Source organism: Muntiacus reevesi, chromosome 13 (assembly GCF_963930625.1).
Source record: "Muntiacus reevesi chromosome 13, mMunRee1.1, whole genome shotgun sequence".
NCBI lineage: Eukaryota > Metazoa > Chordata > Mammalia > Artiodactyla > Cervidae > Muntiacus > Muntiacus reevesi.
This window is the reverse complement of record NC_089261.1, coordinates 51,863,622-51,935,710: the sequence shown is the minus strand read 5'-3', so window position 1 is coordinate 51,935,710 and position 72,089 is coordinate 51,863,622.

Genomic DNA, 72,089 nt, shown 5'->3' with positions numbered 1-72,089 from the left:
GTTCTCTTGAACACGCTAACAGAAAACTCTGTTAGCCTGCTTCATTCTGTACTCCAAGGTCAAACTTGCCTGTTACTCTAGGTGTCCCTTGACTTCCTACTTTTGTATTCCAGTGCCCTATAATGAGAAGGACGTATTTTTGGGGTGTTGGTTCCAGGAGGTCTTATAGATCTTCATAGAACCATTCAACTTCAGCTTCTTTGGCATTAATGGTTAAGGCATAGACTTGGTTATTCTGATATTGAATGGTTTGCCTTGGAAGCAAACAGATCACTCTGTCATTTTTGAGATTGTAACCAAGTACTGCATTTTGAACTCTTGTTGACTGAGGGCTACTGCCTCCATTCCTTCTAAGGGATTCTTGCCCATGTTAGTCGATTTCATGGTCATCTGAGTTAAATTCACCCATTCCTGTCCATTTTAGTTCACTGATTCCTAAAATGTCAGTGTTCACTCTTACCATCTCCTGTTTGACCACAGTGAATTTACCTTAATTCCTGGACCTTATATTTCAGGTTCCTATGCAATATTGTTCTTTACAGCATCAGACTTTACTTTCACCACCAGATTCAACCACAACTCGGCATCGTTTTCACTTTGGTTCAGCCTCTTCGTTCTTTCTATAGCTATTTCTCCACTCTTCCCCAGAAGTAATTTGAACACCTACTGCCCTGGTGGGTTCATCTTTTCAGTGTCATATCTTTTTGCCTTTTCATACTATTCATGGGTTCTCAAGGCAAGAATACCAAAGTGGTTTGCCATTCCCTTCTTCAGTGGACCACATTTTGTAAGGCCCTAACTAGCAGGAACATGTGCTTCAGCTGCTCAGTGTAGCGGGATGATGTACCTGGTGCCCTGGCTCTCCCACTGCTGTCCTCATTGAGTGTTTAAATCTACAGTGGCCACTGGGTGTTGGTCAACGTGTGCCCAGGGTTTGAGGCAAAGGCCCTGCTGGAGTGGCTGGGAAGGGAGTCTGGGGATGACTGGAGCCGATGTTGGAGGACACCCAGGAGCAGAGGGCACACCACCTCACCGCTGCTGCTTGCTGCCCTGGAGCCCTTCTGCTGCCCAGGAGTCACTGTCTACTGTGGCTTATCAGCGATCCATTATAACCTCCCATATATCAAGGTGTTTGGGGAATGGGGAGACACTTCAATGATTATATTGCTAGATCTTTACATTTTTGGATAATCTTTGTCTATATTACCTGATTTTCAGATCTTCTGGTAAACTTATATCATCTCTCATTTGTATATAAAAAGTTCTGCATTTCATAGATTTCCTGTAATAAACACGGGAAATCTTTATCCAGGGAGCCATAAAAGTTGTTGGGGGCTGGAATTGGGTGGTACAGAGAAATTGTTCTAAAGCACTTGTTTCTGTACTTAGTTGTGTTTTTAATCTTTTGTGGAAGTATGTATAGAATTTAAATGAGGTTTGGGCACTAAAAGGATTAAGCTTTAGCAGTTTGGAAGATTTCCTTATATAGGATGGTTGATGCAAAGTGTATTTACATACTGAAATAAATCACCAAGTTCTCAAGACTGATGTTGTAACAGTGTTGGGTAACAGTCAGTGTGAAATAAAGAGGTGATTTTACAGTTGGTGGGCATACATCATGGACCCTAGACAAATCTTAGTAGTTCTAAATGTGAGTGTCATGAAGTGTATCTTCATGGAAGAAAAGATTTGGAAATGTTTCTATATAAGACTTTACCAATATGCTTTTGTGCAGAGACTATCAATTGTGGAGAGAAAGGAATATATGGCTCTGAGAATGCCCTTGGCTCCTGGCTGTTTCCTATGCTGCTCTAGTTTTTATGACTTTAAGTATTTGGCTTAGTTTTACTTGACATGCCTTTAAAAGAACACTTTATAATTAAAAACATCAATATATATGCAGGAAATATTAGAATGAAAATATTATAAAAAATGGAAAGCATATCTGGACTGATGGGGATGTAGCCTAATGCTGTGTTCTGGTGAGTTATCTGGTAGTAGTTAGAACATTTGCACACTGCTCCTTGGGGTTGGTCATGAAGGGTCCCACATAGATCCATTGGTCGCTTGATCACACAACCTGGTTTGCCTGAGCAAGTCTGGTAATCATAACCCCCATTCACTCTCAGAAGGGACCTGGTTTGGACAATATGGTCATCTAACCTGTAAGAATACGTTATGAGTATACTCATTGCTGTGGTAGAGAGGCTTCTTCATGGGGAGAGAAAGGGAAAGGAAACATGATAGAAAGAACATACAAACTCTAAGCAGCAGTCAGAATATAAAGAAGTAGATGCCCTTAACATAGGTCAAACTTAAAAAACATGTTGCTGAGTCAAAAAGCAAATAGCCAACAAGTATACCACTTTATAAAATGCAAAAGAGAGCAACATGCCTGTTGCAAGAGCACTTGTAAACAGATGCACGTCAAGCACATTACAACCATTGGCTTAGGGGAGAGAGGAATGTGAGTGGACTTGTAGAATTAAAAGGGAGTGAAATAAAACAAGGCAATGCTTTGTATGGACCAGTGTTAATAATATGCTGTGAACTGAACTGGATGATTAAGACAACATTCTGTACCTGATGTTCCAAAAAAGTATCCTGTAGTCTATAATTATATTATATATGATACAAATATAAAGAATGTATCTTTAAAAATATCTTTTACAAGCTGAAATAAAACAGTATGTGTAAGTAATCCTGGTATGAGCAATTGGACTTAACATGAATATTAATGAAACTTTGCCAAAATAGAAGCTTCTGTTTTAAGACTCTAATTTGAGAATTTGTAAAGCTATGGAGAGGGACTGGGAGTACAGGTGGCTGAAGGAATTAGATAACTTCTGGGTAGAAAAACTCAGTTCTTCATCCACCCTACAGCCAGTCTCTGAACAGCCGTAATTTTCCACAACCTGTGTAATTATAAATGTAGCCTTTCATTTTCAGTACTCAGGCATCTCACACCTAAGTTCTTTTAAGAAAATAAATGCCTTACGTTTGAATGTCTCCTCTGGAGCCTTAATGATACACTTGGAGGATTTCACAAAGAAAGAGAAGCTGTATTGATCTTCCCTGTGGACTTTCTGGGATTCTCCAGCAGGAGGTCTTGGCTGACAATTCTAGCTTTATTCGGGAATGACCTAGGCTTGACAATTGTCACCCACAATGGTTGATGAAGCTTAATAGGGGGGCATCCCCCCAGCCCTGTGTCCATCTGGTTCTGAATGCTTGGCAGGAGAATGTGGCTTTTTTGACAAAGAAGGCCCAGTTTTCACTACAAAGAATAGATGTCCCTGAACTTCCAACTGGAAACTGGGACAAATTCTCAATTTTCATTGACTCAAGCACGCATGTTACTAGAAAAATGGTCCCTTTTATGCTATCAATAATTTTTCTTCAGGAGAAAATTTGAGATGTCATGGGTATGCTATAGGAGACCTACTTTTTTTTTTTTTCTTTGTATTTTTTTAAACACAAGGAAATAACCTAATTATTTAGTAACTGTTTTAGAAAACTACAGTTCCATTATCCTCCTGGCCCTACAAATCATAGTAGTAATAATAAGAACACAATAGCATAATTCCTGATCGCTTCTTGTTAATAGGCATTGTTTTAAGATTTTATTGTGTCTTCCTTCATTTAACCCTCTCAACAACTCTGAGATACCATATAATCTCTGTTTAACAAATGACGAAACAGAGGCATAGTGACATGCAGAGGCATAGTGACATGCAGCAACTCTTTGTGGTCACAGAGCTAGCATCTGGCTGAAGAGGGCTGGGAACTTGGGTAGTCGGGTGGTAGGGGTGATTGTTTGGGCTAAAGCAACCTGGGATTCATCCTAGGCTGTGCTGTTGCTCTAATGTCTGGAAACTTCAAGGTAGGATGGAAAGAATACGTACTTTGGAATCAAACTGATTTGGAATTTTACTAAGATTTGGCTACTTTACTTTTGTGTAAGTGTGGGACAGGTTGTTTGATCTCTGCACTTCAGCATTCTCTTTAATAAAATGTGAATAATTATGTAATCTTACAAATGAGGGTTTTGTTTTTCTAAACTAACACTAAATCTCAATGTGCTAATAATTCAGTTCAGTTCAGTTGCTCAGTCATGTCCAACTCTTTGCGACCCCATGAATTGCAGCACGCCAGGCTTCTCTGTCCATCACCAACTCCCGGAGTTTACCCAAACTCATGTCCATCGAGTCGGTAATGCCATCCAGCCATTTCATCCTCTGTTGTCCCCTTCTCCCCCTGCCCTCAATCTTTCCCAGCAGCAGGGTCTTTTCCAGTGAGTCAGTTCTTTGCATCACTTGGCCAAAGTACTGGAGTTTCAGCTTCAGCATCAGTCCTTCCAATGAACACACAGGACTGATCTCCTTTAGGATGGACTGGTTGGATTTCCTTGCAGTCCAAGGGACTCTCAAGAGTCTTCTCCAACACCACAGTTCAAAACCATCAATTCTTCCGTACTCAGCTTTCGTCACAGTCCAACTCTCACATCTATACATGACCACTGGAAAAATCATAGCCTTGACCAGATGGGCCTTTGTTGGCAAAGTAATGTCTCTGCTTTTTAACATGCTATCTAGGTTAGTCATAAGGTTCCTTTCAAGGAGTAAGCATCTTTTAATTTCATGGCTGCAGTCACCATCTGCAGTGATTTTGGAGCCCCAAAAAATAAAGTCTGACACTGTTTCCACTGTTTCCCCATCTATTTCCCATGAAGTGATGGGACCAGATGCCATGATCTTAGTTTTCTGAATGTTGAGCTTTAAGCCAATTTTTCACTCTCCTCTTTCACTTTCATCAAGAGGCTTTTTAGTTCCTCTTCACTTTCTGCCATAAGGGTGGTGTCATCTGCATATCTGAGGTTATTGATATTTCTCCCGGCAATCTTGATTCCAGCTTGGGCTTCTTCCAGCCCAGCATTTCTTATGATGTACTCTGCATATAAGTTAAATAAGCAGGGTGACAATACACAGCCTTGACATATTCCTTTTCCTATTTGAAACCAGTCTGTTGTTCCATGTCCAGTTCTAACTGTTGCTTCCTGACCTGCATATAGGTTTCTCAAGAGGCAGGTCAGGTGACCTGATATTCCCATCTCTTTAAGAATTTTCCACAGTTTGTTGTGATCTACACAGTCAAAGGCTTTGGCATAGTCAATAAAGCAGAAATAGATGTTTTTCTGGAACTCTCTTGCTTTTTCAATGGTCCAGTGGATGTTGGCAATTTGATCTCTGGTTCCTCTGCCTTTTCTAAAACCAGCTTGAACATCTGGAAGTTCATGGTTCACGTATTCCTGAAACCTGGTTTGGAGAATTTTGAGCATTACTTTACTAGTGAAAGATGAGTGCAATCGTGTGGTAGTTTGAGTATTCTTTGGGATTGCCTTTCTTTGGGATTGGAATGAAAACTGACCTTTTCCATTCCTGTGGCCACTGCTGAGTTTTCCAAATTTGCTGGCATATTGAGTGCAGCACTTTCACAGTGTCATCTTTCAGGATTTGAAATAGCTCAACTGGAATTCCATCACCTCCATTAGCTTTGTTCATAGTGATGCTTTCTAAGACCCACTTGACTTCACATTCCAGGATGTCTGGCTCTAGGTGAGTGATCACACCATCATGATTATCTGGGTCATGAAGATCTTTTTTGTACAGTCCTTCTGTGTATTCTTGCCACCTCTTCTTAATATCTTCTGCTTCTGTTAGGTCCATACCATTTCTGTCCTTTATCGAACTCATCTTTGAAGAGATCTCTGGTCTTTCCCATTCTATTGTTTTGCTCTATTTCTTTGCATTGATTGCTGAGGAAGGCTTTCTTATCTCTCCTTGCTATTCTTAATTACTGACCTTTAATTACTACTTATTTATTTATTTTTGAAAGTAGAGTTGATTTACAGTTGGCCTTTTTAACGATTGAAATGTGGCAGATTTTGTTTGATTTTTAAGTGAGAATGTAACATTCAGAAACTTCTTAGAATTAATGTTAGCCAGATATTCTTGATATTAAGACAAAATTCAGACTAAGTAATACATATGCATACAGAAGAGTTGATCATATTACTGCCGTTTTGGCGTGAAGAAAACCACCTGGTTTTAGACTTTTCATCAAATAGCAAGACAGACATTAGTATAATGAAGTTTTGCTTTAAAGAACTTTGGCAAATTATACAATGAATGGCAACATCTACTGAACACTATGTGCCAGGCAGTATATAAATAAATTATACTGTGTTACCACATGTGGTTCTTGTAAGAACCTCACATAGTATGATTAAGTATCACAATGTTCGCTTTATGAAGGAGGAAACTGAGGCAGAGAGAAGTAAGATCATGCAACTTGTAGGCTGCTGAACCAGACATCAGTCCAAATCCTGTCTCCAACCCCTGTGCTCTGAATTCTAATGACTGTCTCTAAACCAAATCCAATAATAAAAATGATTCTTAAAGGTGTAAATTAGCCAGAAGAAAAACCACAAATTTGGAAAGTTTCTTTAAAAATAAAAGCATTTTTGAAAGTTAAATAATTTATTAGGTATGTATCATTATGACATCTAACTTAAGTTTAACATTAGTCAACCCACTTAGAGTTGAGTTACGTCTTTATGTTTAGATTGTTTTTCAAAAAACATGCCTAGGGTCAAAAAGGTATTAGAGGGACTTCCTTGGTGGTCCCGTGCAGCGGGCCCAGGTTCGATTCCTGGTTAGGGAACTAGATCCCATGTGCCACAACTAAGACCCAGTGCATGCCAAATAAATAATAAATAAATTTTAAAAAAATATTAGAATTCATACTATAGAGATCAAACTGTGAGTTAAACCAAATAGTGCATTATCTTTCAATGACATAAGCAACTTGAAATAATGCAATGAATATTTCATTTTTCATTACATTTACCTCCAGTATCTAAATGATGAGAGTTTCTGAAATAAAATTTGTGTCCAAATTAATGGTGAATCACCTCTCTTCCAGGGTTCCCCTAAATTTTGCTTGAATTTTGATGATGACTATAGTGAAATTAATGATATTCCTAGTATTCTAAAATGTGCTACAAATAATCTTATATTAATTATGATTTAAATATTTAGAATGTTTAAATTTAAACTAGATTTAAATATTTAGTTTAGCAGAGTAGCATTTATTTACTTTGTAAATAAATTAACTCATACTCTGGATTATCTCTATAAATTCATGTGACTTGTATTCTAATATGCGTCCCTGAGCGGAAGAGGAGGAGGACTAAGTTGTGTTGTAAATAGCTGCCAAAGTGGAGTAGATCTCTGGCGACACTCTGTTATCTTAGTGTACTGAGCTGAAAATTATTGGAAGACTCCTTCAATTGTCTACTTATGTGTGAGCAAAGGGTAGAAAATGTTGACTATCTTTGTTTTAAAGGACTAGTGTTTATAAAACTATTGTGTGTGTGTATATGTGCTCATACACACACACATGCACTCATGTACATCTGTGTATATATCTGTGTCTCTTTGTATTTGTGTCTGAATGGATTCTTAGGTAACCGAGTTATGTAGAAGACATTTTAAATTTCATGTTTTATATGGATTGTAACCAAAAATTAGGATAAACTGTGGACAAACTACATTTCCCATGGTTTTGGTGCTTGTAAACTGTGTCTTAGCACACTGTGCAAATGGAGATTATTCATAGTTCAAATACAGAAAAGCTGGACAAATATTATAATGTGGCACATTTCTCTAGAGGTATGCAAAATTCAAAAGCATCTGTACCATAGAAGTTAGTGATATCTTATGATTTGGGATGAATGTATTGCCTGAGTCCCACCTTTGTTCACACCATTTTACAGTAGTTATTAGAAGTTAAGTGTACTAGTGTGTGTGTGTGTGTGTATGAGTGTTTGTGTATGTGTGTGTAACTTTCTTCTCCTGGTTCCTGCTATAATCAGATTTGATGCCAATTTCAAATCAGATTTTAATAATGCCACAGGTCTAATCTTATAATCAAGGAAACAAGATAGCTTTATAGAAATATCAAGAGAAATCTTTTGTCTTATTTGCTGATTTGTAGAAATGTGCAATCTGATTATCCTGAAATGGGACACAAAATTTGAGGTTATTAATAACCTCTTTGGAAAAATAACTATTTAAAAGTCATTTTCCACATTATTGTCATTGAAGTTAAATTGTAGTTACAATAAATGAGAACTAGACCTGAAATTTATCTTTCTCATTAAATTTACTGTTCAGTTTCAACAAAACAATATCATTTGTCATTTGGAATTAATGTAATTTTTATATTATATAAGAACAGTAAGTATATGTTTATACATTTTATTCATATTTGATTTTTAGTGATGTCCATTGCTTTCGGAATAAAATAAATTTAAGTTCATGTTGTGAGTCTGTGAGAACCTTTTCCTTTGAAAGAAACATTTACTAACTGAAGAATATGCCCTTTCAAATATTTTATTATTATTCAAACAATAAATATGTAAGCATTCTTAGCTGAAGAACTTAGCCATATAATTATATAAGTCATTCAAACTCATTTGTATAAAATATCCTGAGGGACGATGTTTGCAGAAGTGTATTTTTAGCCTTTCACTAAACATCTGCATCCTATATTAATGCATTAGTGCTTATTTGTGTATGGGGAGCTAAGAAACTTGTACATTTTTGAGAATTTTACCTAGCAAAAATCTGAAAGCAATCATAGTGTAAAATCCTTAGTGCCCTTGAGTCTCCATAGCATTTTAGCTGGAGTTTTACCCCAATATTATTTTCTCTGATGAGGACTGCTCATGATCTGCTATTTCCTAAAAAGGAGCTCTTGGAACCCATTTCCAGTCATGCTGTGATTTTTTTTCATTTTAAATCTAGACTACCTTTTGACTTCTATAAAGGCATGAGAGGAGAGTGATGGACATAGGGTTTCAATGGTGATTATACATAATTCTTTGCTTAATCTGCTTTGCAACTTTAAACTACTTGGCAGCTTTGAGGTATTGTCTCCTCTTCTATAGGTATATATCTAATCTGGGGATAAAAATTGAGAAATAAATGAGGTAAAAATAAAGCATTGTTCAACGTCGCTTTTTTCTTTTCTTTTCTTTTTTTTTTTTATTGCCTTAGAGTTGGGAATGATTGCTTTCTACATTGGCATTTGAGAGAAAAAATTTGGCTATTATGGTTTTTCTTGTTATTTTTATTAAGCCAATGAAAAAGGATGGTAGCAGTTCAGCCACTGGGGTGCTGGAACAGAAAATTGAGGGGCCCCCAAGGACCTTGATACCCATTTTTGAAGTTCAATTCCAGTCACTAAGATTAGAGCAGCCCTTCCAAAATGAGGGTCACAAATGCATTTGTGATTTAGACTATTTGTCTGGATGCTGTCAGGGAAACAATTGGCTATTATTGAACAGAACTGCTGATTTTCTCTTTGTACCACTTTTTTTTTCTTTTGTTTTGGTTGTCTCTGAATGGTAAAGTCTGACAGCAAGTAAAAAAAAAAATACTAGTTATGTGGAAGAGAGGAATATGGAAACAGAAAGGGAAAAACAAAAAGAGATGAAGAAGGAAAAAGAGGCAACTTTTCACTTTCACATGGCATTGATTTTAGTCTTGAGTGATGTAGTTTAATTAAAAATATATTTATTGAGCATGTACTATGTAATAGGCATTATTAATTGATGGGAGGGGTACAAGTTACACCAAGTGAAGATCTATGTCATCAAGGAGCTCATACTCCAGTGTGGGGGAGCAATGTAATCACCATTTTCCTAGAGTTTGTCTCATCTGCAGCCTCTCCAAGGGTTAGCCCTCACAGTGCCCCTGGGACCCCTCCCTGATCATAGCTGGTCGGTGGGGAATAGACACAGCCCAGAGGAAGCCAGTCCATACTGACCAAGCAGGGACTCAAGATTCCTCGGGCCGAGTCTTGAATGAGTGTGCCTATTATCAGAATCTCTCCAATCTATCAGCAAAGCTTTCCAGTTTCTCTCAAAAAGTTGCATGTCAAATCTGCTCCCTCCCCTCCGCTTCCCTCCTGCCTAGTGGTAGAATGTTACCTTAGCCTCTCACTTGGTTTCCCCATTTGCAGCTTCTTACCTGTTAAGTCCATTCTCCAGTTAGACCTGGTGCTCAGTCATGACCAACTCTTTGCAGCCCCATAGACTATAGCCCACCAGGCTCCTCTGCCCACGGAATTTTCTAGGCAAGAATACTGGAGTGGGTTGCTATTTCTTACTCCAGGGGCATCTTCCTGACCCAGGGATTGAATCCATGTCTCTTGGGTCTCCTGCGTTGGTAGGCTGATTCTTTACTACACCACCTGGGAAACCCAGTTAGACCAAGTCGGCTTTAAAACCAGCATCGGATCAGGTCATTCTTTTACTTAAAGACTCTCAGTTGGTTTCCCTTTGCATTGAGAACAACTCCACAACTTGACCCCTCCCATGTTCAGGCCCTGGGCTTCTTCCCCCTCACTCTCTTGTCCCTTCCCTATACTCCAGCCACTTGGGCCTTGTTTCAATTCCTCCAAAATGGTAAGGTGATTTCTACATCCCAGCCTCTGCACACAATACCCCTCTTTGTGGGTTGCTATTCTGTTTACCCTTCACATACTGCCTCCCCTGAATATTTTCAGGCTCAGCTTAAATTTTAGCTTTAGCAGATGCCTTTGCACAGTATACCCACTATGGTAGGTTCCACTTCTGACTCTTGCTGCAACCTGGGATTTTCTTCCCAACACTTACACACACACACACACACACACACACACACACACACACACACACACACACACACACACACACACACACACACACACACACACTCTTACTTAGGTACTTTCTGATGGTCTCACCAGATTGCAAGGAGCATTGTTGTCTACTGTAGATCTTGTACCTTACACAGTACTTAGATCTGTATAAGAAAAATCATGAAAACATTCAGTGAATAAGCAAACTTAAGACAGAGGAATTGTCTGTCAGTGGGGAATCTGAAAGTTAAGTATCTTGAGTCCTGAGTAAGCTTAGCAGTGTCGTGTGGAGGTTGACTACGGCAGTTTGTTTTGGAGTCAAAGATATCTGGGTTCATACTGTTGCTCCACCACTTACTAGCAGTGTTACCTTAGGCAAATTAACCTCTGTGAATTCCCTTTCTTAATATGTGATGTGGAGGTAATACCTTTTTACAAGATTCTTGTAAGGATATATAATCATGTATTCAAGGTAATTGGCATGAATAACAACAACATTTATTTAATACTCTTCATGCCAAGCCCTTCAGGCTAAGAACTTTACAGAGCCATTTCACTTGCTCTCTATCAGTCCTGCAAGATACAAACCGTCCTTCTCATTTTACATATGAGGAGCTTGGAAAAGGATACATTTAAGGTCACGTAGCCAGTAAGTGGCAGAATTGGGATGAACTCGGGACTTTTAATTACAAAATCTAATCTTACAAGCTCTAAGCCTATACTTCTAAATAGAAGTAAGTAGTTATTGTTTATGAAGTTAGTGTAGTATTTATTATATAAGTGGATAAAAGTAATCTTTAAAATATCAAGGTAATGTGTGACTCCTAACAGAGACAAGGTTGCCTTTGTTTTGGTTTCTTCCATGAGGTCCAATTGAACTCTGTACCTTCTCCTTCCAATATTTGTCAGATTGTTCTACTATCTGTAACTTTTGATGAACTACTCTTGTGTTTGTTGCATCTTCTCTGGGTCATGGTGGATTGTATTTTCTTGAGGTTTATAATTTTTTTACTGTAAAATTGCCTTCTATGGGTGTTGTTTCATTTTGGGAACTTCCCCTGGGCATTGAGCTGTGGAAGGGTCCTCGCCAAATAGATTTCCATTTGCTTCTGCCTGGAGTCTATGGATTAAGCAATGTAGACCATTTTTTAGTTTGAGGTCTCTTTATAACAGAGGTAATGCCTGGGCTTCTCGTCTTGACTTCTGATTGAGATCTTTCTGCCCACATTCCTCCGTTCCAACAAGCTCAGTAAAATAGCAGTTTTCCTTGCAGTTTTCTCTGGGTTAATGGTCAAAATTTTTGTACTCTCATTTTTAGAGATGGGCGAGATCTTTGAGGCTGTTGAATTTTTTTTCAGTTTTTAGAGTGATTTCCGCCCCCCCCCCCCCCTCTTTTTTAAAACAGGCCAATGGCTACTTACTTTCTCCACATACATATGTTAGAACCTCTGCCCCAGCACCCCCACCCTGACCCCACCACCTCAGTTCCTTATCTGGAGCTAAAACCCTATTGGCATCACCCTCTGCTTATTGTAATGGCTTTCCCATCACTCATTGTTTCCTCAACCTAGACCCTACTCTTATTTCTTTTGAGGTAGCTGTGTATTTGATTTTTTTGGACATGTTTTATTTTATTTAGAATTTTCATGCATTTATTGTGAGAGCTGAGCTTAAGTACATCATCTCAGTCTATCATGTTTCCAGAAGTCGAAAAGCACAGAAGCTGAAGTAAATGATTTCTTGTATGTGGATGAAATATTTTACATAAAGCGATAGGGAAAGCTGTGCTGTGTTAAGTCACTTGGTCATGTCTGACTCTTTGTGACCCTATGGATTGTAGCCCACCAGGCTCCTCTGTCCCTGGGATTTTCCAGGCAAGAATACTGGAGTGGATTGCTGTACCCTCCTCCAGGGGATCTTCCCAACCCAGGGATTGAACCTGCATCTCTAAAGTCTCCTGCATTGGCAAGATTACATGGATAGAAGTGTCGAGTGGAGCTGCAAAAGCCATGCAAAAGGATGGGCTTTATTCTGTAGACCATGGGGAGTCAAGGAAGGCTTTTGCATAAGTGCATAGTGTATTAAATTCTATCTTCTTAACAAGCTAAGTCGATAGTAACATAAAGAATGAATGAAAAACTGAGAGATCAGTGACATAGAAACAAATTAGAATACCCCTGGAAATGTTGAAGGCAAAGACAGTTGAGTGACTGGCTCAAGCAAGCATTGGAAACAGAAGGAAGAGGACAGACCCGAGAGAAAAGGAAAAGATACACTTTTCAGCATTGGAGACTTATTGCATAGGAGAGAAAAGGGAGAGGGAATCAGTGATAACTCTTAGGCTTCTGGCCTGGATGATTAGAAGGATATTTAGTTAGATAGGTTATCACTGATAACAGGCATGACATTGCCCTGTTCCCATGCTGTAAATATGTCAATTTATGGTGGCATCCAGGAGGACCAAACATTGTGGCGTGACTGGGTAAGTAGGCAGTGTAATGGGCTGGTAGATTGACAATAGTCCTGTTTAGTGGATTATATTAAGTGTGACTAAATTAGGTAGAAGTCTTCTAATGTTGTGAGTTCCATATGTAAACTGTCAGGAAGTGGGATTTGATTCCTTTAGCTCCATAACTGCATCCTCTGGTTTCCCAGTTTTTTATATGGTAGAAGGATAGTGAATTTTAAAGGTGAATTGTTTTTTCTTTTCTCTGTCTGGGAATGAAATATTTGGTCTGTAGGTGGAGAGAAGTAAAATTAAATGAAACCATACAAAATGACTGAAAAAAAAAAAAAAAACCCGCTGTACGTTAGCAGTTTATAAACATTTTGTGCTGACAAAGCTCGGCAAGTCTGGACAGAAACTCTTGCACAAATGTGATTATAAGGCTTCCTTCACTGCAGCAAGAACTAGCTCAGCAAAGGGACTCAAAAGAATAATCTTTTATAATTTATCCTTTTCCTTTTTCTTTTAAGCAGAGATGCTTGGTAGGAAATACACAGAGATTTCCCCATGTAGTACCAGTGCAAACCCATAGGATTTCTTTGTTTTAAAGAACTGCTGCTGCATTCTAGAGATGGGGAAGGGGCGATGCTGCAGTCAAGCTCATTGAGACTTCTTCAGAAATTATCTCCACCAACAAAGACGCTTTACCTGCTTCCCGCAATTATTTCTTCTACCTGCTTTTATTTCCTTTAGGGTTGAAACCTGTAAACTCCAGCAAGCATTAAGAGAGTTGACTTTTTGACTTGAAAAGGATGATTACAAGCCAGTATCTGTGTTTTCAAAGACCAGGTCTCCAGTTTAGCCTGTGCTCCGAGGGCGGTCACAGCGGCATTGCCCAGCACTGTGGGAAGCTTTGGGGTCAAACGGAATGGCATTTTAAGTTGAGAAAGCTTTGAAGATCAAGATTTTTTTTAAAAAACAATCCTACTGAGAGTCAACCATTTATGAATTGTGCTCGGAGAACGCTGAACTGGGAGTCAGGAGAGCTGGATTCTGGTCTTCTTTCTGCCACTACCCATTGTTGTGACCTTAAGTAAGACCCTTAACCTCTTGGGGCTTCCGTTTCTTCGTTTGTAAAATGAAGGCGACAGAATAGATTAGTGGGTCCCAGATGCTGTTCATTGATGAGACACTTCCAAATCCCTGAAAACTTTGAAATCTTTCCAGGCAGAACTCTGAGATTTTGATTTGTAAGACTGGGGTGTATGTCAGGAATCTGTCCTTTGTGAAGTTCCCTTGGTGATTTAGATATGCAGTTAAGATTGGAAACAATGGTCCAAGTGATTTTTGTTTTTGTTTTATTCTAAAAGTTATTTTGAAAAAACCCTCAAAGTTCCTGAGGAGTACAAGGGGTTCCCTTGTATTGTTCACCTAGTCTTACCAATTGTTAACATTGTCACACACAAGCTCTGTGTGTGCAGATACATACCTTTTTATTATTAATATTTTTCTAAACCATTTGAGAGTAAATTCTAGACATCATGATACTTAACATCAAAATACTTTAGCATTTATCTTCTTAGAACCAGCACATTCTTTTATTATCATGGCACAAGTATCACATTCAGGAAATTTAACTGATCAGATAACTGATTCAGTTATCTAGTATACGATGCTTTCAAAGTTTACTGATTTTTTTCCTGTACTCTTTATATCTAGTTGATTTTTTAAAAAATCTATATTGAAGTATAGTTGATTCACAATCTTAATTTCTGCTTTACAGCAAAGTGATATATATATGTGTATATATATATATATTCATTCATCTTTTCTATTATGATTTATCACAGGATGTTGAATATAATTCCTTGTGCTATAGAGTAAGACCTTGTTGTTTATCCATCCTGTATATCTAGTTGATTTTTAAATACATTTAAAATTTTTGAAATTATCACATAACTTAAAGAAAAACAGAAAGTACAGTACAAACAATTTTATTCCTGAACTGTTTAAAGGTAAGTTGCCACGCCACGTTCTCTCAATAATCCAGTGTGTATTTCCAACAAAGACTATCTTGTATGTAACCACAGAGGAATCATCAAATGGAGGAAGTTAATATTTATACATTATTATCTAGCCCTCAGTTTTGTGAATTATCTCAATTATATCTTTGATAGAAAATATCCAGTTCAGAGTCATCTGTTACATCTAGTTGTCATATCTCTTTAGTCTCTCTTACTGTGAAGCAGTTTCAGATTTCCTTGACTTTTATGACCTTGATATTTTTAAAGATTGCAGGCCATTTGTTTTGTAGAATGCCCTTCAATATGGGTTTGTTTTTTACCTTGTGATTCAGATTATACATGTTTCAGGGATACTGTAGGTGTGATTCTGTACTCTTTTCACTGTATCTTGGTGGCATATAATTTTGACATATCTAAATACTGAGAATCTTCACTTGGATTGCTTGATAAAGGTGGCACCTTCCAGGCTTCACCACTGCAAAATTACTTTCTCCCTTCATAATTAATGACTGTTTTTAGGAGAGCTACTTTGAAACTAAATGTCTCATTCATCATCAGACATTTAATTTATTCATTCATGGATTTATAGTTTCCTATTATACTCAATGAGTGATAATCCATCACCATCGTTATTTTGATACTTAAGTTCTCCTGATTTGGCAGTAGAAGCTGCTTTACACTTTGACATATATCCCTGTCGTTCTTTGAGTACTTCCTGGTTCTTTGCTCTGAACAGATGTTCTAGGATCATCTTACATTTCTTCTCCCCAGACCTGGATTCAGATTGTTCTTCAAGCAGCCCTGCTTTTTCTTCCTAGGGGATGGTATTTAGGAGCCCAGATATGGGCAATGAGTGTGCTCACTGCTGTCGTCATATTGATGGTGTTAGTCATAGGGAAAATGTGTATCCATGTGTGTGTATACTCACATGTGTGTATATACACACACACACATATGGGCTTCCCTTAGGGTCTTCCCTGGTTGTTGAGATGGTAAAGAACCAGCCTACAATGCAGGATCCACGGGTTTGATCCTTGGGTTGAGTAGATCCCCTGGAGATGGAAATGGCAACTCACTCCAGTATTCTTGCCTGGAGAATGCCATGAACAGAGGAGCCTGATGGTCTACAGTCCATGGGGTCACAAAGAGTTGGATGTGACTTAGTGACTAAACAACAACACTATATAATATATCTACACATATATGTATGTACCTGATACACACACATACACAATACCAGTTCACCAACATTCCACACACATATTCCAACAACTATTTATGTTTCTCTATCTGTCCATCTATTGAATAATACAAGTTTACACCATACCTCCAGTTCTTACAATTCAATACAACAGTATCACAGGGCCATTCTACTTTACTTACTTTCTGCATTTGTAACCTACTTTGTCAGAAGTGGGAAACCCACACCCACTCTCCTCATCTATTTATTCTTTGCTCTCTCCCTGTAATGGCCGATTTCCTGTCGCCCCGTCATTTTCTCTCCCACACTGACACCCTCCTCCCCTGCTTGGGCTCCAGCACGTCACATCACATTCCTGCCCGCACTGCCCATCCCAAGGCAGTCCTTGTCACTCCGCTCGCATCTGATACCTGTCCCAGGCCATCCCCGTGTGGACCCCTCCTCTCCTCGCTGTGGTGTTCAGATGCTTCTCATGGGTGGGGCCATCTCCCAGTGGGGACACTGTCTACACTTCTCAGGCTCTTCCTCACCATCCAGCCCATCTTCCCACTTCTTAGGTCTAACACCCCATACGGGTTGCCCCGATTTGGGGGAAACTTGCGGCTCTGGTCAGGCTCTGACAACCTCTCTCTGGGCCCTGGGGGCTGCTCCTACCCTGATATAGGTTCCAGCTTGTTTGCCCCAAAAGGAAAAAGTGCCCCCTTTCTGCTCCTTGTAGTATGACAACAAAGAAGTTTAACTAGATAGTACAGACTTTATTCACCCAAATCCATGGAGACTGAAGAGGGGGAGAGCATTACATAAAGGCTGTTCAAAAAATGAATCATAAAATATCAAATGACCTGGAGAAATAATGATTTCTTAGATTCACAGACTTGGAGAACAAACTTATGTTTACTAGTGGGGATGGAGTGGGGATAGTTAGGGAGTTTAGGAGTGACAGGAACACACTGCTATATTTAAGCTGGATAACTAACAAGGACCTATTGTATACAGCACAGGGAACTCTGCTTAATACTATGTAACAACATAAATGGGAAAAGAATTTGGAAAGGAATAGATACAGGTTTATATAACTGAGTCACTTTGCCTTACACCTGAAACTAATACAACATTGTTAATCAACTATACTCCAGTGTAAAATAAAAAGTTTAAAAAATGAAAAAGCAAAATTTGGTATGGGTTGACTAGCCAGTGCTGATGGACAAAATTTCATCATACTTGAGCAGTATTTCTAACTTTATCATAACTTTGAAAGGTTGAATCTGACTTAGGATTATAGATACAGAAAACATGGCCATGTGGTGGTACTGGAAATTCTTATTTGGGGCAGGAGCTATTTCATAATACCAGATTTCTTTAAGGGGGACTTACAGTTTGGAACTGTGAACTACTTATGCTGACAAAAAGAACTCTCCTTATCTCTCAAGGTTTCACTGTCAAAATGCCTTTAGTGGTAAAAGGATGGATTTTTGTTATGAACAGGAAGAAATTGTGACCTTAAGAACTGTGACTTATTGGAATGGGTAACCATGGAATGTGAAGATATCCTATGGAGATTTTTGACAAGAGATAGGACTTGGGGGATAAACTGGAGGCCTAAGGAACCCTCTGGTATTTTGTACCACTTAAGTCAATACCAGTTTGGTGCTTGTAAATAAAAGCATAGTTTATTTTTAAATTTTTTTAATTTTTAAAGTTGAAGTTTAATTAATTTACAGTGTTATTAGTTTCTGGCATACAGCAAAGTGATTCAGTTATATATATTTTTTGTATTTTTTCTATTACAGTTTATTACAAGATATTGAATGTAGTTCCCTATGCTATATAGTAGGTGCTTGTTGTTTATTTTATAGTAAAATAAATATAGATACAGTAGTTTGTATATGTTAATCCCAAAGTTCTAAATTATCTCCCCCCACTTCTTCTGGGTAACCATAAGTTTGTTCCCTATGTCTATGAGTTTGTTTCTATTTTGTAAATAAGTGCATTTGTGTGTTTTTTTAGATTCCACATATAAGTGATATCATATATTTGTCTTTTTCTGTCTGACTTCACTTATATGATAGCCTCTAGGTCCATGTTGCTGCAAATGACATTATTTCATTCCTTTTTATGGTTCAATAGTGTTCCCTTTTATAATTATACTACATCTTTTTATACACTTATCTATTGATGGACATTTAGTTTGCTTCCATATCTTCACTGTTGTAAACAGTGTTGCTGTGAACGTTAGGGTGAGTGTATCTTTTTGAATTATAGTTTCTTCTGGATATATGCCAAGGAGTGAGTTTACTGGATGAAGAGATGGTTTCTTAAGCGCTGCATGCCTCGTGTATGTTATCCATTAGATTATTTGTTGTATAGACAAGTGATAGATTTTGATAAAGCCAATAATTATAAAATCATAATTAAATAGTTGTAAGCTATCTGTTCTTTAAGGCATGATATTTTGTCAGCTGTGGCATTATCAAATGAATCAAAGTGAATGTTTTGATTATAAAGAATTTCTGGGAAAGTTGCCTTGGTTTCGGTCACTGGGCCCGGAGCTGCCCCTTGTGGTCCCGTGGACCGTGCCCTGGATAATCCCCGGGGGCACTGCTCACCCAGACTGTGATGTGGAAAGTGCCCCTGGAGGTGAGTGGTGAAGCCTCCCTGAAAGGGCTGCATGATGTGCCATCACTCATCCGCTTCTCTCATACTTCGGCACCAGAGAAAAAGGACTTGGAACCAGGAAAGGGGGAGAGATTATTGACGTTGGCTGTACACTGAGCCTATTAACAAGCTCCTTTTCTGATCTAGAGTCCCTGTCCACAGCCCTTGGAGTACATGTGGACATTCCCACCGAGTCAGTGTGTGGACACCCTGGCATTTAAACAGTTTAAAATTGCAGGGACTTTGTGTGTCAGTGAGGGGAATTAGAAAGAAAGTGGCTCTTTGCTGTGTAATTATGTTTTATTGAATTAGCAGAGTGGCATGACCTTCAAGCTAGTCTGTGGGATGCCAAGAGAATTGTCTTTGCTAGCCAACCTACCTGCCCTGCTGATGGCAACATCACAGAACTCCGGGGAGTCCATTTTGAACGTGTAAAGAAAGACAACTGAGTGTTGAAGAACTGATGCTTTTGAACTGTGGTGCTGGAGAAGACTCTTGAGAGTTCCTGATACAGCAAGGAGATCAAAATCAATCCTAAAGGAAATCAACCCTGAATATTCATTGGAGGGACTGATGCTGAAGCTCCAGTACTTTGGCCACCTGATGTGAGGAGCCAACTCATTGGAAAAGACCCTGATACTGGGAACGATTGAGGGCAGAAGAAGGGGATGACACAGGATAAGATGGTTGGATGGCATCATTGACTCAATGGACATCAATCTGAGCAAACTCTGGGAGATAGTGGAGGTCTGGCAAGCCTGGTGTGCTGCAGTCCGTGGGGTCACAAAGAGTCAGACAAGGCTTAGCAACTGAACAACAAGGAACTCTGCGAGATTAAATCCCTTTTTCCATTAACAGAAAAGGGAACACTTGATGTATAGCCAGTCTTAACCAGAAGAGGGATTCGAAACATTTGGCAAGATCATATCTGAAACATGGGCTGAGTTCTTGAGTCTTGCTCGGTTGAGGCCATAGCTAGCCATAGACCATGGCCCCCTGAGCCATGCACAAGGGCTATTTCAAAGAGTCCTTTTTAGTGGGACTATTTTAAATGGCTTTCTTCACTTTGATGCATTTTCAACGTTGATTAAGAGGATTAAGTAATGAACATGCTGATCTGTTTGTGACAAACGGATATTGATAGTATGGCAGAGAGAAGTCAGCAGTTTCTGATGCTAATAATCACGGACCATGTGTTGCTCCGGGGCTCACTCTGCTTTTTCTCATGTATTTCTCCTGTCTGCTCCCCGAGATAGTTCATTATATCTTCAGTGTTGAGATCACAAGATAGGAGACCTTCAGGTAAATCATGGATCTCCACCTTCTGGATAACAATAAATGAAAGAAATTCCTCACCCAGAAGAGTAAAGAAGGAAGACTTGCCTGGTTCCTCTGCACTGGTGGAGGGAGGGTAGCTCCTGTCAGGAGCCTCTCCGGCAGAACTTTACTTCTGTTTAGTCCAGCAGCAATTGTAAGATAGCTTCTTTTTTTCAGAAAGGTTAAAATGTGAAAACTTTTATCTCTTAGTGAAAACATGGTCTGTTTTTTAATCAGCTTCATTTTATAGATTAAGAAAATGAGGCAGAGAAGTGAAACTATCAATACGTATCCAAATTTATTCAAGTAGAAGAGCTGGGATATGGAGCCTGAACTCTTGACTTTTGAACTTGACCCCTTCCAGAGGATTATATCAGTCCAGTATATAAATAACTTGTGTGAGGAAAATGGTTATGTCCATTAGGTATGTCAGGGAGGAAACTTCTCTAAGGATAGAAAATCTGAGTGGATTTTTTAGGTATAAAAAAAATAGGAATGTCTAAAACTCAGCATCCTGTGTTTGGCCCTTCTTGTCATGCTTTTGCCAGAAATATTTTCAAATATTCTAGAATCATATCTTGGAGAAGGAAATGGCAACCCATTCCAGTGTTCTTGCCTAGAGAATGCCGTGGACAGAGGAGCCTGGTGGGCTGCCGTCCATAGGGTCGCACAAAGTTGGACACGACTGAAGCGACTTAGCAGCAGCAGCAGCAGAATCATTCTTTCCCTGAAAAGGAGGGCTTTTTCTCTGATGCTCTTGTGGCTATTTACTTAGAAGTTAAAGTACATAAGAGAGAAATAGTTTCCTTCACCTTTCTTTATCCCTGTTTAGCAAAGGACATGTCTTGTATTTCTTAGACTGAAAATATTTTCTCTAATGTCTACTGCGACCATGTAAAGAAAATGCTTCATTCTCAACACACATAGCTAGATAACATGGCATGGATTTTTCTCAGAAAAAATATTTGAAATTAATATAAAGAATGGTGGTTTTCAAAGATAAACTTTTATCTCCTCTCCAAGGTGTTTTTCTAGGTTCTAATTTTATTTCCTTTTATTTATTTATTCATTGTTGAATTGAAAGCTAATACAAGTATATCACTTGTGGCTTGCTTTGGCATGTTCTCATATTAGTATTTAAATAGCATTTTCAACACAATAATATGGTTATGGAACCATATGATGAAATTGGTCCCTAAAAAGATCAAGAAGTTTCTCAGTCATTCAGATTAATGGGATTATTGCTTCAGTTTAGATTAACAGAATTAATTAATTCCTGCTGCATGGGAGCAATTTCTGTGGTTCTCTTTTTAAACTTTGCAGGAGAGTGAGTCCTGGTTTCATACATTTATCATCACATTGTATTTTTGCATTTACTTTATCCATAGTTTTTTTTTTTTTTTTTTTTTTTTTCTGAAATAGGGAGGCTCTTGCATGTTTCCTAAAAATCTCTCTAATTTGGGGCATTAAAAACTATTAACTGCTCTCTGTTTTCTTATTTCCACCAAGTCAAGTACTTTCTCATGGCCATAGGATACATAAGGTGCCATCCTTGGGCTGAAATAGTGTACATTCTAGGGTTGAGACATTACAAACTCACTGTAAGTGTGATATGCTATAAAATAGGGTTTGTATGAAGTTATCGTTTGCAGGATAGAAAATAACCTGCAGTTCAGGGAGAGTTGAAGGAGAGGTTATTTGAACAAGGAACAAGGCTGTTACAGATGAACAGACCATTAGCAAGTAGAACGGAGGACACGATCGTACAAAACGAGCGTGCCTTCACTGTGGTGCAGCCTGTGGGGGGCTGCAGCATGAGCTTGGGGTAGGGCGCTGTGGATGGTGAAGCCTCCTGGTGAGTCTGCAAGGGAGCTGGGATCACATTAGCAGGAGTTTCATATCTGATACCAAAATGATAGCAATGGTCATCTCAGGAAACCTTCCCAGCCTTTTGGGCACCATTTTCATCTTTTTGTGCCTTATCTCAGGTTTGTGAGCTTTTTTGTTCACCCTGGTGCTCCTGCTTTGTGATAGGAAAACCACAGAGAGAGGAATTTTCTGGTGAAGGGTTTGTTGTAGGGCCAGCTGGGGTGGGCAAATCTCATTAAGTCCAGGTTTTGAAAGCACACACATGGTTTAATAGTTAGGAAATATGCCCAGGGACTTGAAGGACTCAACACACTGAGGAATGGTTGTTTGAGTTTTCTGTCTGTGCTCCCAGGATGTTTGCTGTGCTGGGAAATGGTGAAAAAAGTGATGAGGGATGCCAGCTGAACCCTCTGATTTGGGCTGTCATCCTGGGGAAGGTCTGGGGAGTTTAACGAGGCAAACTATCAAGTTGCTGTAGTCTGAAAAGGTTAAAGAAGCTTAGGGATCACTATTTGTACTTCTTGAGTACTGGAATGTCATGCCAATAGTAAGCAATATGCAATCCGCAGACATAGAAACAACTAGTCCTCTGCATTTGTGAAAGGCTGCCCAGCTTAGAATGAATGGTGAAGTCTGTGAATTCTTTTCCTTTGAGGTTGAATTGAGTCACAAAGACTCAAGCCAGTGGTGAGTGAATCTTGTCAGTCTGTCAGCAACATTTACAAAATTCTCACCATTCACATGCCATATAGTTAGGCTTAAACAAGCCCTCAAAATTTTAGAATACATACCCTATGATGTCAGTGAGCAGCTTTGACTTACTAGCCCAACTAAACTCTACTGTTTTTGTGGAGGTTTAGATTTGGGCTAGACCACAAATTTCACAAGCAAAGGTTTGACTTGGACAAAGCAAGGAAACTATAAGGGGAGGTGATCTTGTGTCATCCTACCAAGAAGCTTTGTTCAAGATGTTGAAATGGTTCTACATTTCATCTGTGATTTTGGTGCTCTTTACATTGCATTTGCAATATATTAGTCAACACCTCTTCTATGTCAGACACTGCCTTCTGCATTGGAGCTCTCAGCTATAATAGTTTGTTTGAAAATAATTGTCTCTCCAGAATTTGACCTTCTGTGTGGTCTACCCTAGGCAGAGTGGTAAATGAGACCCTAGGACTCATCCCATCAGGGAAAACACAGAAGAAATATCTCCAGCATGTCTTCCACCCAATCCTTCCAGGGAAGTCTCTTAGGACATGGCAGAATCAGAATCCTATGAGCGTGTGAGCTAGATGGGCATGGAAAACACCCTCCCTGGTGATTCTGATTTCCTCCCTGCCCAGATTCCTTGCCTGTGTAAGAACTTCTGCTTCTCAAATTTTGAATTATATTAGCCCAGGTGGGATGCATGAGACGAGTGCTCGGGCCTGGTGCACTGGGAGGACCCAGAGGAGTCGGGTGGAGAGGGAGGTGGGAGGGGGGATCGGGATGGGGAATACGTGTAACTCAATGGCTGATTCGTGTCAATGTATGACAAAACCCACTGAAATGTTGTGAAGTAATTGGCCTCCAACTAATAAAATAAAATAAAAAAAAAAAAAATAAAGTAATTTACATCTCTGAAAAAAAAATTTTGAATTATAGACTATTAAAAAATAATGAAAGAAGACAATTGAGGTGATAGAAACAAACTAACACTTCATAAAGCAGGCAATCTCCATCCAGAGAGTATAGCAAAATGGGGCAGAAGACAGGACAGGAAGGTTTCTTAGGATAAAGAATGAAGAACAAGAGGAGAGCAATAGAAAATATCTAATTGGCTGGAGCCATACAGTCAACCTTGTTGTGGGTAAGAAGGAATAAGCAAGTAGGTACACAGCCCAGGGCTGGCTTGATGTTTGGTTATTGGCTGACAGAATATCCTGCATGTCTGACAAAGCAGAATTTTTTTTTTTTTTATGGGGACAGGAAGTTAGCTGTGTTTAAGTTTATTGACTAAAGTCCCCCAGGTGGGAATAGCTCCATCTTGAGTTTAGGAAGGGATTCCGACAATGTGAACCACCTTGGGACCTTGTTAAAGCGGAGTTTTAGATTTTGTAGGTCTGGATAGGTGTGGAGGTTTGCATTTCTTCAAGGTGATACCGGGGCTTCTATTGTAGATCAGTTGGTAAAGAATCTGCCTGCAAAGCAGGAGACCCAAGTTTGATCCCTGGGCCAGGAAGATCCTCTGGAGGAGGAAATGGCCACCCACTCCAGTACTCTTGCCTGGAGAATCCCATGGACAGAGGAGCCTGGCAGGCTACAGTCCGTGGGGTTGCAAGAGTCAGGCACGACTTAGCGACTAAACCACTAAGATGATGCTGGTGGTTCTGACTGCAGACCACACTCAAAGAGCTTCTGTTGCAAGAAAATATCCTTAGGCAAACACTTGATATGCACAACTTTATGTCTATACACCACTTTAAACCAGTTCTCTTTCAGGGGCTGTTGGTTTTCATTGATAAGATATCATGTGGTAAAATAAACAAGGGAAATATATCAAGGCAAGGTAGAAAGAGTTTCAGAAATATATAAATATGGTGCAAAACTCAGTTTTCTGAGGAGATGAATCTTGAGTTGGAAACCACATGAAAGAGGCAAGTGATAGGCTGAATCAACATTGAAATGTGAATGTGATGTAGCATGTGACCTGGAAATGAGAGTGGATAAGCAGTGTTTTTTACTCTGGGAATGTGAATTATCTTCCAGATCAGCCAACTTCATTGCTTTCCTGTGTTTCTGGTTTATATGACTTACTGAAAGGGGAGGGTAGTACTTGAAAGCTTTTAAAAGGTGACAGAAATCATGAGAGTTGCAAACTATTTTCTAATGTTTGTGCTCCTCAGCAAGTTGATTATTTGATTCACCCACCACAAGTTGACACCCTTGTTGGCGGGGGGGGTGGGGGGAGAATTTTTGCAGACATTAAGTCTCCTAAAGATTTTTAAAAAGGGATTTTCCTTTTGGGAATGTGAGGCCTGATTGTAAATAAACCTGTGCTGCATTCACATCAGCAGTCCTGGATTAGTGAAGGGCTTCACTTGTGTGCGCCAAAACATTTTTTCCCCCCCAAAATGGCTAAAACTATGTCATCAGCAGCTTGGAGTTTTGACAGAAAACGACACAGAAATCAGGACCCATTTCTCTTTGTCTTGCACCCTGTATTCAACTAAATGTGACTCTCATAATGAAGTATTTATTGTATCTTCTCAGTGTTTCCAGATTGTTACTATGCTTGCACTTAGTACTCTAGATGTATTTTGCTCTTTCTCATAAATTCCTTTTTAAAAAATTTTTTCATCAAAGATCAATACTTCCAGTTCCCATGATTCTTTTTTTTTCCTTTAGAAGTTATAGCAGTTACTTCTCATGAAAATAAAGTACAAAGAAACTTTTAATACTGTTTGAATAAAAATACTGGAACTGGCTAAAAATGTCCTTGTACAATGATTTCAACTTGTCTGACTACAACACCAGTGTCTACTGAGGGTTGGTTCTTTTAGAATAGAATATAAACTCAACTCCCCAAAGGCATCTGAGAAAGGTGTCAAACCATTGCTGCTTCAAAATATAGGACATATCTTGTAGTTGTGTTGCTGTACATTTTAAAAATATTTTGTTAGGAGGAGATGTCAGTGAATACCAGAAAATGGAATTACAAAGAAGTTAAAATACTCTTCAGATACTTAGGGCAAACAGGTTATGGAAAAAAATCTCAATAGAGAACACTTGTCTAAAAAATTACTATTCTCTGATTCTTCCAGTTATCAGAAGGGTAAGAACCTGTTGCTGTAAATCAATGCAATATATATCATTATTTCACTCAACTGTGGTGTTTCCCAAAGTGTATATCACTCACAGAGGATATTTATTAAAACTGCAGACTCCTGGGCCTGACCTCAGATCTTCTGAATGAGACACATTGAATTTTGCATCTTCCTTGGGTATCCCTAAGTAAGTATTATGCAGTTGAAGTTTGAAAACTACTAGGAAATTTAAAATGAATATTATTTTTATTTTTTGTGACAATGTGGAGAGTTTTTTAAAATTTAATTTTATATTGGAGTATAGTTGATTTATAATGTTGTGTTAGTTTCAGATGTACAGCAAAGTGATTTAATTATACATATCTGTATGTACACGCTAAGTCTCCTCAGTTGTGTCCAACTCCTTGAAACCCCATGGACTGTAGTCCGCTAGGTTCCTCTTCCATGGGATTTTCCAGGCAGAGATACTGGAGTTGTTGACCATTTCATCCTCCAGAGGATCTTCCTGACCCAGGGATAGAACCTGCGTCCTCCTGTGTCTCCTGAATTGACAGGTGGGTTCTTCACCACTGGCACTGCCTGGGAAGCCCAGTTATGCATACACATACATCTGTTCTTTTTCAAATTCTTTTCCATTTAGGTTATTACAGAATATTGAGTAGAGTTCCTTGTGCTGTACAGCAGTTGCTTGTTGATTATTTATTTTATATGTAGTGAAAACTACTAGCAGATTAAGTTGAAAGGGGAAGTCTGCTGGAAGCTTTCCCTGTGATTAGTAAAGAAACTCTTTCAAGAATGGTAGGTAAAAATGAGTTTAAAGTGTTATCTATCCTTCCCACTCTTAATTCCAAGAAACTTTTTCCCTTCAGGTATCACATGTAGTTTTGCATCTAAATATATCAGTTTAAGGAAGTAATTAAAAGTGCTGACACTTCTTTTCATGCTTTAGTTATAACTGACTTAATCAGAGCCCATAAACATCCCAAGGATCTGAAAATTTTTCAGTGTTTGTAAGTACAGAAGTGGTGAAAAACCAAATGAGTAAACTAACTTTGTCTTTCTTTAAAACTAAAAAGAAGGATCTAGGTTTAGGAAAAGAATAGACACCATTTAAAAAGTTTAGTGAGTAAAATAACTTTCTTTGTGCCTAGGTGTTAGTATTTCTTCAAGTATTGGTTTCTTTTGAATCTTAGATCCTGAAAAAGTAGTGGAACTTAGTTAAATAATGCTGTCCTTTTAATGAAGGTATGTATTTTTAAATAATATTTATTAAACTAGTTTTCAAAGTTTTACTTAGCTGTTTTTCAGTTGTAAAAATATTTAAAAGCAATATCTCACATGGAAACTCAGTAGGCAAGAGAGATAAGAATAAAGCTTTCTTGTGTGTGTGTTTGCGGGGGCGGGGTAGACATGTGCAAAGCCTACTCACTCAGTTCCCATTTTATTCTCCCAGAGTAAGGGTCAGCAACTTTTGGCCCAGTGGCCAAATCCCACCACTTCCTATCTTTGCAAGCCAAGTTTTATTGACCACAGCCATTCCCATTCCTTTATGTATTATCTGTGGCTGATTTTGTGCTCCAACACTAGAGTTGAATAGTTGAGACAGACACTTACTTAGGCAAAATGTCAATAAAATATTTACTATCTGGCCCTCTGCAGTTTGCCAGTCACTGTTCTAGAGGGAACAAAGCTTGAGACGCACCTCTCCTTGGTCTTGAGGTGTGCCTCTCAATCCCTGCTGCTCACCTCAGTCCACAATAGGTATTTACTAAAGTATGCTTTGGGCTTCCCTGGTGGCTCAGATGGTAAAGAATCTTCCTGCAATGCAGGAGACCTCTGTTTGATCCCTGGGTTGGGAAGATCCTCTGGAGAAGGGAATGGCTACCCACTCCAGTATTCTTGCCAGAGAATTCCATGGACAGAGGAGCCTGGTGGGCTACTGTCCATGGGGTTGCAAACAGTCAGATACAACTGAGTGACTAACACTTCCACTTCCACTTCCACTTCACAGTATGCTTTGCAATGATGATGATTATAATGATAATAGTGTTCTATATATTGCCACGAAAAGGTAAGCAACTGCTATAGAACTGGTTTTGTATTTCCTAATATATTGACAGTGAATGATACATTTCCTTAGCAAATATTTGGGAACATTTCTTAATATTTTTTTCTCCATGTTGTTTGGGTTTATCTTTTCTCTTGTAAGGTTCATTTTGACGCTATTTATTTTTTAATTTTAATTTTATTGCAGTCTAGTTGATTTACATTGTTGTGTTAGTTTCAGGTATATAGCATAGTGTTCAGTTATATTGAGTTGGCCAGAAAATTTGTTCAAGTTCTTTCATAACATCCTATGGAAAAACCTGAATCAACATTTTGGCCAACCCAATACATGTAGTTACTCTATTTCAGATTCTTTTTTGATATAAGTTATTATAGAATATTGAATACTATTCCCTGTGCTATACAGTAGGTCCTTATTGGTTATCATTTAATTTATAGTAGTGTATATATGTTAGTCCCAAGCTCCTAATTTATGCCCCTCCCCACCAAGTTTTCCCTTTGGTAACCATAAATTTGTTTTTTAAATCTGTGAGTCTGTTTGTTTTGTAAATAAGTTTATTTACATCTGTTAAAAATTAGATTGCACATATGAATAATATCATATGATACCTGTCTTTCTGTCTGACTTCACTTAGTATGATGATGTCTAGGTCCAACTATGTTGCTGCAAATGGCATTATTCCATTCTTTCTTATGGCTGAATAAGAATATTTTGAAACTCTTTAAAACAGTATTAATTCTTTCCTTTTTTCTCTGACCTTTGAGCTGGAGGTGGATTTCTCTAAACAATGACCAGAGCCATCTGAGTTTTTGAGAGCAGAGTGGTAGATGACTGTTCCCTCTTACATGTCTATTTTTAACTGTTAAGAACAGCAGACAAAATATGTAAAATATCTCATCAGTAATAGGTCCTAGTGACAGTAAGTTAAAACATAGTTCTATCTTGAAAGACTGACTTAAACCTATTTGAGGGGTTCCCTGATAGCTTAGTTGGTAAAGAATCCGTCTGCAATACAGGAGACCCTGGTTCGATTCCTGGGCCAGGAAGATCCCCTGGAGAAAGGATAGACTATCCACTCCAGTATTCTTGGTCTTCCTTTGTGGTTCAGCTGGTAAAGAATCTGCCTGCAATGCAGGAGACCTGGGTTCAATCCCTAGGTTGGGAAGATCCCCTGGAGAAGAGAAAGCCTACCCACTCCAGTATTCTGGCCTGGAGAATTCGATGGACTGTATAGTCTGTGGGATTGCAAAGATTCAGACATGACTGAGTGACTTTCACCATCTAGCCATGCTTCTTTAATACCTATGAAATATATTTGTTTAATCAGTGGTGTTATAAGACTTAGCTGTGATTCTCTACTTGGTCTTATGTATAAGGGGGTAACCCAACTTTGAAAAGTTGTTCCCCAAACATAACAGCTTTGATCACCCCTGTCATAGGTGGAGGGCAAAGCATTTTTTTCCCCCTAATTAAGTACATAGTTCAGCTGAAACAAAGTCACACAGATAGGATCATATGGGGGAAATACACTAAATTGCTAAATTTCTAGTCTTTGCAAGAAGTTAATTCCATTTCATTTAATTTTATTGAGCAAGTGCTTTTGAATTGCCAAGTAGAGGACACTAAGCTTCATGATGTAAGGATAATAAAGTCATATATGGCTATTACTGAAAGTCTTAAATTGCATTGTAGAATAAGAGAGGTGGTCTCTGGCTGATAGTGCATGAGGCCTGTATAAAAATCTCTCCGAAAGTTGAAGTATGATGCCTTTAACAAAGCCCAGTTCCAGGCTGAACTTTAAGTCCTGTATACTACTATGCTGTACTGAGTTGCTCAGGTGAGTCTGACTCTGCAACCCCGTAGCCCGCCAGGCTCCTCTGTCCTTGGGGATTCTCTGGGCAAGAATACTAGAGTGGGTTGCCATGCCCTCCTCTAGGGGGATCTTCCTGACCCAGGGATCGAACCCAGGTCTCCTGCATCGCAGGCAGATTCTTTACATACTGAGGCACCAGGAAAGCCCTATATACTACTTCTAGTGTCCTGAATGTCACAGATTGTTGCTGTTCATAATTGTGTTTGGTGGAATTTAAGATGGCACTATAGTTTCCTCCTTGGGACTTACATCACAGTTCAACTCCTAGGTCTCATCCTGGACTCATCAGAAGGCCCATGTTAGCAGAGAAATAGCTTGTTGTAATGTCCTACCTGCCAGGAGAGAAAATAGAATTAGTTGCTCCTTTAGTTAATAGCACTCAGACTTTTAAAGCAGAAACCCATATTTTGAGTATGTGGTGGACTACGATTGAAGTTGAGGTACCAACCACTCATTTCCTTAACAGCCACCTGGAGGCCCGAGATAAGTTCACTGTCCAGGTGTCCCTCTCTGACTGAGAATGGCGGATAGCAGGCTCCATATTGCTTCTGCCTCCTGGACTGCAGCTTGTCTACTGCTGGGCTCTCATGGAGAAGCCATGGAGTTGAACTGATTTTTAAAGCATCCTCCAAAAGAAGCCGAGTGTGCGCTCTAGCCAGAGATGAGTTCTGGTCCTCTTACAGTGGTTTCCCAGTTGCTCAGGGATCAGGAAGAGAGCCTGATCTTGGCTAATCCTCCTCTCTCAAGGTGGCCACATCAAAAAGGGCTCACTCCTAACTGACTTATTCCTTCCACCTGAGAATGTTCTAGAAGCAAAGGCACTTTTTGTTGGATACTTTGTCTTTCCCAGCAAGTAAAAATGGAATAATTCAAATACAAAGAGAAAAGATCTCTTGCCATTAATTTCCTTCTCTCTAATAAAAGAGAATAACACATAATAAAAAATCTAAATATTTTTTTAAAATTGCTTTTCTTTTTTCTAAGGTGAGATAATCAAAACACTATACTTAAAGAAAGCCCCTTGTCCCCTAATACGTTATGCTCTGTGATGGCAGAGGTTGGGTGAATGGAGCTGTCAGGAAGTGGCAAGGATCCTGTGACTGGACAGCTCCTCTTACACGGGGATCGAGATGCTTCTTTTTTTCCCAGAGATGCACTTTGGGGTCCCTCAGTGGGCATGGGACACTAGGTGGGGTTAAAAACATACCAAAATACTTATTAATTCCCATAGTTCATCCAAATGAAATTTCATTAGGAAATGATAAACAAGAAGGAAAAATGCAATTTTACCAGGTTTTTATCCAAATAAAAAGTAAGTTTCTTTTCAATAAGAAAACTCCTGGCTCTCCTACTTTTCATAACACACGTCATCCCCTCACTGATGAATTTATTTCTTCAGTGTTTATATTGCCTGTATAGCATTTTATGCAAGAAAGACTTTCATAACTAGAGCCTTTTTTTTTTTTGATTAAAAATATCCTATGGCATTGAAGTCAGAACTTCTTTCCCGTCTCTCCCTGCAAACCTTTCTACATCCTTGATCGTAACAGCCTAATTGCACCCATTCTTTATTTATCCCTCTGTGTCTTCTGAGCAGTTCCCCAGGTGGTTAGAAATGTTATTTGAAAGACACAGATACAGATGCGTGTTATGCAATTAATAGGCCTTCACTAAGTGGAACCAATAGACCATTAAAATGAATCCGTGCTGTCCAAGCTCTCTCTGTCTCTCTCTCTCCAGCAGTAACCTGACCCAAAGGCTCAAGTGATATGAAAATCTGTCTCTTCAATCCCACCTCTGTTTTAAGTGCCAGAGAAGAACAGGGCACTGATAATGATTTTCTGCTCTCAACAACAAATGTGCAAATCCTTCCATCCCAAGTCTGCCTCCTATTGAGGCTGCTGAATCAGGAGTTGCACCATTTACAATAGAAAATGGAATAATTTGCTTATTCCAAGCTGGAGAGAGGTAGTACCTTGCAATAAATGGCCTGGCTGTATAAATAAAGTAAAAATGGGCCTGAAGCTGTCAGGATTTTTGTTTGCAGGAAATAGGATAACGCTAAGCAATTTCTGGCAGTGTTTCCCAGCTACAGTCCAAGGGCTATTTAGTTAGTAACAGCAATAATGGAAACAGCTTCGTGTCAAGATGGAGCCACAAGTGCCAGGCAGAAAGAGAGCAACAAATATTAGAAGATATCAACCGCCAGCACGGGCTGATTGCAACTAGTGGCTCTGGAAAAATGGAGCATGCCAGGAGCTTTCGCAGTGAGAGAACCAGCTACCGGAAGACCTCAGTGGCCAGTAACAACTCACATCCCCTGCATCCCTGAGCTACCTGCCCAGAAAGGTTAGAAAGAATAATTTATGAGCACTGGAGGCCTGATCTGTTAACACATTATTATCTTTGCCAGCTAGAGTAATTACTGACCTGACCATATTATGGATATGCATTCAGAGTAACACATTCCTGGGGTGATTACAGAAAGTACAGTCAGGTTTCAGGTTGCCAAAGTGACCAGTCCACTCTTGCACATGACCTGGGGGCAGAAAGGAAGGCATGCTGTACTTTCTGGCTGAGATGTTAAGATGCAGGGGAGTTATGCTTCACTGGGGGTTTCTCCACATATGAAGCAGTAGTAAATCTTCAAACTTCCCCAGTATCAGATTCTGCTCTCAAGGTAGCATTACTAGCAGTTTCCACTTAATGAGCACTTACTAAGTGCATTTGCCAAAAGATTTACATGCTTCATCTCATACAATGCTCTCAGTGACCTTCTAAGGTAGGCAAGTGGATAAGTGAAAAGTGAGGCTCAAGAGAGCAAGTAATTGGCAAAGCAAGTTGGTAAATGTGGATCAAGAGTTAGACCCAATGTTGCCTGATTCCAGAACTTGAACTTAAACCACTCTGCCCTATTGTCTCAAATAATAATAATAAAACAACAAATAACAGTTGTAGCATCCTCAGCTAGCATTTATTGGGGTGCTTGCTATATGCTAAACATTGGGGAAAATGTTGGAATAAATCAGGAAAGGATAATTACTGTAACAGAAAACCCCCAAATCTTTAGTATCTTAACAGAATTAAATTTTTCCCCCTACACTATATTACAATGCAGTGGGGTAAACTGAGACTAGGTATTGGAGCCAAGGGGCTGTGCTCCATGTGGTCATTCAGGAAGCCTGGCTTCTTCCTAGTGAATGTTCAGCATATGGATTTCAAAGTTACCATGAAAGAAAGAGAGATCTTGAGAAAAGCTTAATACCTGCTCTTAAGTCCCTTAATCCAGAACTGACACCATCATTGGGTTCACATTCTAGTGTCAAACATGGTCCACCTAGGGCTTTATAAAGTTGCTGCAAAACATATTTCTGACGGAGGGGTAATCCGTTTGCTGAGCATCTAAATAGTTTTATCTTTGATATAGTATTTTATGTGTATTAGCTCAGTTTTTTCACCAACTTCAGGGAGGTTTTATTTGTGATACAAATGAGGAAACAGATACAAATGAGGAAACAGATCCAGGAAGGTTCTACTTTTTCAGGATGACACAGCCAGAAGGTGTTAGATGAAGGTGGAATTTTGGGAGGAAAATGATTGATTTTCTTATGCAGTGAAAGTCAAAGTTTGTTTAAAAGAAAGGGAAGAAACCTTTATCTTACCTTTGCTGATAGGAATCATCACCAGTGTTTTCCTCAGCAGTTACTCCCTATCTCTAATAACTTGTTCTCCAGTTCCACCCACTTACTGTAGTTCCCTGAATGAGCTTTGTTCTTTCTCATTGCTGGGTATTTGCATGAGCTGCTGTTCTTTTCTCTTGATTTGGGTGCCTCTGACATACCCTTCACATCTGCACGTCTGCTCAACAGAGAAAGACAAATACTGTGTGATGTCACTTTTATGTGGAGTCTAAAATACAACAAACTAGTGACTATAACAAAAAATAAACAAATTTTCAGATATATGGGAAGGGGGAGGAGGGGCAGTATAGGGTTAAGGGATTAAGAGGTACAAACTACTACGTATAAATAAGCTATAAGAATATATTGTGTAACACAAGGAATGTAACCAATATTTTATATTAACTAAAAGCAGATTATAACCTTTAAAGTTTGTGAATCACTATATTGTACACCTGTAACTTATATTGTATATCAACTGTTCTTGGGCTTCCCAGGTGGCGCTAGTGGTAAAGAATCTGCCTGTCACTACAGGAGATGCAAGAGACGTGGGTTTGATCCCTGGGTTGGAAAGATCCCCTGAAGTAGGAAATGGTACCCCACTCTAGTATTCTTGCCTGGCAAATTCCATGGACAGAGGAGCCTGGCAGGCTACAGTCCATGGGGTCACGAAACAGTTGGACACAACTGAGCAACTGAGTACATCAATTATACTTAAATGTAAACAGCAAAAAATGTTTAGATAGACACAAGAAGTTCATCCAATGCATGATGGATTGCATGGGATAAAGCAGGAGGATATAAAGATTCCCTTTTTGAATAATACAAGAAGACAACCAAATAGGCAAATGCTTTGAGTGGATATTTTATGAAAAGGATATAAGAATGGCCAATGATACATGAAAATACTTGACGTCATAAAACATGAGGAAAATGCAAATTAAAATGACCGAATACGTCTATGTGCCCACTTGAATAGTTAAGTTGAAAGAGACTTAAACACCAAATTCTGGTTGGCAAAATAGTGGAGTAACCAGAACCTTCAAACAGTGCTGGTAGGAACATACAATGGTCTAACCATCTTGGAAAACAGCTTGGAAATTTCTTTTAGGATCAGACACATTGTTTCTATAAGACCCAGAGATTCCAATTCTAGATATTTACCCAAGATAAATGAAAACATATAACATGGCAAGGATTTATATACTTATTTTCCTAGCAGAGTTATTCATTATAGCCAAACCCCTCAAATAACCCAAATGTCCCTCAGTAGAAAAATGAATAAATAATAGTATATCCATTTAATGAAATATTCCTCAGGAATGAAAATAAACTACTCATATACCAAATAGCATGGATGAATCTCAAAAGCATTATTCTGAGTGAAACAAGCCAGATATAAAGATTCATGCTATATGATTACCCTTACATAACATTTTAGAATGGGCAAAACCAATCCATAGTGATAGAAAGTAGACCATGGTTGCCCGAGGCCAGAAGTTGAGAGTGAATGGCTGTAAATGGGCTTGAGTGAGAATTTTGGAGGGATGGAAATACTCCATTTCTTGATTTCGATAATAGTTTAATGGTTACATGGCTGCATGTGTCTGTTGCAACATCAAAGTGTATTTTGGGTAGCAGAAACAGCAGAAGTTCATTACACAGATTCTTCTTGACTCACGCAAACAGGGTCATTTGTTGATTCCAAAACACCATATATTTTCCTGTGTTAAGGCCTTTCATAATGTGGTTCCCTATGCCAGGAATGTCCAATCTTATTTCTTTGGATGAAGTTCTACCAACCTTACATTGCATCTTTTCAATGATGCCTATTTAATTTGATCTTGAGCTGTCTTGCTCTGAACCTTATAATCATTTTTTTCTCTCAGGCCTTTTCCTCCACCTGCCTTATGTTACAGATATTTGTGCCCCTTATCTTATTCTCCAATGATATGTAAACTCCCCAGGGGCAAGGACGCTTGTACCTCCAAGAGTATATTGCCCAAGAATGCATCTGAGTGTGTTTGCTATCGGCTTGCTGACAGAAATTAATTGCTTTTAATTAATTGTTTTATAATTCTGAGATAACTGTCACTTGTTTTCACATGAAGATTCATTTGAAAGAGATCCAGTATTTTCCACTGTTGTTAGTACCAGGTGTTCACAATGGAATCAGGAGGATTTGCCCTTGGATTAGGTTTTAAAATGGAAACTGCTACACGTGAGTCGAGCCCAGAAGGATATATGACAACTTTATAGAGACATGTGGCAGTTGGTTCACGAAATGAAAGGGTTGCCAGTGTAAAACTGTTATTTGTTCTGGGGAACTTCTAAAGCAAAGGAAATTTCGCTTTTGTAAAAACACGAGAGCTGATAGATGGTAATTATTTTCTGCTTGGCTGCAATTATGAGTTCATCACATAATATAGTATATTAATGATTGTGCTATGTTAATTGGAGAAACAGGTATGTTAAGAATACCTATGAGATTTTAATACTGGTAATGTATGTGAATCCTTAACTTTATGGAAAATGGTATGAAACATTATTTTTCAATGCCATGGCTTTTATCTTCAAAGCACAAGAATTTGAGTAGTGTATTTATAGCCTTATCAACACAGAGAATCAACTAATTAATAGTGTTTTACACAATCTGTTCCAATAAATGTAAACCGTGAGATTGAAAAGATGCAAATGCTGTAACCTGTGGTTACAGAGAACAGAAAACTAACCCTATTGCTCACTTCAAGAGTTCTCTGGCCATGATTCTCTTGGTTATGAGGTTGCTAGAAGGTATTTCTGTGTCCCAGTTAGATGTAGACACAGAGTTAAATTTTAGAGTTATGATGATAGAACCCAGAGCTTTTCTGAGTTTATCAGGCCTGTGTGTACTTCTCAGCATCTATTTCTTAGTTGTGTTTAGGGACATCACATCAGACCCCTTGAGAGTGGATAAGGATACCTGGAGAGCACAGTCCTGGCAGTTTTTCATCTTTTCTAATTCACTTATGTTTAGTACTTTCCACTCGCATTCTGATGAGGGTCCTGAGGTAATCATCATCATGAAAATAGCTGACTTTTGTTGAGTACCACTTTACATACAATCCTAAGGGAGATATCATTATTATCCCCATTTTACAGATGAGCAAGCTGAGACTTGGATTAAGTAAACTTGCCCAAATTTGCATACTAGTAGCCGTTGGGATTTGAGCTATAAATATTCCCTTACTTTGGGATCATTTTTTAGAATGTACTCTTTCATTGCTGTGATCACAAATGAATTAGAAAGAGCCGAATTTACTATCACAAAATAATCAAACTATACTTATAAACATGTACTCTGTTCTAAATAGATTTTTGCTCATGATGGGCAAGTGAATTCCTATGTGGCCAAAGGGGAAAGCGCTGTTCTTTATTTCTGTCTTGAAAATAAAGTTGTAGCCTTTTTGAACTGCGTTTATATACAAATATAATCCATACATTTGTACTCTTAGTCTTAGGCTTGAAAATCTAGTTTTAATGAAAATCTGTCAATGTATGGTTAATAGATTCAAGTACATACATCCCATCCCTAGAATGTACAAGGTTATGATTTTACATATTTGTCATAAATGGCTGCAGCATCCATATATTACTGGAGTGAGCTTTTCTAATGGGGATAAATGTACTGCACTGTGGACTCTCAAGATGGCAAGATACACAACTCATGTTCAGTGAAGCAGGGGGAAATGTATTATCCCTCTGCCATGCTGTGACATGCATATATTGCATTCGCACTTCATGAGGGCACTAAATCCAGGGAGATCAAAAGAAAATACAGAGACAGATTTCCACTGCTGGCTCTTACAGCACTTTCTGTTGGCTCCATGCTATTTGCACAGGGTGCAGAAGGCTCAACTGCTTCTTCAAAAGATAAATTTTGTTAAAACATGATATACATTTTTTTCTCCTGCAAGTTACATTTCCCTAAATTGGCTGAAAATCTGGGGATATTTTAAATAAATAATAACTCAAGGGAAAGAGCTCTACTCCAGTTTAATAATAACAGAGTGTGGGATACAATTTTAAAAAGTTACGTACACATTAGCAAAATAACTGAAGTTCAAATTTTTATTTCCTAAACACACAGTTTTCACAAAACTTGTTTTGAATAATTGCTTTTGTCTGGTAAATTTTCCTCCATCCTTTTTGTGATTGTTCTTTACAAATGAAACTACAGGTGCCCCAGGTTAATGAATAGATCCTATGAGCAGATAGTGTTCATTTTCTTTTTTAGAATAGCAAAGGGAAAAAAGCATAACTTGGAAAGATTTTGCAAGAGTTATAATTTTTGGTTCTTATTTTCTGCATAGTACAGTAGACTGTTCAAACTGGTGACGTTGTGGGGCAGTGTGGGGGTCCCAGGGGCTTATAGAAAGTATTCAGCAGGCCCCCTTTGCCCCATATCCCAAATCTGAGCGTGGTGTCAGAACTGTGTCACTGAACTGGAGAGATCAAACAGTCTGATCACCCACCTCTGTGGAAATAGAAGTATGAAGAAAGGGGTTAAAACTTCGCTTATTAACCCCCTTGGTAATACTAAATAGATTTCAGGTTAGCATGAAATCAATGATTGGAGCCAGACATCTTGAATTCTAGGTATTGTAGATTTACTGCTTGGACTTCTGAAACAGAGCGATAGCACTATATTGTAAGTGAGACTTCTACATTTGCACAGGAAACTTGACAGTAGCCTTAGTCTGAAGAAGAAAAAAAGTGAGATTTAGAGTCGGTCAGGATCAGTCATGATTAAGTTCAGTTGGCATGATAGAGTTCTCTTTCATATTTTTGAAGGCTAGAGGTTTGGACTCCACTGCTGTGGGGGCTCTGAAATTGTTAGAGACCCAGGTTCTCTCTTGCTCATGGCTTTCCTTAGGATGGTTCAACATGATTCCTGGAACTCTAGCTAATGTGGAGGAGGAGATTAAAAAGCAGATGAGGACTATAATTTCCTAAAACCTGCCTCACATAACTTTTCTTTACATCTCATTGGCCCAAACTTAATTCCATGGCCACATTTAGCTGCAAAGAAAGTTGGGAAACACTTTTATTTCTGGGAGTCAGCTCCCAGTTAAGAACCAAGTGCTCTGTTACCGACCAAGAGGGAAGAAAGGGTATTGAGGTGGGTAACCTCAGTGAGATTAAATAATTGCTTAGGATCACACAGTTTTCTAATGATAGAGATTAGAAGTATGTCTCCTGATGGTGCAGTGCTTTCTGAATCAGAGAAAATGAACTTCTAAGCATGTATGGAGATGATTTATGTATAGAGGGAAATGAGAATAAAGACCATTATGATTTTAAAGTTTGGCTTAAGAATTCTTCCACGTGTGTATTTTTGCCTTTTATAACATGATCCCTATTAGTTTTATTCTCACTAGTTAAAAAAATAGAAAAAAAAATCTTAGGATGTCGAGATGATACCTAAATTTCCCAACCAGCAACACTGATGAGGCAGTGGGAGAGAGAGTCACTTTACTTGTGACCTCCGATCTCAATGCATGGTCTGGACAGCATTTAGGTTGTCTGGTCATCTCTCTCCACCAGTCTCTGAGATGTAGTTTCACACCATCTCCTGCTCCTCTAGCATTTGATACCCTGTCCCTTCACTTAAGTTGATGGCCTTGTCTGTTATTTCAGTGTGAAATAAAGGCAAATGCAAGAGAGATTCTCACTCTTACCAGTCCACCTGTCCCTGGATCAATGTCCTTGGCCTCCCTTTTGTTGCAGTAGATGAACAGTTCTGTTTCTTTCAAAGCCCACTGATGCACTAGATCCCACCCCATCTTTCCTGCTCAGGCACTTTGCTCCTGTGTTAGGTGCTCTTTCTCCAGCATCATTTTCATCTTTTCTATATGATCGTTCCCATCAGCATTCAAAGATATTCTACAATCTCCCTTGGCAAAGTCACTCACTCTAGACTGGATTTCACACCCCTTACAGGTAGCCTTTTTTTCTTCTTAAAAGAAGGTTTTATATTTTATTCTTATTCCTTGGGTCATGAAATTCAGGCTTCCATCTCCAATGCTTCACTGAAACTCTTCTTGTTGAGCATGGCAATGATTCCTATCTTGCCAGATCACCGGGGCATTTCTCAATCAGAACCTATCAGCAGCTCTTGACCCAGCTGTTCATGTCCTCCTTCTGGAAGTACATTTTCTACTTGGCTTGGATAACTCTGCTCTCGCCTTATTTTCTCTGTTCTTGCCTTGGGAAAGCGATGATCGTGTCTTCCTATTCTTCATGGCTGGCTCCTTCTCTCCTTGACCTTAAAAATTTGGGGGGTGCTCCCAGGCTCAGTCCCTTGGTTGTCTTCCCTATTTTTCTGTGCTCTCTCCTTAGTGATCTCACTCACTGTCATGGCTTTAAATATCTATATTTATGTGGTTCTGAATTCATATTTTCAGCCTTTTACTTTTCTCTGGGCTCCAGATGTGTATGTCTGACTCTCTTTTCAACATCTCCACTTGGATGTCTACAAAGCAATTTCCAATTTAACAGCTTCAAAATAGAATTCTTGATTTTCTTTTCCCCAACTGTTTTTACTCTCATTTTCATAAACGGCATGCCATTCACTCAGCACGTGCTAAGTCGCTTCAGTTCTGTGTGACTCATTGTGACCCTATGGACTGTAGCCCACCAGGGTCCTCTGTCTGTGGGATTCTCCAGGCAAGAATACTGGTGTGGGTTTGCCATGCCTTCCTCCAGGGGATCTTCCCGACCCAGGGAAGGAACCCACATCTCTTATTTCTCCTGCATTGTTCAGATCAAACACTGGAAGTTATCCTTGATGTCTATCTAGCCCACAGACCTCACGTTTATCAGAAAATCTCACTTTATCAGAAAATCATCATGTTCACTATCACTTTCCTAGTCCAAGACCACCATTCAGACTCCCGACTGGTTTCTCTGCTTCTCATCTTGCCCACTGCCAAGCCAGGTAATCTGATTAAAAATGTAAATCAGGTCATGGAAGTGATTTCTGCTCAGAATTCTCCAGGGGATTTATTCAGTCAAAATGGAATTCCAGCTTCTTACTCTAGTCTGCAAGGCCCTCTTCTGTCCACATAAGCTCATCTCCTGCTGCTCTCAGCTCTACTCTTGGTTCTTGGTATTCCTCAAAAATATGGAGCTTGCTGCCCACTTAAGGGCCTTGAACATATTCTTTATTCCCTCTGCTTGGAGAGTTCTGTTCCCCAGATCTCTGTAAGAACTTTCCCTGGTTTCATAGAAGCCTTCATTCTGATATTACCTTCTCAGATGAGCCTACTGGATATATACTCCATCTTCACCTTGATCCCCTTACCCAGGTTTATTCTAACTCACAGTGGTTATTACTACACAGCATCGTGTTACACATACATAGGACTTTTTGATTTCTATATTGTCTGTCTAGGATTCCTACAGTGTAAGTTCCATGGAGGCAGGGGCATTGACTTTCTTACTCTTTATCCCCTGTGTCAAGAAAGGTTCAAGGTGATGAGTGTGTATGCATCCACATTATGTGTGTACTAAGTGAATGAATGATCCTGATGCTTTGGAGAGATTTCAGTTAGCTACCTAAAGAAAAATACAAGTGTATTCTGTTTCTCTTCATTTCGTCTGTGCCAAGCTGCCTAATCCTCATGTTCTTTCCGGAAGAACAGATCAGTTTGCAGTGAGATCGAGAGTTGCTGGGAAGCCAAGGTTGATCTGCCACCCCTCTACAAAATTTGCATCCCAAAGATGGCATTGTGGCCAGAAACACATCCATTAGCTGCTGGAACACACGTTACACTTCACATACTGAAAAACAGGGGTGGGGATTAGTTTCTGAATTGAGCAATTCACTGGCAAGTCCTGCTTGCAAAGGGATATGTGCAGATCTCATCTTTTCTGTCAAGCTCCTCTCTCTGTTTCAGAGAGGCATCCATTCCACACTTGTCAAAATGTATTTGGTTTGAAAATCATTCTCAGGATGTTCAGAGTTGCATCAAGGACAGTGACCAGGGAGCAACGTGGTGAAGCATAAACCGGGACCGAGGACCAGGAGAATTTGTGTTTAGCATCCACTGAAAATCTTTTTTCTGTGACTGTTACCTGTGGTATGCATTCCCCCACACCTTTACTCTCGTCGGCATAAAAGGCAGCGTGCACTCTTCTTAGCCTCAAGTAACTCTTGAAGGGTTTTGACTAGAGAACTTGCACTCGGGGAAATCATAGCCACTTTTAAGGGGGAGGTGAAAACAGCTGTTTAGTACGAAAAAGTTTTTCTTGCCAGAAGGGGAAAATATGTTTCCTAAGAGCATATATGTGATCCTGGATATTAAGAGATTTGTTTCTTGTCTATTATGAATATCTTGGCTACAGATAAAATGGATGATATTCATTAGTGTGTTTTACCCAGATTTTGTCAAATGATTGTCAGTCATTTTGTGTTTCTAATTGAAAAGAGTCTCTCTTTGGGGTCCCATGGATGTTTAACTTGAGATGTGCAGTGCCAGCTTTCACCTGTCATTCCGTGATGGCTTTCATTGCTGTAGGCAAAAATTTAAAAAATATTAAGTTTGCCTTTGTCAAAGGCCCAGTTCGGTATTAAGGCTCCACATATCCGAATACCCTTGTCCTCACTCTAGATCACTTGCTAATCAGTCCTAATTTGGTTCTGAACCTGAACCTGACATTTCCTTTGTTCCTCCTCTTATTCCCTTTATGAAAACAAAATTTATCATGGCTAGATTATAAGGAGCTCTAATTACCAAAACAATGCAAATATACCAGGAAATCAAATACAGTTGAATGTATTATTTCCCCTGGGTATATTAGTAGGACTAAGGTGTCTCATTTGGAATTTTAGGCAAAAAGATATTTTGGGACTAAGATAGAGGAAGAGTCCCTAGAACCCTGTCTAGGTGGCTACATCTTCTGCTCACCAATAAGATTGTCCATGGGAATAATAATATAAATCAGGTCAGGTTCTGTTCAGTCATTTTTATTCTTCCAATTGCACTTCAACCCAGACCTCTACCATGTAGATTTGGTGCAATCATGCTTGGCTCGTAAACATTTGATTAATTTCTTTCTTTCTTTTTTTACTTACAATATTGATCTATGCCTTTGGAAAGTCAGTGAAAAATGTTTCTTTGCAAATGTGGCCAAAGTCTGTGACTCAACTGGAGAGAACTGTTAGCTTAGGAATAAATGCTTTATTATTTTTTAGAGAGCAAATACTCTTGGACAGAGAAAGTAACTCACCTGGAAGAATTTCAGTCAGATCAATGGCACATTCACTAAGGGAACAAACCCACCTAAGCATAAATCTACTATTTTTAGTCTTGGATCTGAAATTCTTCTTTTTCTCACTTTTTGGCCATGATCTCTGTTCAAATAGCCAGCTCTTCAAGTCATAGATCATTAGAAGCTTTCATATTGGACTTTTATCCCCATACTGAGGCTGGAAGGGGCTGAAGGCTAGAAACTAGTGTGTTTTAAGTTTCGCTGCATGGCCAATAGCAGGCTGATTTCTAACTGAACTAAATCCCTTTTGTCATTTATTTTTATGATAATAGTAAGATCTATGGACTTTCTGGAGGCTCTGGGATAAAAGAAAATATCATTTTTAACTTTTACTACACTTGCCGCTTGGGAACATGTATTGTTAGTTTTCTCTTAAGAAATCACCTAAATAGATTAACCGCTCCATACAGCTTTGAAGAAATACAAAACGCTGATGGAAAAGTTGCTGGTGACCACAGCAATACACTTGCAATTGCCATTTAGTTTATCCCTTCGTAATCCTCCGTTCCACCTCACTGAGGCTGGTAATGTGGAAACCAAACCAGCGCCCCCGACACTCATCAGTGGGATCACCCAGCTCATTGCGCCAACCTGATTGTCTCCCTCAACCCCTGATTCATGTGTATGTAATCTTTTTGTGGGCAGAGAGAGGCCCTGGGAGGCTCCTCATGTTTCTTTATTCTCTGAGGCAGGAAATGCAGATGTAGCATCAGTGCCTCTTCTGCCTTTTTTGCTGGAAAAAACCTAGACATTTGCTGTTGTGGGCCACCGCGGTTACTAGCAAGTGGCCCAAGTCCTTGGTGCTCAAAGTGTGGTCCCTGGACCAGCATCAGTAAGGAGGCTAGTCAGAAATACTGAATCCCAGGTTCCCACCCCAACCCAGTGAAGCAGAATCTGCATTTTACTAAGATCCCTGCTGATTCATATGCATGTAAGGTTTTAAGCTTGAAAATCATATCATAAATTGCTTCATTTATTTGCCTTCAGCTTCCAGAGAAGACTCTCAGAGGGAATGCCACAGGCATTATATCATGACTTGTACCTTAGCCCTTGTGTTTTGAAATAGGAAAGCGTAGCCTTGCTTCCCCATCTTTTGTCCAGGTCTGACAATGTAAACCTTTTGGTTTCATGTTTAGGTGTCCTTTGTACTTAATAGTTGATCTTTGGAAAAGAAATCAATATTTGCCCACAAGTCATTTCTTTTTGGGCCTGTTTCAAAAGAAGAAAAAGATGAACGAATATTTTAAGCATCTGCAGCAGCCTTTATAAAGCTGCAAATCTCTTAGGTCAGCAGAGAATCTATGATGACTACTAAAGTATACAAATACCGTTTGAAATGGTTTTGCAAACGCTCTTACCTGAGGCATACCTCTTTCTTCCTTCACTGAAGCAGCTTGCATAAAGACCACTGGGGCAAGTCTTCAAAGGGGGCAATTCTCTGCAGAAAGCAGCTCTGTGGGATTTGCAGCAAAGGACTTCTCAAGATCAACAGCGGCTTGCTGAACTGGGTGGGTTCGAGAATTGAAAAAAAGAAAAAAAATTAAGACACAATAGCTGTAGTGGAGGGATGCCGTGGGACCAGTAATGAGGTCCTTTGGAAGAAGAGGAATAAACCAACAGTTTTCTGGAGATTGAGATAGGACGCTGTTGGAGTTGATGAAGTGGTTTTTCTTTCTTGTATTCTTAAAAATATTATGATTTTTTTCCCCCATAGACATCAGCAAACACACAAAGTATAATGCAACACAGTATATTGCTACAAAGTTTTAAGAGTTGACTAGCTCTTTTGATATTCTCATGTAAATACAGTTTTTAAATTCAGCAGTTTTTGTGGATTCCCAGTTAACATAATTTACATATGTAGACACTTATCTTTCTAGCAGGTAGAATGACAGTATCAATTGTGCATATTTAAGACTGAATTTCATAATGCTTATCAGTGTGACAACATTCTCTGCTATCATTTTGGAAAAGAATTTAAGGTATTAGATTCTTCAAGGCTTATTGAAAAACCCAAACCAAAGTAGGACTGTTTGTCAAGACACAACATATTGGAACAAGAATGTAGGCGACAGCACTGCAGAAGGCATCAGGACCTCAACCTGTGGTCACGCACGTTGTACACTGCACAACTCCAGAGGGCGACGCTTACATGGCTTCCACGAATGTCATTCCCTCAGTTATAAAATGTGACAGCTCTGAATATTGTCACCTTCTCAATATACTCTTCATGAACTTTAGTCTTATTCACTTTTGGTAATACTTAAAATTTTCTGATTAGCTTACAGCTATGTAAGATTTATGGACTTGTTCCAAAAATTCTCTTTATATGTCCTGCTATTTGATGTATGGAAGGAATCTGACAAAATTAAAAGCTAGTGCTGTGTGTCCACTCCGTACTCTTGCCTGGAGAATCTCATGGACGGAGAAGCCTGGTGGGCTGCTGTCTATGGGGTCGGACAGAGTCGGACACAACTGAAGTGACTTAGCAGCAGCAGCAGTGCCATGTTAATTTTTTTGTATAGGGGAATGCGCTGGAAGGCTGCTTAGGAACCCTGTCTCAGAATTATGGTTGTAAATTGGCGTTCATATAAATAGGTTCCAGTGGCTTTTATAATAAAACACTTTCCCAGTATAACTCACTGTCACATGTGGGCTAGGAGTGCAGGCTCTGGAGTCCACAGCTGGGGCAGAGTCCTCCTTCCTTCACCAAGTTCAGTGATCTCCTCAACCTTTCTCATTCAAAGCATGGGGTAATCATAGTGTCTACATACTTCATTAGATGGCTATGGAGCTTATATTGGGTTGGCCAAGAAGTTCATTCAGGTTTTTCTGTTACATCTTATGGAAAAACCTGAATGAAGTTTTTGGCCAACCTAATATGAAATGGTACATACAAACCACTAAAAATAGCATCTGGCATAGAGTCTAAGTAAACATTAGGGACCTAATGTTCTCAAGTGTGTACTAAGCTCTTCCTAATTTTTCTGGGAAGTTTTGGAGCTACCCACATTCACATTTAGCAGTATGATGGAGACACAAGAGGAGGAAAAGGATCATTTTCTGCTACAGATTTGTATATACAAGTAGGTGATGCTATGAGGGAAAAGAGTAGCTCTTACCCTCTTCATTTCTGTATCTCTGGAGTCCAAGTTTGAAGTTTGGGGCTTCCCTGGTGGCTCAGTTGATAAAGAATCCACCTGCAATGCAGAAGACCCAGGATTGATCCCTAGGAAGAGCCCCTGGAGAAGGAAATGGCATCCCACTCCAGTATTCCTGCCTGGAAAATTCCATGGATGGAGGAGCCCAGCAGGCTACCATTCATGGAGTCGCAAGAGTCCGACATGACTTAGCGACTAAACCACCACCAAGACAAATTTCACTGAAAGGTGCCTGAGGGTTTGTTGGGTTAGTTGTTAAAACTGCCTCTTGCGTCTTTTCTTGATGGCAAAGGTGAGCAGGGGCTGTGGCAGCCGTGAGGGCTGCACACCAAATTCGTCCGGGTGTCCTTAGTACATGGAGAAATCACACTGCCCTGCTCACATCAAACTTGGGTGACCCATGGGCTTGCTTTGGCTAATCAAGTGTGAGAGGGAGTGATGGTTGTGACTTTCCGGAGGAATCATTAGTGCAGAATGCTTGATTCATTAAGCTCTTACTCCCTCCTTTAGTTATTTTTAAGCATGGAATCAGATGGAATAGCCAGTGGCTTGGCTTGGATCCCTGAGAGCCTGTAAGGAGCAGAGGCCTCTGTTGACCTGTGATGGATGCAGAACATGGGCCAGGTGGAAAGTTTTGTGGTCTAAAATCAACTGAGGTTTTGGAGGTTGCTTGTTGCTTCAGTATAACTTGCTTACCCTGATTTTTTTTCAAGGACCCCTGAAAGCGCATTATACTTTCCTGGCTCTGAGACACTCTTAAACAGGTATAGATGTTCTGATGATGGTCAGCTTGTGGTGTTCCCTGTAGATACTAATTTGCTGATTCTTTTAATACCAATATAAGATTATGTAGTAAATTAGTTTATATATTTTGAGCATTTAGTGACAAATAATACATATTCTTAAACATTCAGTCACCCATTTTCTTAAAAATAAGCACATAACCTTTAACAAATTCATCTTGTCTAGTTAGACATTATTGAAGAGGAACTGAGGTAGAATGTTTCTGTGTCCAACACACAAGTCTATTTACTTGTAAAGAACCCTGAATAATTTACCTGATTGAGGACAAAGTTTGCAAAATTACTAATTATCTTAAGAGAAAATAGCAGAATATGAGATACTCACACAAAGAGATTCTTTCCTACAAAATAACATTGAACCAGCAATCAGATATAAAATTATTATTGATTTTTATCTATTATTTATAGTGTGAGAAACTGATATACATGGAATATAGCAATGATTGCTGTATTTTGACGTCTCTTCAACCCAGTTTAGAGAAAATATAAAAGTATCTCACAAAGAGCCTTTGAAAACTAGGAAGTGAAAAATGTGACTTCTAAGAAACTAATGTGTTTAGAAAAATGTTAATGAGATGAGACAATTAATGAGTTTAAAACAAAATGTTCAATTACTTATTGAATAGAAACTTTGTATTTTATATACTTTAATATTCTGTAGATGGTTGAAAGTTGGAAATAGATAAAAATCATGAATTTACAACCAATGACTTTCTGCTAAAATAAATTTTATTAGGAAAGTAAAAAAGATGAGGTAAGAAATTAATGTTTTAAAAAACCAAACCAAAAACGTGAAAAAGAAGACAGGCACTTGATTTATCAGAAATTAAACTCTATATTCCATTGGACATTTGAAATTTCTTTACTCACTGGTTATATACGCTTGTACTTCATAGGAATTTGTTGCTAAAGTAATAGAGAGCGGCCAAGCACAACCCATAGCACGTGACCTTTGCTATGCCCCCGTTACTCTGTACCCGGTTACCAGGCAACAGTTACCGAGACCACTAGTGGTCCTCCTCCAGGTAACTGTCAGTGAGTGACCATGGCTGACCATTCATCCAAAGGTCAGCTGAAGTGGTGGCTGTCATGTGGGGAGTGAGGTAAGAGGCGAGTCCCGGGCCTCAGTCCAGTGGGTAAGCTGGTGCGCCCTGGGAACTGGCGGGGGGCTGTGCCTCCCACTGGCCAGGACCAGGCCTTGAGGCGGCAGTCAACCTCTCCCTAACGGCAGTGGCTGTCTGTCTGGGTCACGGTCTGTGGGTCCCTGCCCTTGCCGTGTGGCTGGCCTGAGGAGTCTGAGGACCAGTTGTGTCCTGGGCGCCTGGCTTCCTCAGTGATGACAGCTAAACAAGGTCTGGGGACTTGGCCCTGAGCTGCCAACTGAGCTCTGCCTCCTCTTAGCCAAGACCTGGACCTTGGAGGGTGAGGGTTGAGCCTTGGGACCTCGCCCTTCCTTGTCAGAACAGAGAAGATGATTTGTTTGGTGGAGATTTACAGGCACTTCGTTACCTGACCATGACCTGACCTCAAGAACAAAGGGTCGGACACCAAGATGTTTACAAGAGCCAACCACACCCCTTCTTCACCTTTCCTAGGAAAGGGCTTTGCTGAAAGCTTTTGGGAGTTTGGGCCATTTCCTCCCATGGCCCTGCAATAAAACTTTCTCTGTTCCGAACTACAATGTTTTGGTATTGTTTGGCCTCACTGTGTGTTGGGCATATGGACCTACATTTCAGTGACATTAAACCTTGGTTTAAAAATTAGACTTGATTTTTTTTTTATTACCTTAGTGATAGGTAATAGATGTATCAAGAGTTAGAAAAATTTGTTCTTTCACCGAGATTTGCTGTTTTGGTCACCTGTTAAAAACTGTACTAGCCTGTTTATTCAGTAACCCACACTGGGTGTTTTCTATGTCCCTGCATAATAGTACGGCCTTTTTGTGAGTTATTTCAGTCACCATTTTAGAGTTGAGGAAACTGAGCCTCAGAGAGGTTACAGGAATCACCGACGGCTGCTGTTACAGAATGGGTTTTGTAAGGACTACCTTAAAAAAAAATATATGGCCTATTTCCATTCTCACTAGCCTACCTACATGATTAAGTGTAGATATGTAGAAAGATATAGGTATATAGAAAGGGACCAATCACCTGGTCCCTGTTCTCTCATCCCTGAACTGAGTAGAAGACTAGCGCATCTGGTTTTCCTTACCCTTTCAATGGGATAGTCTTATGGCACGTATCACGTTAATGGCCCCGTTGGACCTCTCTCCCAGGTCAGACCCCTGTTTTTCCCACCTTAGAGAGGGTAAGCACATCTGGAATTCTGGATCACAGGACAGCTTTGTAATGGGGTAGTCTATTAATTCTATTAATTACAGTACCATAGTGTGTGTGCTTAACTTTACAGAGACTTCTTTAAATTCAATTTCCATACAAACCATCCTTTTACTACATTACACTTCCACTCTTCTAAATCACCTTTAATTCATTAAATTTGAACTTTCTTATAGCGGGAGACAAAAATTCAAGCTGTTTTGTAGTGAAGCTATATGCCAGATGACTATTTCCTTTCAGCAGTATTGTGTTTTCATATGGTTGGTTGTCCAATTACTTGAATATTTGATTGTACTTTTTGGTTACTTTAAAACTTACTTGAAAATGGAACACTTGAAAATGTTAAACCTAATGATAACAAAGCAGAGATGGAAATACTTTGCTTTGCTGAAAGTGACAGATCTTTATTTCAGGTACTCATTGACCTTAGGACAGTTTCTTTGTATCAACTTAGATAAGAAGTAGTAAAGAATATATATTTCATAGGTATAATTATTCTACTCTATTTTTTAAAAAATTGAAGTATAGTTGATTTACAATGTTGTGTTTCAAGTGTACAGCAAAACGATTCATATGTATATGTGTGTGTATACCTATTATTTTTCAGATTTTTTCCCATTATAGGTTACTACAAGTTGTAGTACAAGTATATTACAAGTGGAATATAGTTCCCTGTGCTATACAGTAAGTCCTTGTTTGTCTATTTTATGTGTAGTAGTTTGTATCTGTTAATCTCAGACTCCTAATTTATCCCTCCCTTCTTTTCCCTTTGGTAACCATAAATTTGTTTTCTATGTCTGTGAGTCTATTTCTATTTTGTAAATAAGTTCATTTGTATCACTTTTTAAAGATTCCACATATAAGTGATATCAAATGATATTTTTCTTTCCTGTCTGGCTTTACTTAATATGGTAATCCCTAGGTCCATCCATGTGGCTGGAGATGGCATCATTTCATCCTTTTTTATGGCTAATATTCCACAGTGTGTGTGTACACACACACATATATACATAAATATATAGCACCTCTTCTCCATCCATTCATCTGTTAATTGACACTTAGGTTACACTATGTCTTGGCTGTTGTAAATGGTGCTGCTATGAGTATTGTGGTGTACATATCTTTTCAAATTAGAGTTTTCTTCAGGTTTATGCCCAGGGGTGAGATTGCTAGATCATATGGTAACTCTATGTTTTAGGTTTTTAAGGAACTTCCATACTGTTCTCCATCATGGCTGCACCAGTTTACATTCTTACCAACAGTGTAAGGGTTCCCTTTTCTCCACTCCCGCTCCAATGTTTATTATTTGTAGACTTTTTTGATGATGGCTATTCTGACTGGTGTGCAATCATTCTGCTCTTTAGAAAACTATGTTTTGGAGTCTGTGAAAGTGTGCTTAGATTCAAATAAGCTTTAACCTTTTCCTGGTATAAATGTTAAGTGTAGTGGCTAATCTTGATTTTATGTAGATATTGACTATAGCTACATAAACATTCGTTTAGCTTTCATTTCCTCCAGTCAAGTTCTGTAGGGGTAGAAGTGTTGTCTTTTTCAAGATGGTAGCCACAGCACACAGAACAAACCCCACCCTAGAGTAGGGGCTCAGTGGACATTTGTGGAACATGTGAGTGATTGCATGTGCTTTTGCATATACCTACACTGCCTTATGTTTACCTAAAAAGATAACTGAACAGCCTTAAAATAATTATTTTCTTATTTTGCTCACTTTTCTACTCTGTGCTTTCAGGCTCTATTATGATGATTTATTGAACTTAAAAATGCATCATGTGTTTGGCCGTACTATTCTATTTTTAAATCACCCCTTTCCTGTATCCTTTTGTGTACTTTGATAAAATTTACCCTGGGGTGTGTGTGTGTGTGTGTGTGTGTGTGTGTGTGTGTGTGTGTGTGTGTGTGTGTGTAAAACAAGTCCCTGAGGTTTAGGTTCTGAATCTTTTTCACAGTGTTGTTATATCCTTTGACTTCAACTAAGAGTTTCCTGGGTGAGTGCCGAGAGCATTGTGTCAGCTGGCTTTTGATTTTCAATAAAATCCAAGTTCTCACAGTTAATTTTCTTCCTGGCCAAGGGCTGGTGGGCCAGTATCATTTCAATGGCCATCACTGCCTGGCAGCTTCAGCTGTGCAGTGTCATTGAGCAACAGTGCAAAAACGAGGTTTTATCACCCTCTCCAAGTTGTATAAGAGCAGAAAATTTAAAAAGCACACCAAAACAGGCCTCTCAGTATCTGTGAAGATGGGGAAAGGTTATACAAACCATGCTAAAAAAGGACAATACAGCCCACACATTGAAATCGCGTTAGACTTCTACTAATTTGCCTTGGAACTGGAGAGCAACTGAAGAAAAACAGGAAAGTAATATTCTCAGATTTGAATAAGGGAGTTTAGGATCTCCAAAGTTGCTTCTTTGGTTCCATGAATCATTTCTGAGATTCTACAACATTGAATTGGCCACCTGAAATTGTTGAAATCAGGTAAGGAAATAGTCTATGTTAGAGAATCATAGATTCTGAAGTTCAGCTTGACTTTTTCATATTTCTTTCTTTTTTAACTCCCTTTATAGAACAGAATTATTTTCTATGTTTTTCTACAAGAGTCTTAATTGCACTGTCCCTGGCCCATCCCTTTCTCTTTTCCCTACATTTCATTTTATCCCCGTTTCTCTTATTTTCTTCCCTTTCCCATTCAGGGCAGTACATGTAGCTATTTTGCTGGAAAGATCATTGCATTGTCTATCTTGTTTTAAAATTCAGATACTCAACTTGAATTCCTGTCTCTTTAGATCATATAAGAATGGTAAGCATCTGAGTTTTAAGATACAGTCATTTCTTTTCTCCTCCCTCCACTCCTCGTCTCCAGCAGCCCTGTAAAATAGCTTGTCGCTTGCATTTCTCAAGCATTCAAGGGTTTATAGAATCTAACGATCCTGATCTCCAGCTTCCTCTTTATAAGCAGAAAATGATAGCTGTATATGGCACAGTTCCCAGGGAAGCTGCATGAAAAGTGACAGACAAGCGGATGCCAGGGTATGGAAAAACAGCCCTAGGTATGTGCTTTTAAAGGAATCGTCCCATCAACTCAACAACCACATTTAATGGTATAAGGACTGTTAAACTTCATTTTCTAGGAGAAAAGAAACTTGAAAGATGTATTTGAAAATTTCCCTGATCAGTCTCCTTTTTGGAATTCAGCATAACAGCTCGGAGTGGCTCCAAAGCAAAGAAAAAAAAATAATGCCAAATGAATTAAACAGCTGTGGCCAAATGGAAGGAGAAGGGCTACTGCAGCAGGATGATTGTCCATGGAGAAACAAAGCCAGATAGGAACAGTAATTAGTAACTTTTCTGTATACATGAGTCCATAAGAGCAGGCCCTTAGGAAGCAGTGCTATGACAAAAAAAAGTGGATAAAATCTACAAGAACCCCTCTAGCACTAGACTTGTATTTATTTAGGTTGCAGGCTTCATATTAGCTACATATTCTCTAGGATTCCTGGATGGGAAAATAACAGTGACTATAGTCAGATGTGAAAAGAGTCAGAAATGGAACAACCAGGGTGCAGGGCCTAGTAAGATTGTTGAGTTGGATGTTACAGGTGGTGATCCAAGTAGACACAGGGAGTGTGGAATGGAGGTCCTGCTGTTGGGGTGCTGAAAATCAGGCAGTAGGCATTACCAAACTTCATGTAATAATGATAGTAATTATATGCCAGGCCTGGTTCTAAGTAGTTTATTTGATTTGTCTCATTAATCTTGATGTAATTCTGGGATATTAAAGTTGTCCCCACTTTACAGATGAGAAGACTGAGGCATGGAAAGTTTAAGTAATTTGTCTGGGGTCACGCAGGGAATAAGTGCCAGGGCCAAGGTTTGAACCTATGCTCTTAATTCTTAAACTGTCCTTCAAATAGGCAAGTAGCTTCAGAGAGACCTTAGTCTAGAGTCTGGGGAGGACCACGTCAGAGACTGGTGGTGGAGGTCCATGTGTGAAGTCAGCTAGGAAGCATTCGGAGGCAAGTGCTGGCTTACAGTGTAAACATCGATTGACTCAGTACCTACAAGTTCTATGATTCTTTAGCTCTGCCCTCCTCTGAGTGGTGATGGATAGAGATGTGGCTACAGCAATTCAATGTCTCTTACTGGCACAGAACACTGGCTGGAAGAAGAGAAACAGCTGTACTCTGGTGCTGTCCCAGAGGAATAAGGAAGACCTCCCTCAGATGCTGAGAGCAAAACCTCTATCTGCATCTCAGGATGCTGAACACAGTCACACACCATTGCTAGTCTACTCACTGACGCGGGTCGTGGGATTGCATGTGGACTGTCAGGAGCTGGAGTGGGACTAAGCCTTTCTGAGTCACGTGAAGCTAGGGGGAGGGGGATACCTAAATAAAACTGGATACTTAAATAAAATCACCGATCTCTGAGGGAAAGAAGCTTCCCAGCTGGTGCTAGTAGTAAAGAACGTGTCTGCCAATGTAGGAGATGTAAGAGACACAGGCTTAATCCCTGGGTCAAGAAGATCCCCTGGAGGAGGGCATGGCAACCCCCTCCAGTATTCTAACTAGAGAATCGCATGGAACGGAAGCCTGGTGGGCTATAGTCCATAGAGTCACAAAGAGTCAGGCATGACTGAAGTGACTTAGCACACAGGGGAAAGGAAGAGGGGTAGGAGTTGGGCGGTCACCCAAAATGGCTATTCCAGAGAGGCTGTATGCTGGTTTGGGAGCTATTGATTATCTCATAAATCCAGGAGCCCATTTTCTAGAACTGGTAAATCTGAATAGAGCTTGGTTCAAAGCTCAGTAGCTTGGTTTGATATTTAGTTCTGGAATGGAGCTGTCAACAAGGTAAATTTGACACCGTGCCTTTTACCTACCAGCCTAGAATTTCTTACCTCTCTTCTGCTGCAGAAAACTGGTTTGACTCAGTGGCCTCCCTTGGTGAAGCACAGACAGAAGGTTAAGGGGAACTTCTTGGGACTTGAAGAGCCAAGAATCATGACAAAATGAGGTTGAACATTTAGTATGTCAAGTTGGCAGGTCTGGTCTACTTTGGATATGTGTGTGTGTGTGTTAGTTGCTCAGTCATGTCTGATTCTTGCAACCCCAAGGACTACCCATACTACTCTGTCCATGGAATTTTCCTGGTAAGAATACTGGAGTGGGTTCCCATTCCCTTCTCAAGCTACTTTGGATACCATACAGAAAACTCTTTTCTATTTATTATATTTCTCAAAATTTATTTTTATTATTGGCTTCTTGGGCTTTCTTTACAAAGTGAAGATTTTTGACCAATTTTTTTAAAGAGTTTTTCCCAAAACACAGCTGTGAGGTCAGTAAAATGTCCCTTTGGTCCCCACTGTTGTGCTTAGGGCAGAGTGCTACACCGCCACGCCTGCCTCCAGCGTCCATGGCGGACACTGGTCATCTATCATGGTCCTGTTCCTGCCGAGCATGGTTGCAACTAGGGATTATTCTCTACTTGTTGCCCTAGGCAGCCACTGCTGAGCCGGCACAAGAAGGAGAAATTATTTCACATCCTTGCTCGGGGAACTCTGCCTCTGAGAGGCAGCATGGGAGAGCAGAGGAATGTTCTAGAGCTATATGTCAAGTCAAGTAACCAAACTTTGAATCAGACATATTCGTGTCAGGGGGCTTGGGTTTGAATCCAGGCTTTGCCACTAACTAACTTGGCAAATTAACTCACTTCTCTGAACCTGTCTCCTCTTTTTAAAGTAAGATGAATGATACCAATTTCCTAGGCTATTGGTGATATTAAATGAGATGGAATATGTACTATTCTCAACAGATTGGGCAGCTCTCTAAATATTAGTTCACATTGCCTTTCTATCAAAACCTAGACCAAGAAAACAATATGATAAACATACTCTCAGTAACAGGCAAACATATCAACATTTTAACAAGGAAGCACCTTTAATGAAAAGAATTAATTGTTGTAGTGTTTTATATGTTATTTTTAGGGGTCAAAAGTTTTGAGCTGGGGTTTCATTTGCCCAAAACGGCTCAGACCATCATTGTTTCTGCCTAAAGGACATGGCTTGATTTCAGTTTCTGTAATGTCAAACTTGGCAGAGACTAGTGTTTTAGGGAATTACAAGGGGAGGAGAATCCATAATCTTTGCCCTTGAGGAAGTCAAGCCAGAGGAACACAGTGACAAATAAATGTACTGTAGAATACAAATAACTAAAGCCTGGAAATATACCCACATATGCTAAATTATAGCTCCATAAATGTATTTACTTCTACAGTATCTGCATAGGCAGGCAGATCAATGGAGCAGAATAGAATCTTAAGTAGGTCCAAATACTTCAGGGAATTTAGTGTATGATAAGGATGGCATTTTAAATAAGTGAAGAAAGAAAGATTATTTAATAAGTGATATTAAGACAACTTTTTAGGCATTTTAGGAAAAAAATTAGATTTTTGCTATAAAGACAAAATGCAGAAGTGTAAAAATTTTATAAGGCATCCTGGAAAAAATTTCAGTAATCTTAGAGTAAGACCTTCTCATGTAAGAAGCAACCTAAGTAGATATTTAAAAGCAAAAGGATTTTGCTATAAAAATTAAAGCTGCTCTATGGAAACATATGGTAATTAAAGGCCAAAGACAAAACTATAAAAAATATATATACATGTCCAATTGTATTCCATAGAGATTGTGCCAACTTTTACTATATCTGCACTGTATATGCACGTATACCCTCAAAATACAGAGTTCATATATGTCAACAAGAAAAATACAAAAGAGATCTCAAAAAATAGGCAAAAGATATGAGAAAGCAGTTTGGAGAGACAAAAAAATCTTTCTAAGCATATGAAAAATCTTCAGTTGCATTCATAATTAAAGAAACACAAATTCAGATCATAATTTTTCACCTAATAGGCTGGTGATAGTTATTAGCATAAAATGTGGAAATTTACAGTGGATGATGTTGAAGGTACAGGCATATATGTGTGCAGGAATGGTAAAAAATTAGTACAACCTTTTTGGAGTGCAACTGGACAACATTATCAAAATTTAAAATGTGCAAATATTGCAATTCCTACTTCCTTTGGCTTGATTTGCATAAATATGCAGAGAAGTCTGAAGAAAAATGTTCATTGCACTATTATTTACAATAGTCAAAACAACAACAACAAAACCAGGAAGCAACCTAACATGTCCATTAGCAAGAGATTGACTAAAATATTTCAATGCAATTTATAATAAAATGTTACGTAGCCTTTAAAATGAATGTATCTACATGGGCTAATTTGTATATTGTTAAGCAAAAGAAAAGTCTGTACTTAATGTCTACAGACATGTATTTATACAGAAGTGTTCTGGAAAGGCATGCAAGAAACTGTTGACTGTGGTTACCACTTGGTAGTAACTCTGAAGGAGTAGAATAGGAAGGAGAATCACCTTCCTTTGGAAACTTTATTGTACTGTTTTCTGGTCAAAATCTTGTTATTTTCTTAAGAAATAGATGGTCTGATGGATGAATAAAGTGATAAGCAAATCAACTGCCTGGGAATTTTTTCAACCTAATTTCTTCTGTGCATACTTCACTTAGGAAATTCTTCATATCACCAAAAAAAAAAAAAAAAAAAAAAAAGAATGGATTCCCATAAGAGGATGAGAAACTGAAATAGTTCTGAGAAACAGAAAGCAAATGGATTCAAAAATATTCACTAGAAAGGCACGTGCAATTTGGACCGATTTGGCAGTCTTCTCAGCTCACAGTCAATAGAGGGCAAGAGCAAAGGGGCCTTGGATCAGTAGCCTGTGTCATCTGGGCTAGTCTCCTCTCCCCTAAGGCTTACTTTTTTTTGCAAATGGCTCAGTAGCTTCATGTCCCCACAGCAGATGAAGTCACTGGGTGTTGGGTCCACATAGGCAGAGCAGTATTTTCAGTAGTTGCCAAGACCAAGAGGGTCTGGGATTCATATTCATGATAAGAAATATATCAATATGTCCCACTAATCCCTATGTCTCACCACTCCTCCACAATAATCTGTAGCAGGTTGGAGTACAAAAGAGCATACAACTGGCATTCTCAAAAACAAAGGTACTCAAATAGCAGTCTCACCAAACATTTGATGAGAAGCATCTCTGTAAAAGTGGGCCATTAAATTCAGTCATCAGAAGAGCTAAAATCCAAAGAAAAAGAGTTAATTTAGCAAATAGAATAGATCAAGTATAATTAATATCTTTAGAGATATGCAGTGGAATATTAAGAATATTGCAACCATGAATCATAAACATTTAATTAAAATATGTGTATTGAAATAAAGTTATGGTACAAATTTCCGTGAGTTTCCCTGGTGACTCAGTGGTAAAGAATCTGCCTACAAATACAGGAGATGCAAGAGATGTGGGTTCGATCTTTGGGTCTCGAAGATCACCTGGAGAAGGAAATGTCAAATCACTCTAGTATTCTTGCCTGGGAAATCTCATGGACAGAGGAGCCTGGTGATCAGGTTTTGTTTGTGCCCTCCATGGGGTTGCAAAGAGACATGACTTTGTGGCTGAAAAAACACAAATTTCCTTAGTGTTATAAGTAGTTGATTTTCCCATTAATTCATCAAATATGTTCATTGTGTCATACATTTTTCCCTTTTCATACTGTTCATGGGGTTCTCAAGGCAAGAATACTGAAGTGGTTTGCTTTTCCCTTCTCCAGTGGACCACATTTTGTCAGAACTCTCCACCATGACCCATCTGTCTCAGGTGGCCCTACACAGCATGGCTCATAGTTTCATTGAGCTAGACAAGGCTGTGGTCCATGTGATCAGTTTGGTTAGTCTTCTGTGATTGTGGTTTTCATTCTGTCAACCCTCTGATGGAGGATAAGAGGCTTATGGAAGCTTCCTGATGAGAGAGACTGACTAAAGGGGAAACTGAGTCTTGTTCTGATGGGCAGGGCCATGTTCAGTAAATCTTTAATCCAATTTTCTGTTGATGGGCAGGGCTGTGTCCCCTCCCTGTTGCTTGACCTGAGGCCAAACTATGGTGGAGGTAATGAAGATAATGGTGACCTCCTTCAAAAGACCCCATGCACGCACTGCTACACTCAGTGCCCAGCCCTGCAGCAGGCCACCGCTGACCCACGCCTCCACCCGAGACTCCTGCACACTCACAGGCCAGTCTGGGTCAGTCTCTTGTGGGGTCACCGCTCCTTTCTCCTGGGTCCTGGTGTGCAGAAGGTTTTGTTTATGCCCTCCAAGAGTCTGTTTCCTCAGTCCTGTGTAAGTTCTGGTGGCTCTATGGTGGGGCTAATGGCGACCTCCTCCAAGGGGGCGTATGCCGTACCCAGGTCTGCTGCACCCGGAGCCCCTGCGGCAGGCCACTGCTGACGCATACCTCCACAGGGGACACTCAGACACAGTTCTGCCTCAGTCTTCTTATTGCCAAATTCAGACTTAAACTCAAGAAAGTAGGGAAACCCACTAGACTGATCAGGTATGACCTAAATAAAATCCTTTATGATTATACAGTGGAAGTGAGAAATAGATTCAAGGGATTAGATGTGATAGAGTGCCTGAAGAACTATGGATAGAGGTTCATGATGTTGTACAGGAGGCAGGGATCACGACCATCCCCAAGAGAAAGAAATGCAACAAGGCAAAATGGTTGTCTGAGGAGGTCTTACAAATAGCTGTGAAAAGAAGAGAAGCTGAAGGCAAAGGAGAAAAGGAAAGATATACCTATTTGAATGCAGAGTTCCAAAGAATAGCAAGGAGAGATAAGAAAACCTTCCTCAGTGATCAATGCAAAGAAATAGAGGAAAACAATAGAATGGGAAAGATTAGCTCTTCAAGAAAATTAGAGATAGCAAAGGAATATTTCATGCAAAGATGGGCACAATAAAGGACAGAAATGGTATGGACCTAAAAGAAGCAGAAAATAATAAGAAGAGATAGCAAGAATACACAGAAAAACTAAACAAAAAAGATCTTCATGACCCAGATAACCACGATGGTGTGATCACTCATCTAGAGCCAGACATCCTGGAATGCAAAGTCAAGTGGGCCTTAGGAAGCATCACTGTGAACAAAGCTAGTGTATGTGATGGAATTCCAGTTGAGCTATTTCAAATCCTAAAAGATGATGCTGTGAAAGTGCTGTACTCAATATGCCAGCAAATCTGGAAAATGCAGCAGTGGCTGGAAAAGGTCAGTTTTCATTTCAATCCCCCCAAAAGGCATTGACAAAGAATGCTCAAACTACTGTTCAATTGCACTCATCTCACATGCTAGCAAAGTAATGGTCAAAATTCTCCAAGCCAGGCTTCAATGGCATATGAACTGTGAGCTTTCAGATGTTCAAGCTGAATTTAGAAAAGGTAGAGGAACCAGAGATCAAATTGTCAACACCTGCTGGATCATCAAATAAGCAAGAGAGTTCCAGAAAAGCATCTACTTTTGCTTTATTGACTATGCCAAAGCCTTTGACTATGTGGATCACAACAAACTGTGGAAAATTCTTAGATGGGAATACCAGACCACGTGACCTGCCTCCTGAGAAATCTGTATGCTGGTCAAGAAGCAACAGTTAGAACTGGACATGGAACAACAGACTTGTTCCAAATTGGGAAAGGAGTACATCAAGGCTGTACATTGTCAGCCGGCTTATTTAGCTTATATGCAGAGTACATCATGTGAAATGCCAGGCTGGATGAAGCACAAGCTGGAATCAAGATTGCCAGGAGAAATATCAATAACCTCAGATATGCAGGTGACACCATCCTTCTGGCAGAAAGCAAGGAAGAACTAAAGAATCACCTGATGAAAGTGAAAGAGGAGAGTAAAAAGTTGGCTTAAAACTCAACATTCAGAAAACTAAGATCATGGCATGTGGTTCCATCACTTCATGGCAAATAGATGGGGAAACAATTGAAACAGTGTCAGACTTTATTTTTTTGTGCTTCAAAATCACTGCATGTGGTGACTGCAATCATGAAATTCAGATGCTTGTTCCTTGGTAGAAAAGCTATAACCAATCTAGACAGTATATTAAAAAGCAGAGACATTACTTTGCCAACAAAGGTCCGTCTAGTCAAAGCTATGTGTTTTCCAGTAGTTATGTATGGATGTGAGACTTGGACTATAAAGAAAGCTAAGCACTGAATAAGTGATGCTTTTGAACTGTGGTGTTGGAGAAGACTCTTGAGAATCTCTTGGACTGCAAGGAGATCCAACCAGTCCATCCTAAAGGAAATCAGTTCTGAATTTTCACTGGAAGGACTAATGCCAAAGCTGAAACTCCAATACTTTGGCCACCTGATGTGAAGAACTAACTCATTGGAAAAGACCGTGATGCTGGGAAAGACTGAAGGTGAGAGGAGAAGGGGATGACAGAAGATGAGATGATTCAATGACATCACCAATGTGATGGACATGAGTTTGAGTAAGCTCCGGGAGTCAGTGATGGACATGGGGTCACAAAGAGTTGGACATGACTGAGTAACTGAACTGAACATTGAGTGTATTCAGTGTTAAGTACTGCTGGTTGTTGATGAGTCTAATAATGGCACGCTTTACTATTTGGAAAGTGGTTTTTTTTTTTTTTTTTTGCTCCTCATAACATCCTTGTGAGATGAACAGGGCACGACAGCCTTTATTGAATCTCACCTTAGTAGACTGCGGTCTGGGATAAGAGTTAAATATTTTGCTCACAGTGAAACAATCAGTGACAAGGCTGAGATTCACACTCAGGCTTTTCAATTTCAAATACATGGCACTTTGAATAAAGGTCTTTGTAAGAAATGTAATGCTTAGCCTACTTTCTACAGTGAAAGAGTCACTATGACTTTTTCTGAAAGCAGGGCACAGTAGCACCGAGGAGATGTGCGTGTGAGCAATGATTGGATTTTTGTTTTCTACTTGTATATCTCAAACATCACCAGGTACAAGATTCCTGGAGGCAGCTTCTATGTATACATAACAGCTTGGATTTATGATCTCAGGAAATAATATAGTAGAAAACTTAGTGACATGCTTTTAAAAAAAGTTTTGTAGGTTGTCTCTTTCAGTCCGAAAGAAGTAGGTCATGAGAGTGACCGCAGATTTATCAAGAAATTTAAGATTTTTATTTTTTATTCTAGCTGAAGCTCTGTTTCACCCCAGATTTTGACAGTGATGCCATGAACTATGGCTAAGGAAAAGCTCCTGATCCCCCTGTGTCTGTGTTTTAGGACTTATTCTAAGACTGCAGCTCAAGTTTGCAAGGACATTGGGATAGCTGTCCAACCTGGTCACGAATGTTTTTATCCTCATGAACATCTTCCAGGAATAAAATAGTTTCCTTAGATTCTATTTGGATTCCAGGAGCTTGTAAATAGAGCCAGCTTCTGCAGGTGATGCAGTACAATGGATGAGTTTGGTACCATTGAACTGTAAAGTACCATGAAGAGTGTCTGAAAGTTGAAATTAACTTTTTATTAGCATGACACAGCTCTGGGCTGTTTCATCTTGTCAGCAGCAAATTCCTGGTTCTCTCCCTCGTCTTTTCATAGACCTCACATTGGTTCACCTCCAGCTATTCCTAACGTCCTAACAGGCACTGTCCTGCTCCTTGTCTGCTTTTTCTAGTCCTACCGCTTCTTTATGTGGCTTTTTGATGTTTCAAAAGAAGCGTGGAATGTGATAGACCTTTCATTTTCAAATGTGCTTTTACTGGCTTTGATGCCCATATCAGAGCAATAGCCTAGAAAGATTAGGTGAAGGAGAAATGGGAGACCAGCTCTCCCAAGGGCTGACTGAATAACCTCAGTTATGCTATATTTTCCTATCTATGTCAAGAATGTGGGTTAAACAATAAGTCTTCACTTCCTCCAGATTTTGCTAGCCACCTGCCAGGTTTGTTGCCTAGACACCTGACAAAGTACAGCTCTCCAGTGATCAGACTTGCACCAGACCTGAAATGGAATAATCCTTGCTTTAGTAGTGTTCTGGTGTGCACATCCTGCATTATTTCTCTCTTCTGAAACATTAGGGCTAGGTAGGCAATTCATGCCTTGTTTGCTATGTACCTTATCTATCTCCACTTGATCACCCAAATAGGTACCTCGCTTTTGCCTGTGAGTGTTTAAAGCCATGACCTCTTGAAAGAAGTAACCTGAAACAGCTGAGAATGCATGAATATTTGCTCTGTTATGCAGTTTCAATTTCTGGAGCATCATGTTTTGAATTGCAGTGGAAACAAAAATCCTCTTTATGGCACTCAGTACATTTTGTTCTCAAAAGATTTGATGAGCTTAGATGCTATACAAAGTCTCTTGTAAATTATGATAGAGCAGCAAAAAAATAAAAATAAAAATTCGACCTAAATTGGACATGTTTCTGGCTTTAATATATCGAGTTATTTGAAATTTCTGTGACTTTAGTGGCTTGGGAAAGAAAAGTATTGGACTCTGCCTTGTGGAACCATGCTAAGTTAATAACAGTGAAAAAGGTCTTTGGTCTTTCCTAAAGGATATAAGGATGTCTGCATTAACACCGTTTGAACTTTATTTGAGTAAGTGTATTCTCACACAATAAATTCACCAAAAAGTCCAGTTCACAATTAAAACTTGAAGCAAAATCAATGGGCCAAGTTTACTGCACGGATAACGGAGTTTTGATTGTCGCATGTATAGACTTGGACCATCACCACATTAGGTTATCCCAAATTCATTGAACATTCTTGTCACCTTGAGAACGATGGTTCATTTGTCTTGTCGGAACCTAAAAAGAATCTATATCAGACAAGTTAAATGAAAGTGAAGTCGCTCAGTCGTGTCTGACTCTTTGCGTCCCCATGGACTGTAGATGACCTGGCTCCTCTGTCCATGGGAGTCTTTAGGCAAGAATACTGGAGTGGGTTGCTATTTCCTTCTCCAGGGGATCTTCCCGACCCAAGGATCAAACCCCGGTCTCCCGCATTGTAGGCAGACGTTTTACCGTTTGAACCACCAGGGAAGTCCAAGTGAAATGAAAGTACAATCTAATTACCTAAGGAAAATATACTCCATCTATTCAAATGACTCTTCTGTTCTCCAGGCATTCTGAGTGAGAATGTGATATAAAATTGAGATGAAAGTTTTGTGATTCCTTTATTCCTTGACGAAGCTCTTCTGAAAGTGTTAATTTGGTGAATATGTGATGTTAAAAATGATATAGACTTAATAAACTTACCCGGGAAATGTTTCAGCACTTACTGTGAATTAGAGCAGATTTGACCGTGAAGAGTACAGTTCTTCAGAAAATACCAGCAATAGATTTCCCAGGACAAGCTCCCTTCCTCATCTAGATGGCTCGTCCCTTCCTGATAAAGGCTACCTAATCCAACATCCTCTGAGTGGTTGTATCCTTGTCTGTGAGGCATACATCTGATGTATATAGATTTCTGTTAGATATTTCTAAGAGTTGTCTTTCAATTCTGTCTTCAGAACCACGTTTCTCTTTTATGACACTGTGCAGTAGGTATAATAGACTTTAAAGAGTTAGGCACAGAGATTTTATAACTGGAAGTCTTTGGCCATTCACCTTGTGGAGTTAGTGATACAGAATATGAAATAAAATACCGTAACTATGGAGAGGAATATCAATTGCAAATGATGTTCAGCTCTGAAAAATATGGAGACAATTATACATTTGGGCTTTTGGTTCAGACTATTCCATGTTTAACAAGTGAGTTAGCCTGTTTTCACTAAGTGCTTCTAGGAATTCTCCTATAAGAAAAACACAAAATTCAGAATATAAGAGAATATAAGGACACTGGGTAAAACCCAGAGGTCAAATATTTAAAACTGAGAATTAGCTAATTTAAAAATGGTTCAATAAATTCCATTTAGAATTCTGCCCTTGAGATGTGGCTCATTCCATACATACACTTTGAGTATTTCAGGTTATATGTTGGGAAATGACATTGACTTTCAACTCTAAAAGCAAATGTTCCTTTCAGCCATGCAGTGATTTTGAAGAATGTGCCTAGTATTTTGAGGGCTTCCTTATATATATTTTTATGTATTTTTAAAAAGTTATAGGTATTCTCATTATGGATAATTCAAGCTTCAATGCAAAATACACAAAGCAAAATGCTTTTTCCCTCTTCTGCCTTCCATCCTTCTCTCTCAGAGGTGACCCTTAGAACTAGTATTGCATGTTCTTACATCTTCTTTTCTATGTATTAATATATATTTATGTACATTATGCTATATGTGTACTTTCACATAGAGACAGATGCATATTTTTAAAATATGTGGATTTAAGTATACAAGTTCTGTGACTTAAAACTTGCCTTTCTTGCCCCTTACACTGTGCCATATTTTTCTGTATTGATCCTTCTAGGTTCACGACATTCTTTTTAGTGGCTGTATAGTATTCCATGGGATGAATGCACCTTAATTTATTTAACCACTTCATTTATGATGGCAATTTAGTTTGCTTTTCCTTTTTTAAAGCTACTTGAAACAATGACAAATAAACATCTATGTATGTGTATCTTTGTATACACAGAGAACTTCTTTGAGAAAGATTCCCAGAAATAGAATTGCTGGATCAAAGGGCATGCACACTTCAAGATTAGATAAATATGGCTGGGGTTAATATTCAGATGATGTGTGTAGGGAAGAGTGTACTGGCAGGATATTGTCAACTGGTTATACCTGGCATCTGCTTTGATGAGCCAGTGATTTTGCCATGCTGGATATTAAATTCTTTGAATTTCATCCCTGAAATTGTCTTCTAAAAAATTGCATTAATTTACACTCCTCCCTTTAAAAGTGCATAAGAATGCCTGATTTTGCCTTCCTTACCCACACTTAGTATGTCATTTTAGCTGCTGCAAATCTGAGAGGTGAAAAAATAGGACTGTTAACTGCTCAATGGGTATAAAGTTAAATTTTTCAACATGAGTAAGTTCTAGAGATCTGCTGTGTAACATTTAGCCTATAGTATTGTGCATTGAACTTTGTAGTTCCCTGATTACCAGTGAGGTGGTCAGCTTTTATAACTTTATTGGTCATTTTCGGTTCTTCTGGGAATTGCCTGTTAATTTGATATGTTTGTTTTCTTCTGGGTTGTTTGACTTTCCTTACCTGACGGCAAGTCATTTTTATACACTACAGATATTAAGCCTTTGTAGAACCTGTTTTGGATGTTTTCTTTCTCTCTGTCAGTCACTTGCCTCCAGCTTTGTTTCTGAAGTCTTTTGTTGTAAAAAAAAAAATGCTTTTAATTTTTAAAAATAACTTTCATTGAGATATGATTGACATATTAAAAGCTGTGTATATTTAATGTATACAACTTGATGAGTTTAATGATAAATATACACCTGTGAAACCATCGCCATGATCTGTGCCATAAACAGATTCATCACTTTCAAAAGTTTTTACATGTCATCTCTATTAGTTATTATAATAATCATTAGTGATAAGAATATATATCCTATTAAGCAAATTTTTAGGTATACAATATAGTGTTCTTGACTATAGGCCCTGTGGTGTAGTATGGTATATCTCTAGGATTTATTCATTTTGCAAAACTGAAACTTTGTGCCCTTTGACTAATATTTCCCTTTCTCTCTGCTCCCAACCTCTGGCAATCACTTTTGGTTCAACTTTCTGCTTCTATGATTTTGGCTATTTTAGAGTTCTCATGTAAGTCCTCATATAGTAACTGTTCTTCTGTATCTAGCATCCATGTTATTATAAATGGCAGAATTTTCCTTTTTTTAAGGCTAAATATTAGGCCAATGTATGTATGTATGCAACCATGTTTTCTTATCCATTCATTCACTGATGGACATTTAGTTTGCTTCCATACTTTGGTTATTGTGAACAATGTTGCAGTGAACATGAAATGCAGATATACTCTCAAGATTCTAATTTCAATTCCTTTGGATATGTAACCAGATGTGAAATTGCTAGATCATATGTAATTCTGTTTTTAATTTGTTTAGGAACTTCCATACTGTTTTCCATGGTAGCTGAATCAATTTAAATTCCTACCAATATTGTACTAAGATTCCCATTACTCCAAATCCCTGCAAACACTTGTTATTTTTTGTTTTTCAATAATACCCCCATAACAGGTGTGAGGTGATATCTCATTGTGGTTTTGATTTGCATTTCCCTGATGATTAGTGATGTTGAACACCTATTCACGTACCTATTGACTATTTGCATGCTATCTTGGGAAAAATATCTATTTTGGCCCTTTGCCCAAGTTTTGCTTCCCAGATGGCGCTGGTGGTAAAGAACCCACCTGCCAATGCAGGAGACGTGAGAGACGTGAGTTTGATCCCTGGGTCAGGAAGATTCCCTGGAGAAGGGCATGGCAACCCACTCCGGTGTTCTTTCCCGGAGAATCCCCTGGACAGAGGAGCCTGGTGGGCCACAGTCCACAGGGTGCACAGAGTTGGACACAACTGATGCAACTTAGCATGCATGCAGCACACCCATGTTTTCATGAGTTATAGGAATTTTCTATATATCTTGTGTACTAACCTTTTATCATGGGTGTGAGTTACAGAGACTTTCTCCCACTCCATAGATTTTCTTTTCATTTTATTGATTGCTTTTGCTATACAACAAAAATACCCAAGAAGGAAGTTAAGAAAACAATCCCACTTACAATAGCCTAAAAATCAAATTACTCGAGAATAAACTTAAAGTGACTTATTACATTGAAAACTGTAAAACATGGGTGAAAGAAATGAAAGAAGACATAAATAAATGGAAAGAAATTACATGTTTATGGTTTGAAAGAATTAAAATTGTGTAGATGTTTATACTACCCCAAATTATCTGCATATTTATACAATCCTTATCAAATTCTCAATGGTGTTTTTTACAGAAAAAAAAATTCTAAGATTGTGTAGACCCACAAAAGACTCTGAATAGTCAAAGCATTTTGAGCAGGAAGAACAAAGATGGAAACATTACATTTTCTGAATTCAAAATATATGTGATAATAATGCAGCAATGGTATTTTTCTGGCTTACTATATTTAGTGTGATCATCTATAGGTCCATCCATGTTGCTACATAGTAGTATTTCATTCTTTTTTTACCTATGCCATTTATTGAATGATTCATTTCCCCCACTAAGTTGAAATAACGTGATTATAAATCTTACAAATAAAATCCTCATGTATGTGTGGGTAAACTCCAGACTCTATTCTGTTGCCTTGTTTTTGTATTTTGCATGATACCGGACTGTTTTACTTCGTAGAATGTTTTAATATGTTTTGCTATCTATAAGGTTTTTCCTAATTCGGGACTTCAGTGCCTAGCTCAGTTTCAGGTTCATGAGACAGGGGTTCTTAACCCAGAGTTAATGGCTCAGAGAATCTGTGAAGTCCCTAAAACTGATAGTCAGTATTTCATGTGTTTGACAGTATGTGTATACGTCAACATGTATATGTCATTTCTCTAGGAAGAGGGTCCATCAAATTTCTTCAGATTCTGAAGGTAGACTGTCACCCTCAAAAGGAGGGTAAGCATCCCTGATGGAGATGTTGAACAAGAGTTTGTTGAATGGAATTGGCAATATCCATTTGAATGATTAATTTTTCCTCAGGCTGACACAGTTGATGACTAATATGTGTGTAAGAGGGGATAAAACCAAAATAGCTCATTTAGATGAGAGAAAGAGATGTTCATTGATAGCTTTAATTGCATCTCCTTATTCTAGTTTCAGTGGGAACTGATGTATACTTTAGAATAGAGCAGGCTAAAAATGCTAGCACATGTCAAATATCCATTATAGAACAAAACTTTGTTTTGTATTTAATACAGAGTCCCTGATAATTGACTTTGTTCTTTTCCCCACTTAGTGTGTGGACTAACAGAATTGATTATTTTTATTGACTTAACTCTGTTCCAGATGAATAGAGCAAGCCGATTGGCTTTTTCCACCACTTCATGGATTAAATGAACTGGCTATTTTGGTCCTGTTGAGAAAGCCTCATTGTCTTTAATCCATATCTTCCCTGTTGGAGTATAGTCTATATTGGAGTTTTAGTTCAGGAATATTTGAATTTTGTGTCAATGAGTTTTCTGGTTTTGTTACCTTGGGACAATCTCCCTATCTATGCTCCAGTGACTCAAAATTATCTGGTCAGTCTTGGCTTTTTCATAGTGTGTTGGTGCAGGGTGTCATTCAGTTTTCCTATGTAGAGTGAAAAGTTAGTGGTTGGGGTAAAAAGTGAGAAGATAATTAGAACAAGCTAATCAAGTAAACAGGTTTTGCAAGGTAAGGTACTCTCCTGAATGAATTCTTTATTAATGTTACATATTTAAATGTAATTTACCAGTTATTTCATTTAAATTGAAAAACTAATTGGTTTTAATTAAAACTTATTGTTAAATACCAACACCAATACTAATGTCTAGTAAAGAGAGTTTAAAATATGCAGTGAGTTTGTTGACCATATACCAAACCGAACTGGTCATGTTTAAGTAGTTCTGTGCTGTGCTCAGTCGCTCAGTCGGGTCCGACTCTTTGCGACCTCATGGACTATACCCCACCAGGCTCCTCTGTCCTGGGGATTCTCCAGGCAAGAATACTGAAGTGGGTTACCATGTCCTCCTCCTGGGATCTTCCCAACCCAGCGAGTGAGCCCAGGTCTCCCGTATTGCAGGTGGATTCTTTTCCATCTGAGTCACCAGGGAAGCCGAAGAATACTGGATTTGGTAGCTTATCCTTTCTCCAAGGGATCTTCCCGACCCAGGAATCGAACTGGGGTCTCCTGCATTACAGGCGGCTTCTTTACCAGCTAAGCTACCAGGGAAGCTTTTACAGTAAAATTGAGATGAAGGTACAGAGATGTCCAATATACCCCTTGCCTCCACATGTGCATAACCTCCCCCATAATTGACATCGTTCAGGAGAATGGTACATTTTTTTCTTTTTTTAAGCAGGGAAGAACCCACATTGACTCATCATAGTTATCAAAAGTCCATAGTTTACCTTCGGGTCCGTGCTTAGTGCTGTATATTTTATGGATTTGGACAAAGGTATAATGACATACGTCCATCATTATAAATCATACAGAATATTTTCATTCTCCTAAAAATCCTTTGTCTTCCATCTGTTCATCTTGCCCTCATGCCACTGATCTATTTGTTGTTTTTATAATTCTTTCTTTCTTTTCTAGGATGTCATATAGTTGGAATCATATAGGATGTAGCCATTTCAGATAAGCTTCTTTAACTTCTTCCCTCATAGCTCAGTTGGGTTCAGTCCTTGGGTTGGGAAGCTCAGCTGGAGAAGGGAAAGGCTACCCACTCCAGCATTCTGGCTTGGAGAATTCCATGGACTGTATAGTCTGTGGGGTCACAAAGAGTCAGACACAACTGAGCGACTTTCACTTCACTTATTTAACTTAGTAATACGCAGTTAAGGTTCATCCATGTCTTTTCATGACTTGATAGCTCATTTCTTTTTTTCAGTTCTGAATAATATCCCATTGCTTGAATGTACTGCAGTTTAACCATTTACCTACTGAAGGAAAGTAGGTGAATGGTTAACTTTTGGTTGCTTTCAAGTTTTGGTGATTATGAATAAAGTTGCTATAAAAATCTGTGTGCAAGGTTTTGTGAGGATAAAAGGTTTCAGCTCCTTTGGGTAAATACAAAGAACAGTGAATCCCAGATTCCATGGTAAGAGTAAGTTTAATTTTGTGAGAAACCGCCAAACTATCTTCCAAAGTGGCAATACCGTTTTACGTTCCCCCAGCAGTGTATTGTTGTTCCCCCAGCAGTGTTCATATACTCACAATTATTTGGTGTTGTCGATGGTCTGGATTTTGGCCTTTCTATTAGGAGTGTAGTAACATCTTGTTGCTGTTTTAATTTGCATTTCCCTGACAACAAGTGATGTGAAGCATCTTTTTGCATGCTTCCTTGCCATCTGCATCTTCCTTGGTGAGATTTCATCTTGTTGAGTTTTAGAGTTCTTTTATCTTAGATAACAGTCCTCTATCAGATATATCTTCTGCAAATATTTTCTCCCAGTCTGTGGTTTGTCTTCCAATTCTCTTGACATGGTATTTTGCAGGGCAGACATTTTAGTTTTAATGAAGTCCAGTTTGTTAATTCTTTCATTAATCGTCTTTGGTGTTATATTTAAACACCATAACAAGGTCATCTAGATTTTCTCCTATGTTATCTTTTAGGAATCTTATATCAATAGTTTTGAATTTTACATTTAGACCTGTGGATCCGTTTGGGTTAATATTTGTGATGGGTGTAAGTCTGTGTCTATGTTTTTTTTTTTTTTTTTTTTTTTTTTTTTTTTGCATCTGGATGTCCAGTTGTTCTAGCACCATTTGTTGAAGAGACTATCTTTGTTCCATTTTATTTCCTTTTTTTTTGGTCAAAAGTCAGTTGACTATATTTATGGGTATCTGTTTATGTTCTTTTCAGATTCCTTGTTTCTTTCTATAGTCAATGCTGAGCCAGATATGATGTTCTCCTGGAATCTGCCTGTCCATTTGTTTTGTAGGAGAAAGCAAGAAACAAGTAGATCAGCGATCTTTCTACTTGAACTCAGGGACCCAAAAAATATTAGAGGGAATGTCTAGTTTCATTTATTTTACAGTATCACAAACTAATAAAACACTATTTTTGGACTTTTTCCTCTTTTTTTTTCTCTGTTGATGTTTTCTTGGTGATGTTGACTCTGGCATGGCAAATGTTTTCTCCCAGTCTGTGGCTTGTCTTCTAATTCTCTTGACATGGTATTTTGCAAAGCAGACATGATAGTTTCAATGAGGTCTAGTTTATCAATTCTTTCTTTCATAGATTTTCTTTGGTGTTACATCTAAACATAATGAAGGCATCTAGATTTCGGCCTATGTTATCTTTTAGGAGCTTTATAGCAATAGTTTTGAATTTTACATTTAGGTATATGGATCCATTTGAGTTAATTTCTATAAAGGGTGTAAGCCCTTGTCTAGTTTATCGATTCTTTCTTTCATAGATTTTCTTTGGTGATATGGCTTAAATCATACCCAAGAGAAGCTGGAGGGAATTGGGTATTATCTTATAAAAGATCTGTCAAAAATTAGATCCCTTTTTATTATATCTGAAAAATTTAAAAGTAATTATAAGTATCCATAATCAATTATTTTAGGTTTAAATAGTAAATTCCTTTGTTCTATACTTTGCTTCATTATAATGGCTACTCTGTAGTAAAAACCAAGTTTTGGCTTGAAGAATTTTAAGAAAGTGACTTTTGCCTTAACATTTGTTCTAGTGATGCACAGGGCTCAAGTATTAAGATGCAAATGAGAGCAAACTTTTCACATACTGTGAAGACCCTTTGGAAATATCTCTTCTCCCAATTCCCATCTGATTGCAAATTCCTTAAAGTTAGAGACTTGTGTTATGTCCTATATATCGAACACCTGGCTCAAATCCTGGTATATATTTGATGTTCAGTAAATACTTAAAGGACTAGAAGAGGAAAATAAACAATAAATGAAAGAATTTCCTCAGACAGAGAGATAAAATATACCAGAATCACCCTTAAGTTCTGGGAAGTAATTACTTTATGTCAGGAGTGGGAGCTGCCACCTGTGTTATTTTATTGTATCTTGATTTCATATTATAAAAAAACTGGAATTCAATGAGTTTAAATGACTTGGTATCATAGGGCAGAGCTGAGATTTAAAGTCAATGTATTTCTCATGGTTACTGGAACTCCAGTAGTAGAGATTTAGACTTGAAACTTTGGAGAGGGAGGGAGGAGGAAGCAAATTATAACTGAGCC